General features: G+C 42.9%; 3 protein-coding genes across 4 annotated transcripts in view; 1 reads left to right on the forward strand and 2 right to left on the reverse strand.

Moving 5' to 3' along the window:
* Window positions 1–1,743: 1,743 nt before the first annotated feature.
* Window positions 1,744–48,212, reverse strand: LOC143275882 (hamartin-like). 2 transcript variants are annotated; one of them, XM_076580194.1, is made up of 24 exons: window positions 48,138–48,212; window positions 45,620–45,761; window positions 44,468–44,571; window positions 42,911–43,063; window positions 41,933–42,077; window positions 40,906–41,060; window positions 39,845–39,918; window positions 33,949–34,112; window positions 32,536–32,730; window positions 30,755–30,831; window positions 26,583–26,818; window positions 25,095–25,240; window positions 23,794–23,948; window positions 22,611–22,916; window positions 19,786–20,164; window positions 18,861–19,004; window positions 16,718–16,884; window positions 13,509–13,639; window positions 12,112–12,208; window positions 10,276–10,371; window positions 7,973–8,120; window positions 6,513–6,601; window positions 5,025–5,093; window positions 1,744–3,267 (listed from the first exon to the last, which is right to left on the reverse strand). In XM_076580194.1, the coding sequence occupies exons 2-24, from the start codon at window positions 45,753–45,755 to the stop codon at window positions 2,518–2,520; spliced, it is 4,116 nt and encodes a 1,371-aa protein (XP_076436309.1). In that variant the 5' UTR covers window positions 45,756–45,761; window positions 48,138–48,212; the 3' UTR covers window positions 1,744–2,517. The 2 variants fall into 2 exon arrangements, with proteins under 2 accessions (XP_076436309.1, XP_076436310.1); XM_076580195.1 differs by having other exon boundaries at window positions 45,620–45,758; window positions 48,138–48,189.
* A 1,064-nt stretch (window positions 48,213–49,276) lies between these two features.
* On the forward strand, window positions 49,277–55,381 carry LOC143275988 (DNA-directed RNA polymerase I subunit RPA12-like). The gene is made up of 4 exons (XM_076580352.1): window positions 49,277–49,529; window positions 50,546–50,643; window positions 53,795–53,904; window positions 54,539–55,381. Exons 1-4 carry the CDS (start codon window positions 49,403–49,405, stop codon window positions 54,561–54,563), a joined length of 360 nt encoding a protein of 119 aa, XP_076436467.1. The 5' UTR covers window positions 49,277–49,402; the 3' UTR covers window positions 54,564–55,381.
* An 11,023-nt stretch (window positions 55,382–66,404) lies between these two features.
* The window catches only part of LOC143275789 (uncharacterized), an 83,618-nt gene continuing 77,933 nt past the window's right edge, over window positions 66,405–72,089 (reverse strand). The window contains exon 31 of the mRNA XM_076580068.1: window positions 66,405–67,176. Within this exon, the coding sequence (XP_076436183.1) occupies window positions 66,929–67,176 (248 nt within the window). The 3' untranslated portion in view covers window positions 66,405–66,928. The remainder of the gene's footprint in view (window positions 67,177–72,089) is intronic.

Consider the following 72,089-nt stretch of genomic DNA (forward strand, 5'->3'; position numbering starts at 1 on the left):
ATAATCTTGTGGACTCAATCAATCCTCTCCTGCTCATAATCTTGTGGACTGAATCCTCTCCTGCTCATCATCTTGTGGACTCAATCCTCTGCTACTCATAATCTTGTAGACTCAACCCTTTTCTGCTCATAATCTTGTGGACTCAACCTTCTCCTGCTCATAATCTTGTGGACTCAACCCTCTCCTGCTCATAGTCTTGCCTGAACAAAGTCAGGTACCCATTTGCACCTGAGTTGAATGAGGAAATTCTCAGTGAACAGCCTTTCCCAAGGATGACACGATGACAAAACGAGGCGCCAAACTCTCAAATATTCTGCTGATCACTTCAATAATAAAACACAATAATTTTTTTTCGGAAATCAAAAAAACCCCGAAAACAAGAGAGCAACAAAAAAAAAAAAAAAAAGAAGTTTATTCACAGATTCTGGAGCGCATCAAATATTACTGAACTGTATGGACTAAGAGTACAAAAATACTTCACTGACAGCAACTGATTCACTTTGCATTAGGAAATGACACCCACTTTGCAAGCACTGTATGATCTGTCCACACGATACTTTCAACTGGTACGTAGGGACATGCCAAAAAAAAAGATTGATGCACAAAACAGTAACAATACCAATACTCGATCCCCACAAATCTCTTGATGCACTCAAACACACACACACACACACACAAACGCTCTCGCAAAAACACATTATAATCATATAAACACTCACACATACATATACACACACATAAGCCAGTACTCTCACATACACGCACACATACACATGCAAACACACACACACACACACACGTACACACACACTGACACAGTTTAAAATCACTTTAGTGAACATACGTTAGATTAACAGCCAACCAACCATTCAGTTTTTACCATATCTTGCTTACAAATAGGCTGCACACAATTAACAGAATACATCACCCCAAACACAGAGACAGAAAAATCACTGGTGTGTAAACTGTAATACTGATGGCAAGTCATGTTTATTTCACTGACATATCCAGAAAATACTAAAGTGAATCCATTTAAAAATCAACAACAAGACATCCTGATGCAAATCAATGTGAAAGCTATGCCAGGGTTAAAATAATCATTCTAAAAAAAACAACAACAAACAAAAACAAACAGAGGGAAACGCTTGACATCATGACAAGGAATACTTTAACCATCACCCAACATATCATCGTAATGAATCTGTCACTTTTCTGAATGTTATCTATTTTTGTGTAAGATAGCTTTGTCACTTCCTGAAGCATTTCCTCAAAGCATATTCCCTTTCCACTGGTTGGAAAAATTTTAAGAACATATCAACATCACCACTGATGGGGCAAGTACACAGATGTGCAAATCAAGAGCTCTGTTTTTTTTTCTTTTTAATTAAATACGCTGCTCAGTCATTCATCTACAATAAAAAAAAATAAAAAAAGAATTAAAAAAAACAAAAACAAAAAAAGAAAGAAGTTCCAATTCTTTGGTGGCTTTTAGTGAAGTTCTGTGCATGTGTGTGTGTGTGCACGCGCGTGCGCGTGTGAGTGAGAGACAGAGAGAGAGAATGTCCTTATATGCACAAACACATGCATGCAAGAGATTGTACGTGTGTGTATCCGGGAGGGTGAATGAGTATAAGGGGATGCAGATGACGAAGCTGACAAGATAACAATCACAGCATCCCCCCCCCACACCCCCCCAAAAAAAACCCACCACAACTACTCCCCCCTCCCCCACAAAACTGACAAAGGTGACCCTTCAATACAAACTTCTCTATCCTTGTCACACATTGTCCAACCAAACTTCAAAGCCAAGCACTCGCCCTGCCAATCACAATTCACAACTGACAATTTTAAACCTGTTGCAGCAAACATACGACTACTGACATCATCCACACAAACACCTGCGGTCACATTTTTCGCCATCAATGCCACACTGGGTGACTGGGGGCCAGAATCTGTATATCCAATTGTTTGGGTTTTTTTTTTTTTTATTAACATTCCATCTTCAATAGGTGCGGTCTCACTTGCTGTACACCCTGCTGTCGGCAGTGAAGATGCAGTTAGTACCAGAATATGGGCCAGAACCTGAATAACAAGTAGTTTTTTTTATTCAGCCTCTAATTGGTGAAGACGCTGCTCATTGTGCGCCAGAACCTGTATTACCAGGTGTTTTTTTTTAATTAAAAATTTTTTTTAGACATTAATGGGTGTGGTACACCTTGCTGTAGACCGCACAGTTGGCAGCGAAGATGCTTGGTTGGTACAATTAGTGCTGCATGACGTGGCCCAGAGCCTGTATAACCAGTAATTTTTCATCCAGCCTTTGATGGGTGTGGTCTCCCTTGCAAGTAGACCCCGCTGAAAGTGATGCTGTTGGTTATTACTGATGCTGCTGAACATGAGCTGGAATCTGTATAACCAGCTGTTGTTGTTTTTTTTTTATCATCCAGCTGTCGGTACCACTGATGCTGCATGAGGGCCAGAACCTGTATCACCAGTAGTTTTTTTGTTTTTTTTTTTCTAATGGGTGTGGTCCACCTTGCTGTAGACCCCACTGTCGGCGGTGAAGATGCTGTTTGATGACTGGGAGCAGTTGTCCTCGCTGTCTGTGTACAGCATGCCCCGCGACTCCGCCAGTCCCTGCGCCCCCCCGTCCGACAGCTCCGACCCCGCGTCCCCCCCTTGCGCCTCCCGCGCTCTCCTCTTCTCCTGTGACGGGTCTTTTGGGGCTGGGGGGCTGGCCCATCCTGGCTTTGACGAAGGAGGAGGTGGCTGCGATGGTTTATTAGCGGAGGAAGCCGAGGAGGAGGAGGAGGGGTAGGTGGTGGACGCCAGGTCGGACGGGACGGGGGGGAAGTGACCCGACGTCAGCATGCTGCCTCTGCCGCTGTCCTTGCTCAGCTGCGACACGCGGCGAGGGTTGGGCGAGCGGGAGGAGGGGTCGCGAACCTCCTCCTCTTCCTCCTCCCCACCACCCCTCCCTCCGCTCTTGTTGTTGTCCTTCCTCTCCTCCGAGGGCTTAGGGGAAGGGGAGGTGGTGGTGGAGGTGGAAGGAGAGGGGGAGGAGTGTGGTGGGGGCACAGCTCCTCCTCCCCCCCCACCAGCGCCTGCCTGCGGTGACCCGCCCCTGTCGTCGCGGCGACGGGAGGCGCGGAGGTGGGTGGAGGCCAGCTTCTGCTGCAGGCAGTTGTAGTCGGCCCGCAGGCGCAGGATCTCGGAGATGAGCTCCTGGTTGATGTGGATCATGCTGTTGTACTTGTCCTCCACAGCCTGCATGTAAAACACACACACACACACACACAGGGTCACCATATGCTGGTGCGAGTTCTCTGATTCGGGCGCAATAGCTAAGCGGTTTAAAGCGTTGGACTTTCAATCTGAAGGTCCTGGGATCGAATCTAAATAACGGTGTCTGGTGGGTACAGTGTGGAAATTTTTTCCTATCTCCCTGGTCAACATATGTATAGATCTGCTAGTGCCTGAACCCCGTTCGTATGTACACATACGTATGCAGAAGATCAAATACGCGCATTAAAGGTCCTGTAATTCATGTCAGCATTCGGTAGGTTATAGAAACAAGAACATACCCAGCATGCACACCCCTGAAAATGGAGTATGGCTGCCTACAAGGTGGGGTAAATAAACAAAACGGTCATACACGTAAAATGCTATTTGTCTAGAGTGTGTGTGTGTGTGTGTGTGTGTGTGTGCCTGAAAACTGATTCATTGACACAGGAAATGAATGATGAGCACCTAATGGCAGCTGTCAGTCAGCTCTACCCACGTTGGCAGCCTGTTGTGCAAATGACCTGAGTTTGTAAAGCGCTAAGAGCTTGCTCTCCGACCGAGGATAGGTGCTATATAAGTATCCATATCATTCATCATTCATATTGTCATGTAATGTATTGTACTGTATTACTCTTTTTGTCACAAAAGATTTCTCTGTCTGAAATTCGGGCTGCTCTCTCCAGGAAAATCGCCTTGCTATACTGAGAGCCCCACCCCCTTTTTTCTGTAATTTTATTTGTTGTCCTACTGAAATGGATTTTTCCACAGAATCTGCCAGGGACAACCCTTTTTTGTTGTGTTTTTTTTTTACGTGCGCAAAGTGCACGCTGCGCACAGGATCTTGGTTTGTCGCTTCATCTGAATGACTAGTGTCCAGACCACCACTCAAAGTCTAGTTGTGGGGGAGAAAATACTGGCGACAGTGGGATTTAAAGCAGTGCGCTCAGATTCTCTCGCTTCCTAGGCGGACGTATTACCACTTGGCCAACACTCTACTTCATAAATGTGGAAGAAAGTCTCCTTACCCAGAACCAAACATAACAACTTACTTGACATACTCCATTATCTGCTTTTCTGGACTGACGAGCATTGTTGAAATTATTTCAAATCCGTATGTATGCAGCTTATCGCCCACCTCTGACAATGCATTTGCATTTGCTTTGGAACTGTGAAAATGACTCAAGGGAACAAATATTGATGGTCTATTTCATGAACATACCGCCAAATTTTGCTTGCTTATGCACTGACTCCACAACTGCACACAGCCAAATGTTGAGACTCAAGGGAACAAATATTGATGGTCTATTTCATGAACATACCGCCAAATTTTGCTTGCTTATGCACTGACTCCACAACTGCACACAGCCAAATGTTGAGACTCAAGGGAACAAATATTGATGGTCTATTTCATGAACATACCGCCAAATTTTGCTTGCTGATGCAGTGACTCCACAACTGCACACAGCCAAATGTTGTCTAAATCACATCAAATTATGGTGCTCAGAGCCTCGTGCATGCACACACAGATTACTCTTTTTCAGTACAGAACCAAACTAAAAACTTTTACAAACCTGGGTCATCTTTTAAAGGACTTTTAAAGACTTTAAAGAGGCATAATTGTGTTTTCTTTTATTTTATTTTACTTTTTTTTTTTTTTTACAAATTTTTGAAAACCTTAAAACCCTGTAGGAAGCCAGTGTCGTGCTTTCAGACACAACACTGCCCTCTGTGACACCCACCTTCAGTTCCTCGGCGTGCGCCGCTTTGGAAGCCTCAAAGTTGTTCTTCATCTCCGCCATCACAATGTCCTGTGGAACACAAACACGAAGCGGCTGGTGTTCAAGTGTTACGTCTGTCTTAACTCATTCTACAACAGGTACGAGTCAACTCGAACCATGATAACTTCCACTGTGGACCACCCAAAGTATTCTTGTACCAACACACTATTCTAATTTCGTTTATTCTTGCTTGGTAAAGTTGGCGTTCTACACAGAACCGATTACGGATTCCGAAAGTATGAAAAAGAAGCTTTGTTTAACTGATAAAATTAACAATTCTTCGATTTTCACTGTTTTAGTGAACCACCCTACTTTTTTACTGCAGTGGTCTCATGCAGTGCTGGTCCAGGGGAGTTGTAGGAGGCGTGTAGCTGTGGGGTAGAATGAGTTAATATGAAACTGAAAAACACAAAGAACATCCCCATCTTTGATCACAGGTGGGACGGGCGCAATAGCAGAATGGTTAAAGCGTTGGACTTTCAATCTGAGGGTCCTGGGTTCAAATCTCGGTGACGGCGCCTGGTGGGTAAAGGGTGGAGATTTTTCCAATCTCCCAGGTCAACATATGTGCAGACCTGCTAGTGCCTGAACCCCCTTCGTGTGTATACGCAAGCAAAAGATCAAATACGCACATTAAAGATCCTGTAATCCATGTCAGCGTTCAGTGGACTGTGGAAACAAGTACATACCCAGCATGCACACCCCTGAAAGCGGAGTATGGCTGCCTACATGGCGGGGTAAAAACCGTCATACACGTAAAAGCCCACTCGTGAAAATACGAGTGAATGTTGGAGTTGCAGCCGACGAACGCAGAAGAAGAGGCAGATCACACATGAACAGGAGCCCAAAGGACTGCCACCTCGACAAGGTGAGGAGGAGGGGGTTGCTCATGCCTTAGGACACCCTAGAGCTATGCCGGTGAAAGCTTATGCTCCAGGTTGGGCCACCCAAGCCAGACAGGTTCAAATGGGTAGAGGCCGGAAAAAGCGCAGTCCACCGGTCCTCCAGGCTTAGCGGCTGGGCACAGGGCTAACAACAACCCCGGTCCCGTAAAAATAAAAGCTTAGTAAAGGAAACAACAACAGAAGAAAACTTCATTGCTGCCGTATATTCACACACACACCACTCACTCACACACACATCACACACACACACACAGATCACACGCTGACAGCCACAGACACAAACAGCAGACCTTGGACTTTTCAGACCCACACACATACATATCACTTCAACACACATTCACACACACACCACTCTCTCTCTCACACACACATCACTCACAGACACCCTCACATACAGACATCAGACCTTGGGACTTTTCAGGCCCACACACATACACATTACTATGAACACATCTTTACACAAGCATCACCCTTCCTCACACACACACACACACACGTCTCACACACACACACACGTCTCACACACACACAGACAGCCACAGACCTTGGACTTGGCAAACTCCTCCAGGTCCACCAGCCGGCACTGTGAGGCATCCAGCTTCAGGCCCACCTCATCCTTGTCCTTCTTCAGGTCTGTGGAAAGAACACCACCACCCGCCCCCTTCACTGTCAGTGTCCATACATGCTGAACACTTCTTCTGCTACTACCATCGCTCTGCTCCCGATGGCAGAACCTTCCGCGTCCCAAAATACTAAAAAGAACAGCAGGGTGGCCGAGCCTTTTCGTCATCTGCTGTTCAGACTCTGTTCCAACTCTTTGCCTCACCTCGTCCGTCACAGCCCCTCACTGCCTTCCTTTAACTCTAACCTCCAGACTTTCCTCTTCCAGCAGCATTTCCTCCAGACCCTCTCTCGTACATGGAAGTAGTTATTTGATTGTGTAGGTATATTTGTAACGCTGTATTGTGTGTGCGTTGAATGTATGTATGATTGTATGTATGATTGTATGTGTGTATGTATATATATATATATATATATATGTATATGTATGTATTGCACGTATGAGTTTTTATGTGCATGTGTATGTATATTATGCATGATTGTGCGCTGAGGACTGATTGTGTTTCGTATGCATGTGTGTGTGGATTGTAAAGCTCTTTGTGCAACGAGGAAAGCGCTGATAAATGTCCAGTTATCATTATTATCAATATTACCCATCAATAGCCCACTGTTATGCATGTGTGTGTGTGTGTGTGTGTGTGTGTGTGTGTGAATGTGTGTCTGCATGTTTTACATTTATTTGCTTATTTATCATCATTATTGTCTTTTTTTTCCATTTATTATTATTATTATTATCATTATTTTATTTTATTTTTTCATTTTTCTTCTTCTTATTATCATTATTTCTTCTTATTATTTTTTTCTCAAGGCCTGACTAAGCTGGTCAGGCATCTGCTTGGCAGATGTGGTGTAGCGTATATGGATTTGTCTGAACGCAGTGACGCTTCCTTGACCTACTGATACTGATACTGACCCCACCCCACCCCGCACTCTCTCACATACACGCAAAGCACACATACTCATCTCACACACACACAGCACATACTCCCCACAGCCCCAACACACACACACACACACACAGATCCACACACACAGAGATCCACAGACACACACACACAGAGCACACATACTCCCCCCCCCCCCCCCCACACACAGATCCACACACACACACACACACGCACACACACACACACACAGAGCACACATACTACCCCCCCCCACACACACACACACAGAGCACACATACTCCCCACAACCCCAACACACACACACAGAGATACACACACACACACACACACACACATACACACAAACACACACACACAGAGCACACATACTCCCCCCCCCCCCCCCACACACACACAGAGCACACATACTCCCCCTTCCCCCAACACATACACACACACACACATGAAAAAAACAACAACAAAAAGTGAACCCAACCTTTGATCTCAGCCCTGAGTGCCTGCACCAGCATGTTGTTGGACAGGGTGGCGTTCTCCTGCCCGATCCTCTGCTGGTGGTCCAGGAGGTTCTGCAGGCGTTCCTGGGCCTCCCCCATCAGCAGCATCTCCTTCTGCAGCTGTTCAACCTGGTGGGCAGCAAGGTGGTTTTCAGGTTCAGTCTATCCCCGAAAGCGGAGTATGGCTGCCTTCATGGACGGGTAAAAACGGTCATACACGTAAAAGCCCACTCGTGTACATACGAGTGAACGTGGGAGGTGCAGCCCACGAGCGAAGAAGAAGAAAAGAAGGAGTTTCAGTTATAGTCTCTCCAGGAGGCTTCTTTGCATTCTGACAATTCCATACGTGCTACGCCACTTCTACTCAGCAGATGCCCAACAGCAGCATAACCCAACGCGCTTAGTCAGGTGTCGAATGCATGCATAGATATATATATATATATTTGTGTACCTATCTGAGTGGATTTTTTTTTCTTCAGAATTTTGCCAGAGGACAACGCTCTCGTTGCCATGGGTTCTTTTTCAGAGCACCAAGCGCGTGCTGCGCTCGGAACCTAGATTTATCATCTCTTCTGAATTTGTGTACCTATCTGAGTGGATCTTTTTTTCTTCAGAATTTGGCCAGAGGACAACGCTCTCGTTGCCATGGGTTCTTTTTCAGAGCACCAAGCGCGTGCTGCGCTCGGAACCTCGATTTATCATCTCTTCCGAATGACTAGACGGTCAGTTTGATTTTTTAGTCAAACTTGGGAGAAAGGGCGAGAGCAGGATTCGAACCCAAACTGAGTTACAGTACACAATCCAAACATAAACAGATATCCAAATAGTGTGTGAAATGGAACCACTATAAGCCAATGTTCTTTGACATGAATTGTTCTTGTGTATTTCTCGTCTGTGTGTGTGTGTGTGTGTGTGTGTGTGTGTTGTGTGCAAACATGCATGTATCAGTGAATGTGTGTGCAAAGCACCTTGAGCCCTATTTAACCAATAGGCACTAGAAATTTCATATCATCATTATGAAAAAGATTTCACAACTAGTTTCTTTTGCAATATAGTGTGATATAATGATATATACACACCATGTGAATGTGACTGCGTGCATTGTGTGTTACTATCAAATTTGCTTATTGTATCACGCCTACTTCTGATACTACATCGTTTTGTTCGTTTTGTGTGCTGTTGTTGTTTTTTGATTTTGTAATTTCTGTTTGTACTTTCTTCAAATGAATTAAAGTTTCTTTTCCAGTGTAGCGGGATATGATGATATATATATACACCAAGCCAATGTGATTACGTTGTGTTGTTTCCAGACTTGTTTATTGTATCATGCCTACTTCCTACACATCTTTGTTCTGTGATTTTTATTTTTCTTTGTGGTTTCTTCAAAAGAATCAAAGCACTGACTCGTTGATCCCAGCGCTCAGGCATTTGCTCTGGCATCAAAATTCATCTCACAGACACGGTTTTCACGTTCCGACACATGCATAAACCACAAGGGAAGGGAACTAACTTCTACAGTATTTCCGGATGTGTACACGTAATCATGAGGGAAAAAACAGTTCATTTTCTGTGGTTGGTCCCCCCCCAACCCACCCCAGGCCCCCCCCACCCCCCTCCCTTGATTGAAAGTTATATTTCTCTCATTGAAACATCACAATGTTTGACACAATTTTGCACAATCCACATATGTCACTCTAGGAAAATTACATCATTAACACATTAAGCAATTGCAATGAACTTCAGTGACAATTAACTATTCTGTGGGTTTTTTTTTTCTGCATCAGTGTGGCATGGAAGCCTGCCAGGGCTGGAGACTCCTGAAGGTTGAATTAAAAAACAACAAAAAAACCCCAAAAACAAACCAACAACAAAAAAACGGGTGCAATAGCCAAGTGGTTGAAGCATTGGACTTTCAATCTGATGGTCCCTGGTTCGAATATCAGTAGCGGTGCCTAGTGGGTAAAGGGTGGAGATTTTTCCAATCTCCCTGGTCAATATATGTGCAGACCTGCTTGTGTGCCTGAACCCCTTGCGTGTGTATACACAAGCAGAAGATCAAATACGCACGTTAAAGATCCTGTAATCCATGTCAGCGTTCGGTGGGTTTGGGAAACAAAACCATACCCAGCATGCACACCCCCGAAATCGGAGTATGGCTGCCTACATGGCGAAGTAAAAACGGTCATACATGTAAAAGCCCACTTGTGTACATACGAGTCAATGTGGGAGTTGCAGCTCACAAACAAAGAAGAATAATTAAAAAAGAAAAAAACTGTCCACTGACCTGCTCCTGCCATTTCTTGGCTGTGGCCATGTCCAGGCACATCATCTGGTTGTCCTTCTCCAGTTCAAATGACTTGGCCCGCTCCTCTTGTAGCTCCTGAAAATACAGCAGCAATGTGAAAGCATCCGTTGGTAGATAATCAACAACCATGTGCAAGTCTTACTTATTACAGCAGGTCTACTGTTCCTTTGTTTTTTTTTTGCTTCTTCTTCGTCTTCTGCGTTTACTCGTATGCACACGAGTGGGCTTTTACGTGTATGACCGTTTTTACCCCGCCATGTAGGCAGCCATACTCAGTTTTCGGGGGTGTGCATACTGGGTATGTTCTTGTTTCCATAACCCACCAAACGCTGACATGGATTACAGGATCTTTAACGTGCGTATTTGATCTTCTGCTTGCATATACACACGAAGGGGGTTCAGGCACTAGCAGGTCTGCACATATGTTGACCTGGGAGATCGTAAAAATCTCCACCCTTTACCCACCAGGCGCCGTCACCGTGATTCGAACCCGGGACCCTCAGATTGACAGTCCAATGCTTTAACCACTCGGCTATTGCGCCCGTCGTTTTTTTTTTGTTTTTTTTTGCAATGTGAAACTATTCTTTGGCAGATAAAGATTACAGCTGTGTGTGAAGGTCTAGTACAGCAGGTCTACCATTCCTTTGTTGTTATTTTTTTTTTTTTTTTACAGTGTGAAGCTATTCATTGGACTTTCAATCTGATGGTGCCTGGTTCGAATCTCAATAGCGGTGCCTGGTGGGTAAAGGTTGGAGATTAAGATTATGCAGATTAAGTTAACAACTGTGTGTGAAGGTCTTAGTACAGCAGGTCTACTGTTCCTTTGTTTTGTTTTTTTGCAATGTGAAGCTATTCTATGGTGGATTAAGTTAACAACACATAATGATCATTTGGTTATTTCTAATTACAGCATCTATATCTATCCATTTGTTGCACTTATGTGTTTAGAAGTGTCTTTTTTTTTAATAATTAAGAGAGAGAGAGAGAGAGAGAGAGAGAGAGAGAGAGAGAGAGAGAGAGAGAGAGAGAGAGAGAGAGAGAGAGGAATGAAAACAATCCAAAAACCAAAACAACCAAAGAAAACCACACACACGCACACACACACATACACACACACAAGCACGCACACACACACACACACACACACACACACGCACGTACACACACACTCTCTCACACACACACACACAAGTAAAATAAAAGCAAGTGAATTCAAAATCAAGCAACAAATTATGAAGAGAGAAACAGACAAGGCGGACAAGGAGCGCAGAGAAACAAGCTTTTTTTTTCACTTAAAAATTTTTTTTTTTTCTTAAATTACTTTTCACAAAGCAAAGATACCAAATTATTCACAAAAAATAATAAAAAAATATTAAAAGGATATAAATATAGGCAAAAAAAAAAAAGAAAGAAAAAAAAAGAAGAAATCTATTTGCATGGCATAATATTCTTGGCCATTTTCAACTCAGCAGCATCATGAACAAAATACCATCCAAAATTAAGACACCAAAGATTACCTACATGTCAAATCAATAAAGCATGATCATGATAAGTCCACAATAAATAATTTCCTGAAACATACGTGACAAGCAAAAAAAGTACAGAAAACACATTTTTCTGATTAAGTCACAATAAATGTTTTACTGGAACACCCATGACAAATAAATAAAAAGTAACAGAAAACACATTTTTCTAACTATATATCTACAGTTAATGTTTTACTGAAACATACGCCACAAACAAAAACCGTACAGAAAACACATTTTTTTTCTCACGTAACATTACTTTTTCCTTTCTTTGTTTTAGCAAACCAACCTTTTTCAGTTCGTCATTTTCTGCCTTCTGGGTCAGCAGCAAGTTCTTCAGTTCTATGTTGGCCTCCTGAAGATCCCTGTTCTGCTGAATGGTAGTCCTGCGGGTGTGCACCACACATACCGCATAGTTACTCTGTGTTCGTTCTTTAGTTTAACAGTCTTTTCACTGTAAGTGAAATATCGAGTGGGAGGAGGGGGGGGTTGGGGGGGGGGGGGGGGGGGGGAATTACTGTGTCAGTAATGTTTCTTGCATCTGTGGTGCTCACATAACAGCCGATCATATACCAACTTGCGATATGTTGGAAGTCTCAAATCCCTGAACTGAAATCATCTTCAGTGTTGACGATCTTCAGCAGTCCATTGACTAATGTATGACTTTTTCAACTCCTTGTTAAATAGTCCAGTTGGTTCGCTGTTATAGTTGTTAGTTTTTCATTAGAAATATGTTATATTGTTCATTTTTTTGGTTTATTTTTTAAACAAAACTTAAATCAGTAATTTTCACACACACACACACACACACACACTTTCACTTACTCTGTGTGTGTGTGTGTGTGTGTGTGTGTGTGTGTGTGTGTGTGTGTGTGTGTGTGTGTGTGTGTGTGTGTGTTCAATTTCATTTAATGTCTATCCACATTAAGTGATATTAGACATGAAAAAAAAAAGGAGGGGGGAGAAAAAAAATGGAGGGGAAGGGAAAGGGATTAAAACAATACTATTCACAACATTAACTCAACAACAATCTGACTAAGAGAATAACTTTCCAACTTTAAAACATATAGGCATATTTAAAAAAAAAAGAAAAGAAAAAAAAAGAAGCGAAAATAAAAAATTCAAAGGATATAACAACAATCCAATTAGACTATTTTACAAACATTTGGAGGGAACAAAATTAAAAAAACAAAAAACAGACGGTGTTAAGTCCAAGATTTCTCCTGCCCCTTCAAAAAAAAAAAAAAAAAAAAAAAAAAAAAAAAAAAAAAAAAGTTATAACAATCCAATTGGACTATCTGACAGTGATTTGAAAAAATCTAACAATGTGCGCGCGCGCGTTTGTTTGTATGTGTCCATATGTGTGTGCATATGTGTGCATACGTGTGTGTGTATGTGTGTGTGTGTGTGTGTGTGTGTGTGTGCTGTTTATCAATTTTACATTTTTTCACAAAATATCGATGCTACACACACACACACACACACATTCACAAACATCCCCTCCACATGCACACACACACACATACACATACCCGTCCCTCCACACTCACGCAAACACCCCACCACACAAGCACACACACACACACGTGCACACACACACCAAACAAATACACACGCACACACACAAACACACACACACAAACACACACCACACAAACCCACACACAACACAAACAGAAAGCCTACTTGAAGTCCACCAGCTTCTCATATTCATCCGAGTCGCTGGTCTGCTGCAGGCGATGGTTGTGGTCCTGTAGCAGCTTGAGGGACACCTGGAGGTTCTGAATGTCCTTCCCCCGGCACTCCAACTGGTCCGTCTGTACACACACACACACACACACACACACACCACCACCACCACCTCATATACAAAGATATGCCAACCCCAGTGAAGTGTCTGTAGGAACAATCAGGAAATTGGTAGGAACATTCTCAGTTTGGTAGCAACACTCCAAGACATATCAGCAAACATAGATTTTATCTACAAGGCATTACAAACACTTGGGCCTACCTGTAACATGGTGCAACTTCTACGATTAACTCTCTCCATACGAACGGCGAAAGAGACGACGTTAACAGCGTTTCACCCGAATTACTATCATCAAAATATTGCAAGTGGAAGGCTCTTATACTGAAGAGGTGAATGTTGACAAAGAATACCACAGTTCTGACGATGGAAGCTAAAGGTTGGGTCATTCAGACACCCACTGGACATCCGAAGGGTCTGTGTAGAGGAGAAGAGAGGACTGGCCGTACTGAGTGAGTTAAGCTGACTGGTCCACTCCACTCAATGCTGTTTCAATGTAAACATCCACGCGATAAGCTGACCGAGGTTAGTAGTGACTGCCCTGGCCTTGTGATCGATAGGTCTAGAGTGTCTGGGTAATGTTAGGACAGGAAAAGCATGTGACCAAGCTATGTAGTCGAAAATGAACACGTCTGAACAATCTTGACGTTGGCATAACGTTGGAACAAACTGCGATCGACCGTAACAAAATATGGTAGAATAGTAACAGTTGGCATCTCTGTATACAGGAAGGTGGCAGAATGGTTAAGATGCTCATCTGCCAATACAGAGTCCGTGAGGGTCAGGATTCGAATCCTGCTCCCACCCACTCTCTCAAGTTTGACTGGAAAATCAAACTGAGTGTCTAGTCTTTCGGATGAGACGATAAACCAAGGTCCTGTGTGCAGCACGCACTTGGCGCACTGAAAAAGAACCTATGGCATCACGTGTGTTGTACCCTGCCAAAATTATGTAAAAAGAAATCCACTCTGATAGGTACAAAAACATATAAGCATGCACTCAAGGCCTGACAAACGTGTTGGGTTATGCTGCAGTCAGGCATCTGCCTCACAGATGTGGTGTAGCATATATGGATTTGTCTGAACGCAGTAACGCCTCCTTGGGAAACTGAAACTGAAACTTCAGTTCTTCAACAGCTGAGTGGTTAAAGCGTTGGACTTTCAATCTGCGGGTCCCGGATTTGAATCTCTGAGACAGCGCCTGGTGGGTTAAGGGTGGAGATTTTTCCGATCTCCATGGTCAACATATGTGCAGACCAGCTCGTGCCTGAACCCCCTTCGTGTGTATAGGCACGAAGAAGATCAAATACGCACGTTAAAGATCCTGTAATCCACGTCAGCATTCGGTGGATTATGGAAACAAAAATATACCCAGCATGCACACCCAAAAAAAATGGAGTATGGCTGCCAAACAGTCATGTCTGTCTGAACATGTATGTGTGCATGCCTGAAATCTGATTGAAAGATACAGGAAACGAATGATGAGCGCCCAATGGCAGCTGTCAGTTGGATCTAACCAGGTAGGCAGGCAGACTGTTGTGCAAATGACACCTTGTTTGTAAAGTGCTCAGAGCATGGTCTCCGACTGAGGATAGTCGCTATATGAGTGATGTGGAGTGATGGCCTAGAGGTAACGCATCCGCCTAGGAAGCAAGAGAACCTGAGCGCACTAGGAAGCAAGAGAACCTGAGCGCACTGGTTCGAATCCCGGCACAGTCACCAGTACTTTCTTCCCCTCCACTAGACCTTGAGTGGTGGTCTGGATGCTAGCCATTCGGATGAGACAATAAACTGAGGTCCCGTGTGCAGCATGCTCTTAGTGCACGTAAAAGAACCCACAGCAACAAAAGGGTTGTCCCTGGCAAAATTCTGTTGAAAAATCCACTTTGATAGGAAAACAAATAAAAAACTGCAGGCAGAAAAAAAACCCAAAAAACGGGTGGCGCTCTCAGTGTAGCGACGCGCTCTCCCTGGGGAGAGCAGCCTGAATTTCACACAGAGAAATCTGTTGTGACAAAAAGAGAAATACAATATTAATACAACAGAGATCCAGAACTCAACGATCTGTCCTCCTCTCTCGCCTCCCTCTGCACAAGTCACACAGTCACCATGCAGTGGATTCCCTCCCACTGCAACGTGCTTGGCAACGAGACTGCTGACTCCCTGGCAAAGGAAGGCACTACGAAAGAGCAGATGGACAGGTCTACCAACTACTGTGAATCTAGGACCATCATTAAGACCAAGCTGCAGAACAAGTGGAAGCAGCAGCATCCATGTCACAACAGAGCAGACCCATACTACCTGCTGACTCATCAAGAGCAGGTAGCCATTTTCAGGCTCAGGACAGGCCACGACCACCTGAAACACCACCTATACATGAAACTCCGTATCGGTGACACAGACCAGTGCCCATGCAGAACAGGCAGCCAGACAACAGAACATCTGCTGCAGTCCTGCCCACTCCACCAAGCGCTCCGAGAGAAAATCTGGCCCGACCCAATCCCAGCACCCCGGAAGCTCTACGGAGGACTGGGGGACCTGCGACATACTGCTGCCTTTGTCGAGGAAACGGGGAAATCCATCTGATAGTACAGTTTATGTGGAGTGATGGCCTAGAGGTAACGCGTCCGCCTAGGAAGCGAGAGAATCTGAGCGCGCTGGTTCGAATCACGGCTCAGCCGCCGATATTTTCTCCCCCTCCACTACACCTTGAGTGGTGGTCTGGACGCTAGTCTTTCGGATGAGACGATAAACCGAGGTCCCGTGTGCAGCATGCACTTAGTGCACGTAAAAGAACCTACGGCAACAAAAGCGTTGTTCCTGGCAAAATTCTGTAGAAAAATCCACTGCAATAGGAAAAACAAATAAGATTGCACGCAGGAAAAAATACAAAAAGAATGGGTGGCGCTGTAGTGTAGCGATGCGCTCTCCCTGGGGAGAGCAGCCTGAATTTCACACAGAGAAATCTGTTGTGATAAAAAGAAAATACAAATACAAATACAAATGACGAACAAGACAACAACAATAATACAAAACTTATAAGCATACGTATCACTCATCACTCACAAACAAGACAACCAGCCACTCACCAGGGCCTGCACCTGCTCCTCCAGGGCGGACACGTGGGCGATGCGCCGCAGCAGGCGTCTGTTGCGCATGGCATGGTTGGAGCGCTTGTGGCGCTCGTACATCACCTGGTTCTGCAGCAGCAGGATCTCCCCTCGCAGGATGTTGATCTCGTCCACCGGGGGCCCCCCTGCACCATCACCATCCCACACTTATGAAGGCTCAAAATGTATTTGTATTTGTTTGTTGGTGTTTTTTTTTTTATCACAACAGATTTCTCTGTGTGCAAAGTGCATACTGCACATGGGACCTCGGTTTATCGTCTCATCCGAATGATTATCATCCAGACCACCACTCAAGGTCTAGTGGAGGGGGAGAAAATATCAGTGGCTGAACCATGATTCGAACCAGCATGCTCAGATTCTCTCGCTTCCTAGGCGGACACGTTACCTCTAGGCCATCACTCCACTCCGTAGCAGTAACGATAAAAACAACAGCAGCAACATCAATTTCTTCTTCTTCTTCGTTCGTGGCTGTAACTTCTCATGTTCACTCGTATATACACGAGTGGGCTTTTACGTTACGAGATTTTAACCCGGGACCCTCAGACTGAAAGTCCAACGCTTTAACCGCTCAACTACTGCGTCCCATCTATAGCAACATCAATAATAATAACAGTAAAGAAGAAAATTCAGATAATGATGACAAAACAAAAGCAAGAAATAGAATTAAAAAATTATTAAAAAAAAAGAAAAAAAGAGATGGGCGCAACAGCCTAGTGGTCAAAGCGTTGGACTTTCAATACGAGGGTCCCAGGTTTGAACCCCGGTCACGGCGCCTGGTGGGTAAGGGGTGGAGATTTTTCCGATCTCCCAGGTCAACAGATGTGCTGACCTGCTTGTACCTGAACCCTCTTCATGTGTATGGGCATACAGAAGATCAAATATGCATGTTAAAGATCCTGCAATCTATGTCAGCGTTGGGTGGGTTATGGAAACAAGAACATACTCAGCATGATGCCCCTATCCCCCCCTCCCCGAAAACAGAGTATGACATAGTGGGGGTAAAAACAGTCATACACATTAAAGCCCATTCGCGTGTGAGTGAGCGTGGAAAGTTGCAGCCCAAGAACGAAGAAGAAGAAGAAGGACCAGCTGCTGTGGTGAAGTGGTTAGCGTCACGGACTGATGGCTGGAGGATGTGGGTTCGAATCCCAGCGGAGGTGGGTTTTTCGGCCTGTGGCCGGCTCCTACCCACAGTTGAGTGTGCTGTGAGCTTAAACGGGGAGACTGGGACCACACAGTCGAGTGTCATCCACTTCAAGACCCCCGAAAACGGAGTATGGTTGCCTACATGGCGGGGTAAAAACGGTCATACACGTAAAAGCCCACTCGTGTGCATACGAGTGAACGCAGAAGAAGAAGAAGAAGAAGAATCTACTTCAAGGATGCATCTTTGGGAGTGTTGCTCTAATTACCTGACCAACACTGCAAGTGTCTGTATCCCTTGGGCCTGGTTAACGCCGGGATATCATTATGACAGGAAGCGTAGAGTACAGCCTTGTCACGCAGTCCCAAACCAAAATGAACCTCCATAGCAACATCGTCATCCTCCTCCTCCTCCTTCATCATCATCAATAAAAAAAAATAAAAAAACAGTCTCAAAGTCTGTGGCCTTTCATGCCCTGCTCTCATGGTGACCTCAGTTTCAATACTTCTTCACTTCTGTGCTTGGGGTGAGTCCTGTCAATATCTTCAGTGTCGGCAGATTCATGGGGGGCTGTTGTTTGAGGGATGTGGTGGCGGTCTCCACTCTGGGAGGGATGCTCTCTGGCTCCGTGACTAAGCCATTATTGTCATTAGTACGGGGCTTAGTAGGTGGTGTCCTAAGTAAATTAAATCAGAACAGGCACCACTGAACACCACCAAAGTGACTCAGCAGGAGTGCAGGGTCTCCTCTGGAGTGTGGCCTCCTGGCGATCCAACATCGATGGTTCCCTGCGGACTGCCGGCACTGGAACTGTGATGGACGAACCCGGGTGTGGCCGTGTATGGAGGAATCTAAATGAACAGCGTGGGAGTAATGCCACTGAAACGGTGCAGATGATGGGGAAAAAAAGAAAAAAAAAGAAGAAGAAAACTAAAAAATGAAAACAAAAAGCCCTACCTCCAAAGTGTGTCCACGAAATGTTCTCCTGGCTCGTCAGCGGAATGTGCGACAGCTCCTTGGTGTGAAGGTCACTGCCCTGGGCCAGGTGACGATCCAACAGCTCCGGGGGCGACAGCAGTGTGAACAGCGCGCGTTCTGCTACTGGAAACACACAGCAGTCTTCATTCCGCTAAACTGGCGTTTCATGATGATAATGATGGATGATGATGATGCTAATAACATTATCACAATTTAGCAATATCAAAAATGATAGTAATACATGAATAAAGATGATATCAATAACAATAATAATGCTGATGACAATAATAATGATAAAAACAATGATAACGATAATCATCATCACAATAATTGTAACAATAATCACAGTAGTAGCAGCAGTAACAGTAACAATACAAGAATGATAATCATAATAACAACAACAATAATGATAATAACAATAACAGTAATACTGTTAGCATGGTAGTAATATTCATAACATCAACAATAACAAGAAATGTATTAAGATTACACTGAATGAATTTTGTGTGAAATCACAGCGATGATGAAAGAACACACACACACACACACACACTCACACTCATGCCTACAGAAGTCTAAAGTACACAAACAGTTAAAAGAAGTCTTTACGTCAAGCACCTTTAGCCTTTATGTCAATCTACCACTGAACACATTCTGCAAGTTTGACTCATTCCAAAGATCTCTTTAAAAATCCAATCTCCACCCCCCTCAGGGCCCACCCCCTCCTGCCCTCTACCCCAACCCCTCCCCCCCAAAGAAAAAAACAACAACAACAACTGAAGAACTGTCACAGCTTTTTGAGTGCCAGGATAAACCACTCCATCCACTCCCTACCCTCCAACCTTCACCCCCCCTCCCCTCCCCCTCCACCGTCCCCCCCGCCCCACCCCCAACCATCACGCACCAGGCCAGGAGACCCACGACTCCCCCGCAGACGCCGATCCAGAGGAAGCAGAGGAGGAGGAGGGGGGGGGAGGGGGAGTGGCAAAGGCGAGGGTGGGGGTCAGCTCCGCGGTGGCGGCCACATCCCCCCTCCCCTCCCTCTCCCTCCTCGCCTTCTCCCTCCCCTTGACGTCGTCGTACAGGGGGAGCTGGCAGCGGCGGCACACGGCCACCTTGACGGGGGCCAGCATGCACTGGAACACCGTCGCCATCTGCTGGAGCCGCCCCAGCCACTTCTCTCCCGTCTCGCCCAGCGAGGGGTGGCAGGTGCACGCCTTCGTCTGGTTGCCGCAGCGGTCCGCTTCGCTCCCTTCCTTGCCCCCGCAGCTGTGGGCAGCATCCTGCAAGGGGAAAGAACTCGTAATGATCGGAACTGCCGGAGGCCCTCTTGTGGTGCGCCATTACTTTGGAGGGGGGGGGGATGGGTGGGGGGAACGTATGCACACGAAGCTTCTCAAAGTGATACCATTTTCCCTTATAATGAGGACAAAAACAGGCATAAAGCTTCTCAAGGGATATCATTTTCCCTTACAATGAGGACAAAAACAGGCATAAAGCTTTTCAAAGTGATATCATTTTCCCTTACAATGAGGACGAAAACAGGCATAAAGCTTTTTAAAGTGATATCATTTTCCCTTACAATGAGGACAAAAACAGGCATAAAGCTTCTCAAAGTGATATCATTTTCCCTTACAATGAGGACAAAAACAGGCATAAAGCTTCTCAAAGTGATATCATTTTCCCTTACAATGAGGACGAAAACAGGCATAAAGCTTCTCAAAGTGATATCATTTTCCATTACAATGAGGACAAAAACAGGCATAAAGCTTCTCAAAGTGATATCATTTTCCCTTACAATGAGGACAAAACCAGGCATAAAGCTTCTCAAAGTGATATCATTGCTTCATATTATCAACACAGCTTTGCCATACGACTTATTCTTTATGCACACATATTGTAGCATTTTCATCAAATGCTTGATCGAACTTTAACAAATCAAAACAGAACAGCAAATCTGAACACTGATGGATGACAACAGAATTTTTTAAATAATGAATTCATCTCATAGAGATTCATATCCAGGGAAAATCAAAAGAAAAGTGGATCTCAGTTTCAATACATTTTTTTTGTTTTTTTTATGAAACAGACAGATGTAACTGTCCTAATCAGCTAACACTTTGAAGTTTATGAAACGGTCATTTAATGCTGACATTCCTACCCTAAACCTTGTAAATACTTTTCCAACAAGTACATTTGGATCTTGACAGAGATACGCACTTACAGACAACTCGTGACTAAACTGAGAATGAACATAGTCTTCTTCATCTTCTTTGTTCAAGGGCTGTGATTCTCACATTCACTCATATTCACGAGAGGGCTTTTACATTGTATGACAATTTTTACCCCTGCCATGTAGGCAGCCATACTCTGGTTTTTTTTTGCGGGGGGGGGGGGGGGTGCATGCCAGGTATGTTCTTCTTTCCACAACCCAACAAATGCTAACATGGATTAATAATAATAATAATAATAATAATAATGGATACTTATATAGCACACTATCCAGAAATCTGCTCTAGGTGCTTTATAAAAACGCTTTTGTTAATATAAAACATTACACCTATGTTACATACACACACCAAAATGTGTCTACACACACACACACACACACAAACACTGCATACATACATTTTAACATACATGCGTATCTAACAGCTACCCTAACACATACACACACATAGGCAGGCACAAACTTACACAAACACACGCACACACAATACACATTCATATACATGCATGTAGTTATGTACGCATACATATGTACACACACATAGTCAAGCACAGCTAACGCAAATGAAGTGGACCTGCCACAACTGAACTTATTGCTGAGGGAAAAGGTGAGTTTTGAGACGAGATTTAAAAGATGCGAGGGAATCAGAATGACGGAGGTTATCAGGGAGCTTGTAATCAGGGATTACAAGATCTTTAACATGCACGTTTGATCTTCTGCATGAGTATACACATGAAGGGGGCTCAGGCACTAAGCAAGATCTGCTGAGTGCCTGAGCCCCCTTCATGTTTTGACCTAGGAGAACGGAAAACTCTCCACCCTTTACCCACCAGGCGCCATGACCCGGATTCGAACCCGGGACCCTCAGATTGAAAGTCCAGTGCTTTAACCACTCGGATGTTGTGACTGTCAATAGATATTGTAGAATTAGTGGTAACCCAGAGCTGTGTGCCAGTCTTGAGTGAAACAACTGACAAGTCGTCGTCTAAATTTGACAATAAATAATTGCCTGTTTCCAAACCCCCTGTGCTTTCCATACATTACCAACACCAAAACAGAAAAGAACACTGCCGTACCAATCCGGTGATATATACATGCCTTTCTGGGACATAAATATTATTAATCTTTTTCATATGAAGCATGGAGGAGTAGAAATAAGAAATCCTTTTCCTTTTTTTTTCTTCTGTCTTCTCTTTTCCTCTCTTTTCCCTCAGTTAATCTTAATTAATTTCCCTTTCTTTTTTTCATACTTAAATATGTCCTTCTTCAGACCTGCATACACATGAGCCTTTAGTATACAAACATAATAAGGACATATAATTAGCGTTTACTGCGATCATATGAAATGCTGAATGCACAACTGATATATTCATGATGATTATTTACTTTTTCTGCGTGGGTCTCCAATATTCATGTAAACAATGTAAACGCAAGAAATGAATAAAAATTTATACTAAAAAAATGTGAGAAAAAACGAAAACGAAAAGAACACTGCCTACTTTGCACGCCTGATTTCCGTCCTGCGACAGCTGGGAGGTCAGGAACCCCCCTCCTCCTCCTCCTTCTCCTCCCTCCCCTCCTCCCGTTTTTGTGTCCAGGGTCACCGCCGACTCCGAGACCGTGTCCAGTTTGGAGTTGGTGGCAGTGGCGCGGAGGACTGGGAAGGGCTGGGGTTCGGTCCCCAGGGGTCTGCGAAGCAACGGGGGGCAGGAGCGTGCGCGGCCGGGGCGAGCGTGCTTCTCCGTGGCCAGCATGAGTGGCTCCGAGTTCTGCGACGTCAGGCTGTTGAAGCGAATGCGGTTGACCTGCAAACAAGCAAACATACCATACAACACAACACAACTAGGTCTCTACCTGTTTCATGTACTGAATGACAGACTCTGGAGTCCTCAGCTGCGTGGAGGCAAAATACAACACAACACAACACCATACAACATAACACAACACCATACAAGTTACAACACAATACAACACCATGCAACACAACACAACACCATACAAGTTACAACACAACACAACACCATACAACACCACACCATACCATACAACACCACACCATACCATACAACACAACACCATACAACACAACACTACACCATACCATACAACACAACACAACACAACACCATACAACACCACACCATACCATACTGTTACAACACATCACAACACCATACAACACCATACCATACCATACAACACAATACAACACTACACCATACCATACAACACATCACAACACCATACAACAACACACCATACCATACAACACAACACCATACCATACAACACCACACCATACCATACAACACCACACCATACCATACAACACCACACCATACCATACAACACCACACCATACCATACAACACAACACCATACCATACAACACCACACCAGACCATACAACACCACACCATACCATACAACACCACACCATACCATACAACACACCATACCATACAACACCATACTATACAACACCAACACCAGACCATACCATACAACACACCATACCATACAACACCACACCATACCATACAACACACCATACCATACAACACCATACTATACAACACCAACACCAGACCATACCATACAACACACCATACCATACAACACAATACTATACAACACCAACACCAGACCATGCCATACAACACAACACAACAAGGTCTCTACCTGTTTCATGTACTGAACCACAGACTCTGGAGTCCTCAGCTGCTTGGGGGCGCTGGCACTGGCGCTGGTGGCTTCGCCTTTACCGCTGGGCCCAAGGCCTGCGTCGTACGCCTGCTCCGCCTCAGTGATGCGACTGACCTCCTGATCCAGGGGGTCTGGAATGGAAACACAGAATCAGTTTCAAGAGCGCGGAATGACCCATATATGGTACACCTCATCTGCTAAAAAAAACAAAAAAAAAGAAAAGAAGAGAGGCAAGGCCTTCAAGACTCACTTGTGGCAAATTAAGTCCCCTAGCATTAATTACAGAGTAATTTCCCTTTTTTACTGTCTGCACCAAAACGTTTGCAAAATAAATAAAACTTCCATGCTTAACAAAAGAAGTTCCTGTTTGAACAAAAAATGATATTAATGACTGCTCTTGTTGAGTCAGAATATCAGATCAAAGTGCCAAGTTTAGAGAATACAAAAAATATAAATATAACAGTAAATGCAGTTTGCATATAATTAGGCTTCATTTTTTATTTTTTTGTGCCCATCCCAGAGGTGCAATATTGTTTTAAACAAGATGACTGGAAAGAACTGAATTTTTCCTATTTTTATGCCTAATTTGGTGTCAACTGACAATGTATCTACAGAGAAAATGTCAATGTTAAAGTTTACCACGGACACACACACACACACACAGACACACACACACAGACAACCGAACACCGGGTTAAAACATAGACCCACTTTGTTTAAACAAGTGAGTCAAAAAGCAAGAGAAAAAAACAGACGCCTGATCTTCGCATGAACTGGATGCGCTTGACAGCCTGTGCTAGGCTGTTCTTTTTTTCTTTTTTTTTTGCACTTAGCACACATAAAAGAACCCACAGCAACAAAAGGGTTGTCCCTGGCAAAATGCAGTAGAAAAATCCACTTGGATAAGAAAAACAAATAAAACTGCACGCAGGAAAAAAAAAAAAAAAAGGTTGGTGCTCTCAGTGTAGCGACACGCTCTCCCTGGGGAGAGCAGCCCGAATTTCACAAGGAGAAATCTGTTGTGACAAAAAAAGAGAAATACAAATACTATGAAAACATTTTTTTTGATGTATGTAGAGTGGGAAAGAGAGAGTGTGAGTGGGGGGGAGGGTTTTCAGAGAAAGAGTGGCCATGAATGTTTTATGTTACTTGTAATATTTTTCTTTCATGTAAAGCGCCATGAGCTCTTAGTGAGAAAGGGCACTATATATAAATGTACAGTATTATTATTATTATTATTATTATTATTATTATAAGAGAAAATTGTCCAGCCTTACCCGAGTCCTGTGCAGACAGGTCACGCACGATGGACGGCAGCGACTCCATGGGCACCGGGCCCGCTGCTCCGGCTCCTGTGTTTGAGTCTTTACTCAGACGCATCTCTATGTGTCTTGGGACCCCCTCGTCTTTCGACTCTGGTATCCTGCATGTAATAACACTAACGATAACAACAACAACAACAACAAAAATGTTGAAAATGATAATGATGATGGTAAATAATAACAATACTAACAGTAATAAGAATGTTACTAATGATTATTATTATAATAATAATAATAGCGATGATGATGATGATTATATCAATAACAATTATAATTATGATATATCAACATGGTAATAATAATTATAATGATGATGATGTTCATTATATCAACATTAATAAAGATAATGAGATATTAAAATGGCATTCCCAAATAACAAGAAAGGACAAAACCAGTTTATGAAGAACTTAGATGAATGATGATGGAATCATTTTCTCATTCATTCCTGTCAAGAGTGAATAGACTTACAGTTTGGAAATGCTGGAAATATATATATATATAACCCAACCAACTTATTCTGATGACATTAACATTCTGCTTAACACAGACAAAGACACAGAAACGCACAAAGCAACACCTCTTGCATCCACACACAAACACTCGAGTAACAAACATATGAACACATCCACACACTGAACATTTCACATACATGCACATCCACCACCTACTCCCTCGCATAGCATACCCTCTCTCTCAAACCACGCACATGCAAACACATTCACAGTCAAGAAACACAAACCTCACCAAAAATTCATACTGAAAGCCACACACACACACATACACACACACAAATGTTCGGTCCCACATGTACATACTTCAAAGTCCAGACACACAAACATGAACACACCGACAAACTCAACACACATCAGCACAACCCCCCCCCCCTCCCCCCAAAAAAAAACCCCGCAGATATCTCTTCCACACACACATCCCTCCACCCCTCCCCCCCCATACACACATACATCCCTCCATCCCACCCCTCCTGCACACACACACATCCCTCCCCCCCTACCCCCCCACATGCACACATCCCTCCACCCCTTCCCCTCCCCACATCCCTCCATCCCTTCTCCCCCCCACTCCCACATACATCCCTCCCCCCCGCCCAACATCCCTCCACCCCTTCCCCTCCCCACATCCCTCCATCCCTTCTCCCCCCCACTCCCACATACATCCCTCCCCCCCGCCCAACATCCCTCCACCCCCCCCCCCCACACACATACATCCCTTCCCCCCTCCCACCCACTCCCACTCATACATCCCCCCCCCATACATCCCCCTTTCCCCCCCACACACACACATCCCTCCACCCCCCCGAACCCCCCCACACACACCCTCCACCCCCCCACCCTCCCCCACATACACACACCCCTCCTCCCACACACACACAACATACCCACACACCCCTCCTCCCCCACACACACAACATACACACACACACACCTGTCAAACACAAGAGCACGGGTGGCCCCAGTATCAGTGGCCTGACTGCTCAGCGAATCTGACGAGAGGTTGGGCTTCATGGGAGAGGGCGCCACGCTCGGGGGCTGAGACGTCACCGGCGGTCGGAAGGTGAAGGGGGAGGTGAACGCGCTGGAGCCCTGGGTTCGATTCACTGTCACCGGCGTCGTCTTGGGCCCGGTGCGTGGGGGGACAGGTGTGGTCTTGGCACTGAGTCCCTGTGAAGTGTGGGAGAAACATGCAAGTGGTGATGGTTCTGGAATCACAGGTTCACTTTCCAAGGGAGGCATCACTGCATACGCACAAATCCATGATGGCCTAGAGGTAACGCGTCCGCCTAGGAAGCGAGAGAATCTGAGTGCGCTGGTTCGAATCACGGCTCAGCCGCCGATATTTTCTCCCCCTCCACTAGACCTGGAGTGGTGGTCTGGACGCTAGTCATTCGGATGAGACGATAAACCGAGGTCCCGTGTGCAGCATGCACTTAGCGCACGTAACAGAACTCACAGCAACAAAAGTGTTGTTCCTGGCAAAATTCTGTAGAAAAATCCACTTCGATAGGAAAAACAAATAAAACTGCACGCAGGAAAAAATACAAAAAAAAAAAAAAAAGGGTGGCGCTGTAGTGTAGCGACGCGCTCTCCCAGGAGACAGCAGCCCGAATTTCACACAGAGAAATCTGTTGTGATAAAAAGAAATACAAATACAAATACAAATATGCTGCACCGCATCTGCTAAGTAGATGCATGACCGGCAGAACAGCCACACGCAGTGACGAGGAAGGTGGCAGAATGGTTAAGATGCTCATCTGCCAATACAGTGTCCGTGAGGGTCTGGGTTTGATTCCCACTCTTGCCCTTTCTCCTAAGTTTGACAGGAAAATCAAACTGAGCGTATAGTCGTTCAGATGAGACGTTAAACCGAGGTCCTGTGTGCAGCATGCACTTAGCACGCTGAAAAAGAACCCACGGCAACACAAGTGCTGTTGTCGGGCAAAATCCTGTAGAATACACCCACTAGCACTCAATGCCTTACTAAGCACACTGGGTTATGCTGCTGGTCAGGCATCTGCCTAGCAGATTCAAGATTCAAAAACTTTATTACTCAAGGATAAAGATTTTAGGCATCGCCTAATCTTTCACTCTGTCCTTGTGACAACAATAACAACATTAATGATAACGACATAACAATAGTAATTTTTTTAACACTGCTACATCTACTGCTACTACTATGAATGATAATCATCATCATCATCAACATTGTAAAAAGTAATAAAAGTAATAAAAACAAACACTTTCACACATTCACATCGACCCACCCCCACACACATACACATACACACACTCTCTCCACCCAGCACACACAAACACACACAGACACGCAGACACACAGACACACACACCTATGCACATACAGAAACATGACCGAAGTGAAAAACAAATAGCGGACATTAAGAGAACAGAGAAACAAAATTTTATCATTGTACATATACAGAAGTGATTAATTTGCTGAGGCAGATGTTATAGGTAATAACATCCAATCAACAGGCGAACAAGTAAAAACATTAAAGCACAAAGGTAGAAAATAAAAATAAAATAAATTCACTGCATGTAAAGGTATGGATACAAATTTCACAAAAAAAAGCTTGATTTTCTGTCTTTTTCAGCTGGTATAATTTGCTTTGTGGGCCTATTGTTTGTGGAGCAGAAGTTTTCGAATGCTTGATTTGAAGGAACGTCATGAACGTAATAGCAGATTTGGTGTAGCATGCATGTATTTGTCCGAATGCAGTGATGCTTCCTTGAGAAACTGAAAGTGAATCACAATCACTTTATTGTCTCAGTGTGTGTGTGTGTGTGTGTGTGTGTGTGTGTGTGTGTGAATGTGTGTCTGCATGTTTTACATTTATTTGCTTATTTATCATCATTTTGTGTGTGTGTGTGTGTGTGTGTGTGCGCACGCGCGTGCTTAGAGTGGACTTCATCAAGATTTTGCGCCTTATAAATAGTATTATTATTATTAGTAGTAGTATTTTTATGTATTTATCTATTATTTTTATTTATTTATTTTATTTTAATTTTATTATTATTATTATTTTTTTTCTCGAAGCCTGACAAAGTGCGCTGGGTTACGCTGCTGGTCAGGCATCTGCTTGGCAGATGTGGTGCAGCGTATATGGATTTGACCGAACACAGTGACGCCTCCGTGAGCTACTGATACTGATACTGTATCAGTTATACCATATTCAGTTTTATGCTGCCCCATGCCCCAGTGGCATTACTCCCCCATCGCTCATTCTGAGTCCCCCCACATGTACACAGCCAAACCCCAGTTCATCTGCTGCAGTCTCAGCACCAACAGTCCACAGAAAACTAATGTTACGTTGCCAAAGGGACACACATCAGAGGAGACCCTGCACTGCTGCCGAGTCACTTTGGTGGTGTCTGGTAGCGCCTGTTCTGATTCAACATACAAAGGACACCGCCTACGATGCCCCTACCAATTTCAATTATCACTCAGTCACCGAGCAGACTGAGCTGGCGTCCTCCCGTCTCAGCTATATTAGTTATGGTATGCGCTGAGCTGGTGCGACGTTTTTTATTTATTATATATTTCTGGGTATGACATGCTATATGTTTCAATTTCAAGCAGGTGTCAAATCAAAGCGTGTGGACTGATCCATACATGCCACACCAAATCAGCTTAGAAAAAAAAGAATGACAAAAATCGGTGAACAGATGCCTGACCTATGCACAGACTCATCATGTTGGTTACGCTTTGAGAGCCTACCAAATGCTGCATGAAAAGTAAGAGTGATATTAAGCGCATTAAGATGCTGAGTGGAGTTATTGTAAGCGGTATTTGTTATAACTTGCTATCTGTTTTTGTTGTTGTTGTTGTTATAACATGCTTGGGTGGTGCTGTGTTAAGTGCTGGCTACAAGCTGTTTGCTGTAGGTCACAAACCTAAGGTGGCGTTATCATCCATTTTGCTGTCAATTGTTCTTTTGTTAAACACAGACACAAATGTATGAAAGCAATCACTTGAACACATACAAACTCACAGAGGCATGTGCACACACACACACACACACACACACACGCACACACACACAGAGGCATGTGTGCAGACATGCACACGCACACACACAAACATATACACACACAGAGGCATGCACACGCACACACATGCACACACACACACTCATATACAGAGGCATGTGCACACAAACATACAAAGGCATGTGCTCTCACACACACACACACACACAGAGGCATGTGTGTAGATACACACACACATACACACACACAGGCATGCACACACACACACACACACAGAGGCATGCACACACACACATGCACACAAACACACACACACACACACATGCACACACACACTCACATATAGACGCATGTTTACATGAACACGCAGAAGCATGCGCACACACACACACACACACACACACACAGGGGCATGCGTGCACAAACACAAATAAACAATATCCATCCCTTGTTCCACCAGCATCCCAAGGCACACCCCTCTCCCCACCCCTTCTCTCACTCTCACACATACATTGTATTTCCCGCTTTTTCTCTGTGTGAAATTTGGGCTGCTCGCCCCAGGGAGAGCGGTCACTACACTACAGCGCCACCCATTTTTTGTGTGTATTTTTTCCCTGCTTGCAGTTTTCTTTCTTTTTCCTATCAAAGTGGATTTTTCTACAGAATATTGCCAGGAACAACCATTTTGTTGCTGTGGGTTCTTTTACGTGCACAAAGTGCATGCTGCACACAGGATCTCAGTTTATCGTCTCATGCGAATGACTAGCGTCCAGACCACCCCTCAAGGTCTAGTGGGGGGGGGAGAAAATATCAGCGGCTGAGCCAGCGTGCTCAGATTCTCTCGCTTCCTAGGTCGACGCGTTACCTCTAGGCCATCGCTCCACTTACATACATCCATCCCCCATCCTACAAACAACCTACACACACACACACACACAAACACCCTCCCAGCATACACACACACACACCAAGACCCCATCCACACACACACACACACACACAGATAAAAAAAATAATAAATAAAAAAAAAAAGACAAAAGACACACACAAAAAAAAGACGATAAGAAGAAGTATATGACATACTGTACCAACCTCCTCTCCAACAGGCATCTCCCTCAGTGTGGCCTCTGGTGTGGGCGTCACTATCTGGGGACTGGCCGACACTGTGCCTGTGTGGTAACCATAATGCAGTATAATGTATATGATTATGTAGTATAATAATGTCTGTCTGTCTGTCAACCTGTTTGTCAACCCTCCCCCACCTCCTCCCCATCTAACCACTTCCTGACCCCCACCCCACCACCAACACAAATATGTATATTCATGCATTATCAAAAGCCCTGCCCCCCCCCACCCCCCCACACACACACTCAAGCCACCTCCCCACCCCCACCCCACCCCCACCATACCCCACCCCAACACAGATATGAATATTCATGCTTTATCAAAAGTCCTGCCCCCCCACTCCAACCACTCCACAAGTCCCACCACCACCACCCCCACCCCAACACAGATATGCATATTCATGCATAGTCAGAAACCCTGCCCCCTGGGCCCCCCCAACTCGAACCACTTCGCCAACCCCAACCCACCCCACAACTCCTACACAGATATGCATATTTATGCATTATCAGCTTTGCTGCCCCCCCCCCCCCAAGCCCCCCCTCCCACTCTAACCACTAACCCACCCCAACCCAGATATGCATATTTATGCATCATCAGAAGCCCCCCCCCCACTCCCCCATTCACCCAATCTATGCCACCCTCCCCTCCCCGCCCACTTTAACTCACTCAGTACGGCCAGTCCTCTCTTCTCCTCTACACAGACCCCTCGGATGTCCAGTAGGTATCTCAATGACCCAACCTTTAGCTTCCGTCGTCAGAATTGTGGTATTCTTTGTCAACATTCACCTCTTCAGTATAAGAGCCTTCCGCTTGCAATATTTTGATGGTGGTAATTGGGGTGGAACGCTGTTAACATCTTCTCTTTTGCCGTTCGTATGGAGAGAGTTAAACACTTCCCCACCCCCAACACACCACCCACCCCAACACAGATACGCATATACATGCATCATCAGAAGCCCTGCGACCCCACCCACTCCCCACCAACTCTATGCCCCGCCCCCAAATCCCCGCTCTTACAACTTCCCCACCATATATATAGGCATCCTTCAGTCTCGGAAGACTATAGAGTTGCGCTCTAGGTGTTTATTCTAGTACAGCATTGGGTGTGGCTAGCCAGTCCAACGCGGGAATGACGGTCCCTGTGGCAGAGGGCACAGATTAAGTCTGACGCTGGTCTGTCTGCCTGGGCTGCAGCCTTTCTTCTCATTCTCTTTTCCTTGTGCTGCTGAGCGAGTGTCTCTTCGAACTTGGAAAGACCTTTCTGCACAGTCTGTCTCCAGGCTGACCGTTCGAGGGCTGTTGCTTCCCAGTTGTTCTGGTCGATGTTCAAGGCTTTTAGGTCCCTCTTGCACACGTCTTTGAATCGCAGCTGTGGTCTGTGGGACATTTTCCCTGCACAAGTTCTCTGTAGAGGTCTTTAGGGATCCGTCCGTCGTCCATGCGCACGACATGGCCGAGCCAGCGCATAGGTCTCTGTTTCAGCAGCGTGTACATGCTGGTGCATCCACCATCCACCACCAAACCCCAACACAGGTACACATATTCATGCATCATCAAAGCCCCTGCTCCCCCCACCCCCACTCCAACCATTTCCCCAGCCCCCTTCAACCCACCCACCAACCCAAACACAGATATGCATATTTATGCATCATCAAAAGCCCTGACCCCCACTTCCATGCCACCCCTCCCCCCTCATCACCCCCACGCCAACACCCACCCATCACCACCACTCCCCACCAAGTACCCACCCCCTGCGGACTGCTGCAGGCTGGCGGCGGACTGGTCATGGAAGCTGAAGGCGGGCGTGGCGCGCTGGGAGGCCGGGGGCGTGGCCAGGCCCAGCAGCTGGGAGGGGCTGAAGCCGTAGGAGGCGGGGTCCTCCACCACCGGGAACATCTCCTGCACGCGCTCCAGCTTCTCCTTCCAGTCCCTGTCTTCCGGAGCTGTGCGCCGTGCACACACGCACACATACACAAACAATCACACACACACAAGCACACACATGCACACACACACACACATGCAACCACACACACGCACATGTTCACAAACATACATAAACAACAAGAATTACTTTTGAGAAACACATACAAGCACACACATACATTTAGAAAAAAAAAAATTAATGCAAATAGAGGAGAGAGGAACAGGAAAAGTAATGATGATTTAAGGCATGGGTGGGGTGGGGGAGATAAAGGATTTTCATCTAAAATCACACATGTGGATAGACGTTAAGCAAAAGAACGAACGAACACATACACGTAAACAACAAAAATTACTTTTGAGACACACACAAACACACACATGCACATGTACACACACATACATAAACAACAACAATTACTTTTGAGAAACACACACACACGCACGCACACACACATACTTAAACAACAAGAATCACTTTTGAGAAACACACACACACACACACACAAACGCACGCACACACACATACACACATAACAAGAATCAGTTTTGAGACCACGTACAAAGACCGTGTATCATGACCATGTATAAACCAGTTTGTGGTAGACCTCTCCATTTGGTATGTGATCCTCGTGGAAGATGCCAAGGAGTCTCCTGAAGCATCTCATTTCCGCTGCTTGGATCCTTCTTCTGTTAAAAGAGTCCAGTACTTGCATGCATGCAAGAAAATAGAGAGAACCAGTGGAACACACACGCAAAAAAAAAAAAAAAAAAAAAAAAAAAAATGGTGGGGGGCCAGGAGGTATTTGTATTTGTATTTCTTTTTATCACAACAGATTTCTCTGTGTGAAATTCGGGCTGCTCTCCCCAGGGAGAGCGCGTCGCTATACTACAGCGCCACCCATTTTTTTGTATTTTTTTCCTGTATGCAATTTTATTTGTTTTTCCTATCGAAGTGGATTTTTGTACAGAATTTTGCCAGGAACAACCCTTTTGTTGCCGTGTGTTCTTTTACGTGCGCTAAGTGCATGCTGCACACGGGACCTCGGTTTATCGTCTCATCCGAATGACTAGCGTCCAGACCACCACTCAAGGTCTAGTGGAAGGGAAGAAAATATCGGCGGCTGAGCCGTGATTCGAACCATCGCGCTCAGATTCTCTCGCTTCATAGGTGGACGTGTTACCTCTAGGCCATCACTCAACAAGGTAGGGGGGGAGGGGGTTCATGCTCTTCTCACCTTGCAGGGGCTGTTGCTTGCTGGCCTGCTTCATGCTGGTGGGGATCTCGGGCTGGGAGCGGGGGATGATGGGGCACTGCTGGTCCTCCCGCGTGCCTTCGATCGGGTCCAGCGACATCTTGGCGCAGTCCAGCACAATGTCGTGGGTGTCCACTCGACGCCACCTGCACGACGAAAGCACGCACTTTGCGAGCACTTTCACAAACGAAGCAAGTTTCAGCTTCAGTCTCTCGAGGAGGCGTCACTGCGTTCGGACAAATCCATACACGCTACACCACAGTCTGTGAGGCAGATGCCTCAACATCAGTACCAGTCAGGCCTTGAGAGCATGCATATGTGATGGTGCATGCGAAAATCATGGATTCATGGATAATGGTCAAAATTCACAAAATGATATTATTCTTTTATCTGAAAGTAGAGAGAATTCTGAATAACACACAGAAAACATAATTCAAGTATCTTTATTAGTTTCTGAGATACATGCATTTGAGTCTCGTGATGATCACAAACGTACTTCTGAGAAAATTGGGGCAAACGAGGTCGCTGTTTCCCACTCTTGATCACCAGTTCCCAACGGGAAAACATCAAAATAAAGCACTAATACTTTGTATTTCTTTATAATACTTGGAATTTTAATAGAAAAGGAATCATAGAATCTGAATAACCAAAAAACTCAAATTTGATATTTTCACCCCTTGTCACTTTCACAACATGCTGCGTGAAATTTACTCCAGCGACTTATCCATGATTTTCGCGTGCAGCGTCACATATGTATTTGTGTTCCTATCAGACTATGATTTTCTTCCAAAGAATTTCGCTAGATGAGAACACTCTCGTTGCCATGGGTTCTTTACAAGACAAGGCAGTGCAACATGACAAGGGACATGTTTTCTGCAAAAAGTACAGTTTTTTTTTCTTTACAAAACAAAAAGGGTTGTTCAGAGAGCACTAAAACAACAACATAAAAATTTTGTTTTTAAAACAAAAAAAACCCCACACAAAAACAATCACTGATAAGATAAATGTTTCAAAAGTATATTTTTCTTACATCACTGCACTGCAGGTGATCTGAAGAAATGTAGGACAGGACTTTGAATAAGATTATCTTGTCCTGTAAATCTGTAACGGTGGTGATTTGTGACATGTTAAAAAAAAAAGAAAAAACAAAAAGTTTTAAACACCTGTAGAAAAGTTACCCACCCAGAAATGACCATTACATTGAAAAGCTCATGCCTTTGTTTATAAATCACATGCCTGAAGTCAAATGACCACTTCAAGAAAAAACAAAAAAACACAAAAAAAACTTGCAACACAGTCTTTGTTTTTGTTGGGCAGCTTTGTAGTAACTTTTCTTCGATGTATACATGTAGTTATTCTGATTCAAGTTTCACACACCTAAAGCAGCACAGTATCTATAACACCAAGGAAACAAACAAAAGAAGACAGACAGCAAACAAGAAACAACAAGAAAACAACCAGCCAACCAACTCATTCAGTCATCAAGGTAGTAACCATTCATCAGAACCCTCCCCTCCCCCCTCCCATCAGGCCCATAACTACAAAGCAGTCGCTGGGGGAAGCCTGAGAACCGCAGACGCAACCTCCCTTCTCCATCTGTCTCTGTCAGCAGCCGCCGGCAGCAGCTCACGTGTGTGGAGTCCGGTCCATTGTTTGATGTTCTCATGCCAGTTCTTCTGCTGTCTTCCTCTTCTTCTCCCGCCCTCGATGGTGCCTTGCATGATTGTTTTGGACAAGCTGGTGTGTCGAGTGTTGTGTCCAAACCATATCAGCTTGCATCTCTTCACAGTTGAAAGGAGAGGTTCCTGAGGTCCAGCAAGGTTCTCAATTCTGCTTCGTACATGTTCATTGGTCCTGTGCTCAATCCAGGGAATGTGAAGGAGCTTCCTCAGGCATTTGTTCTCGAAGGCCTGGATCTTCCTTTCAGTTTCGGCCGTCAGTGTCCATGCCTCGCAACCATACATTCATCAGAACCAAACAAGATAAACTCCACATTCAGTCATCAATGTAGTAACCATTCATCAGAACCAAACAAGACAAACTCCACATTCAGTCATCAATGTAGTAACCATTCATCAGAACCAAACAAGACAAACTCCACATTCAGTCATCAATGTAGTAACCATTCATCAGAACCAAACAAGACAAACTCCACATTCAGTCATCAATGTAGTAACCATTCATCAGAACCAAACAAGACAAACTCCACATTCAGTCATCAATGTAGTAACCATTCATCAGAACCAAACAAGACAAACTCCACATTTATCAATGTAGTAACCATTCATCAGAACCAAACAAGACAAACTCCACATTCAGTCATCAATGTAGTAACCGTTTATCAGAACCAAACAAGACAAACTCCACATTCAGTCATCAATGTAGTAACCGTTCATCAGAACCAAACAAGACAAACTCCACATTCAGTCATCAATGTAGTAACCGTTTATCAGAACCAAACAAGACAAACTCCACATTCAGTCATCAATGTAGTAACCATTCATCAGAACCAAACAAGACAAACTCCACATTCAGTCATCAATGTAGTAACCGTTTATCAGAACCAAACAAGACAAACTCCACATTCAGTCATCACTGTAGTAAACATTCATCAGAACCAAACAAGACAAACTCCACATTCAGTCATCAATGTAGTAACCATTCATCAGACCCAAACAAGACAAACTCCACATTCAGTCGTCAATGTAGTAACCATTCATCAGAACCAAACAAGACAAACTCCACATTCAGTCATCAATGTAGTAACCATTCATCAAAACCAAACAAGACAAACTCCACATTCAGTCATCAATATAGTAACCATTCATCAGAACCAAACAAGACAAACTCCACATTCAGTCATCAATGTAGTAACCGTTTATCAGAACCAAACAAGACAAACTCCACATTCAGTCATCAATGTAGTAACTGTTTATCAGAACCAAACAAGACAAACTCCACATTCAGTCATCAATGTAGTAACCATTCACCAGAACCAAACAAGACAAACTCCACATTCAGTTGTCAATGTAGTAACCATTCACCAGAACCAAACAAGACAAACTCCACATTCAGTCATCAATGTAGTAACCATTTATCAGAACCAAACAAGACAAACTCTACATTCAGTCATCAATGTAGTAACCGTTCACCAGAACCAAACAAGACAAACTCCACATTCAGTCATCAATGTAGTAACCCTTCATCAGAACCAAACAAGACAAACTCCACATTCAGTCGTCAATGGAGTAACCGTTTATCAGAACCAAACAAGACAAACTCCACATTCAGTCGTCAATGTAGTAACCGTTCATCAGAACCAAACAAGACAAACTCCACATTCAGTCATCAATGTAGTAACCATTCATCAGAACCAAACAAGACAAACTCCACATTCAGTCATCAATGTAGTAACCGTTTATCAGAACCAAACAAGACAAACTCCACATTCAGTCGTCAATGTAGTAACCGTTTATCAGAATCAAACAAGATGAACTCCACATCACAGCCACCATCCTCAACAATGCCTGCTGCCAGATTCCCCTTCTCAGCAGCATGATCCCCCACCCCCTCCACCATTCTTCCACCTTCCCTCAAAACCTCCTAAAAAAACAAAAGCAAAAAAAAAAAAAACACAAAAAAAAACAACAACACAAGACAATCTTTACTCATTCTTTACTGGTAGATTACTTCCCTTACTACTCCCAGAAACTGTTGGGGTTTTTTTCTCTCAAGGCCTGACTAAGTGTGTTGGGTTACGCCGCTGGTCAGGCATCTGCTTAGCAGATGTGGTGTAGCGTATATGGATTTGTCCGAACGCAGTGACACCTCCTTGAGCTACTGAAACTGAAACTGTGTTTGTTGCTTTTTGACTGACTTGTGTAAACAAAGTGAGTTTTTGTTATAACCTGGTGTTCGGTTGTCTGTGTGTGTGTGTGTGTGTGTTTCTGTGTGTGTGTGTGTGTGTGTGTGTGTGTATGTGTGTGTGTGTGTGTCTGCATGTATGTCTGTGTGTCCGTGGTAAACTTTAACATTGCCATTTTCCCTGGAAATACTTTGTCTGTCAATACCAAATTTGGCTTAAAAATCGTAGGAAAAAAATCTTCACAGCCATACCAATAAGAGTTTGAAAATTTCCCAAATTAAAACTATTTCCCATATCATTAATGGTTTATTTCGTTGAGGCCATTTCCGGGATTCTGAAAACACCATATTTCCTAATCCCAGTTGCAGAAGCGTTGGCGATGCTTAATGAATAGACGGTGTGACCTTGATTTTCTTGTTTGCAATTAAATGGAAAAAAATACAAATGCTGGACAGAACACATACAGTGACACAGACTTCATCACTGACGTGTTTACTGCATTTGAATCTTTTAAAGTGGATACTCAATTAACTAAAATGAACATAAAAGAGAAACTGAATCAACCTTGTCATACTTTCTCAGCAGGTGTAACTAAACTTGTACATCTGTCTAGATCCAGAGAAAAATGGCTAAATGTTGCAGTATGATTGCAGCAATAGCCACGTCTCCGTTACCGCAGACTTTTAAGAATATTTAATTGCCCAGAAAGAATGTTTAAATGCCCAAGATACACCAAAATAATATGATTTAAACAGCATTATCACTTCGAATACTGGAATCGATTTATCGCCCTTAAAAAAGCATGCTTGAATATGAATTTTTGAACGTCATTCATGGATCCTCAGTAGTGCAGTGTTTGGACAATTTCTTTCCACCCGAACATGCCGGGTTCGAATCTGCGCCTTTTTTTTTTAATTTTTTTTTTAACCCAAAGCTTTTTAATAACAAATACAAACCACATTTTAACGATTAAATTTTATATTTTAATTTTTTTTAAGTTTATCACAAGATCACAAGTGAGTCTTGAAGGCCTTGCCTCTCGTTTCTTTAATCATCCAAAAAGAACGAAAAGACACAGATTTTTTAAATTTCTTAAATATATTTATAAATAACTGATAAAACCAAAGCAATAAAAGAAATCAGTTGCATAACTATCTATTGGTGTAGTACACAGAGGTGGGTGGGTGGAATCCACATTCTGCGAGCATGTGAGCATATACCATCGTCAAACCCTATGAACACAATTCTCACACCAACTTTTTTTTAATTTTATATATATATATATATATTGAAATCATATCCACATATAACAATTTTATTACAGATGTGAAAATTACAATCACTGATTTCTTTCACAATTGGGGCCTGACAAAGTACTGGGCCACACCATGTCGCAGCACATGGTCAACAGCCAGCATGCTGGTGCGTACCTAGCCGTCTTCTAGCAAGCTAAAGACTTGATAAGCCTAATTAACAGTACGCCTGCACTGCAGTTAGACAGCAGAAACCGCCTATAGCAGTTTCATATAAGTGGTTCTATTACCGATGGAAAAAAAATCATAAAAGCTCAGGCAGCATATGTGGTCTACAGTAAACAAGCACTGTGTAAGGTATGACTGCATATGCAGCCCTTGGTAAAGAAGAGCTGGGCACAGCTGTCTCCATACAAAGCGAACTGAACCCAGCCCCGAAAATGACCTGTACACCCATCCACCCAGCCTGACAAACACTCACTCATCAACACAACCAGCTATCCAGCCATATACATCAGTGGGAGTGACTGATTTCTGTAATACTGAGAAGCTGGCAACCTGGGTCCAGACACCACTTCACAAAAGCGTATGTATTAATATCGAAACAAAGCAAAACAAAGGATATTGAATCTTAAAAAAATCTAAAGGTGCAAAAATGCCTATAAGGAAATCCGTAAAATACAGACATGCTCCCACTCATTCACCAAAATGCCTATACAGAAATCATTGAATACAGATGTACTCCTTCCCCTGCGCTAACCTGGACTTGTCTGTCTCTGCGTCCTTGGAGCCAACAACCAGCTTTGGGTGAAGCTTCACCTTCTCCAGGATAGGCTGTAAGCAAAGCAAAAAGAAAAAAAAAAATTGTAAACTTCTCTCAGACCACCACAATTATGATTCGCTTCAACATCAATCTCCAGGTGTTGTTGGTTTGTTTCTTTAAAGTAATAACATAATAATTAAAGCAACAACAATAATAACAATAATAAACGGTAATTAAAAGTACCTAATAAATAAATCCATAAATAAATCACTGAAAAGTCTTTGTTCTCACAAGAATTTACCAAAGTACCCAATAAACCAAGGAAGACAACTCTGATACCCTGTCCGCCTCCTTCAAACCAAGACACGATCATCACAGCTCAGTGCTCCCCTGTCTCTCTGTCTGAGTGCCTTTATCTCTACGTTTTGTTGCCTGCCTGCATGAGACCTAAGGGGTGAGACTTGTCCTCTTATTGTTCAGCATTGTAAGCTATGTTTGTATTCGAACCAACTGGACAGTTACAGTACAGTGGGGGCCCAGTGGTAACGAATCTGTCTAGGAACGAATCCCACACGCACCAGTATTTCCTCCCCTTCCACTATACCTCAAGTGGTGGTCTGGACGCTAGTCATTCTGATAAGAGTGAGGTCCCATGTGTAGTATACAGATAGCTCAAATAAAAGAACACACGGCAACGAAAGGGTAGTTTTTGGGCAAAAATCTGTAGAAAAGGAATTTTTTTTTTTCCTAAAATTGTGCTTATCTAACATACTTACCGTGACCCACTAGTGCAGACTCCAGCACGGAGTCTGATTCCTGTCCTGTGCAAACTACTATCCATTTTTGATAAATGAAACAGGTGAGGGTGGGGATTGTGAAAGGGTCTACCTTCTGATTTCTTACCCCGCAATGTAGGCAGAAAGACTCCGTTTCTGGCTCACTAGTTGGTGAGGGTAAGGGGGGGTGGGGTGGGGAGGGGAGGGCGGTGGGGAGGGCTCGGGAGGGGGGAGGGGGGAGGGGGAGGGGGCGTTGTGCGTGAAAGGGGTCTGTCTACCTACCGCTATGATGTCGGAGTAGACCATGAAGTTCTCCTTCTTGGTGTAGTTGGTGGCGAGGAAGTTGAGGAAGGTGCAGGGGAACATGCCGTAGAGCCTCAGGAACAGCACGTACACCCCGATGTTCAGGTGCAGCATGAAGATGTCTGGTGTGCTGCCTGTCCACCATCAACATTCAACATCAACTCATCAACTGGTTGTGTTATTTACATGTTATCAAGAGGTTTGTAGATGAAAACAAAGAAAACACATGCACGTTATGTACATATAAATATAAATACATCACAATACATTATATATCATGTCATACATCATATCACATCATGTCATATCATATCATATCACACACAAACACACACACTCCAAAAATCAACATTTCACAACCAACATATTCAAAAATTCATTGTTCAACTTAAGAAAGAAAAAAAAAACTAAAAGAAAATAGCACACACACACACACACCAAAGTTCAATCTTTCACAATCAACATACCTAAAAATCCCATTGTTCAACTTTATACAATTTAAAACAAAGCACACACACACACATCACAAAACAAACACCCACACAAACATGCACACACACACACACACACACACACAAACACTTAAACACCACACATTCCACCCACCCTCCCCCACCCTACCAAACACCCCCCCACACACACACACCTCTCCCAACACATACACACACACCAAGACGCCATCCACACACACACACATACACACACACAGATACCTCTCCCAACATACACACAAACACACACACACACACCAAGACCCCATCCACAAACACACACACACACACAACAACAACAACAACGACACACACACACACACACAAACACCCCTCCCAATATACACACAAACACACACACCAAGACCCCATCCACACACACAAACACACACACACATACACACACGCAACCACAACAACAACAACAACCACACACACAACCACAACAACAACAACCACACACACACACACAACAACAACACCACCACCACCAAAACCATCACACACAATCTGACCTGGTTTCTTCCTGATGAGGCTGGCCAGACGGGCGAAGATGTCGAAGACCTCATTCAGGTGATGGCCGATGTTGACGGGCACAACAGGAAGCAGGATCACCAGTGTCATCACCCCCGTCATCAGGATGGGGATGTCGATCTCAGTCTGACGACACGGCACAACCCACAGCGTGGTGTCATCCAGTTTTGTTTTTGCAGGTTACCCTTTCAGTGCCAAGCCTACTGTACGCTCAGTGTCAGCGATTAGATTTGCCAAAGGGTTAATTTGTGTTATGTAGGGTAACAGCCGAGTGGTTTAAGCGTTGGACTTTAAATCTGAGGGTCCCGGGTTCGAATCACAGTAATGGTGCTGGGTGGGTAAAGGGTAGAGATTTTTCTGATCTCCCAGGTCAACATATGTGCAGACCTGCTAGTGCCCGAACCCCCGAACCTGTGTGTATACGCATGCAGAAGATCAAATACGCACGTTAAAGATCCTGTAATCCATGTCAGTGTTCGGTGGGTTATAGAGACGCGAAAATACCCAGCATGCATGAACCACGACAGAGTCATCGGCAAGTCGATGTTGGTCATGTAACGGAAAGAAGAAGAAGAAGAAGAAGATTAATAATTGAAAACAAAAATTCTAGCATGTGAAATGCTGAAAGAAAGTAAATATGACCTGTACTTTTCTGAAAGGAAAATGAGCACACTTTCCAGTTAGGACAGTTTCACATGAATTTAATGATCTTCTGAGGAAGGCTGGGACACACACCTGTATATCCTCCCAACCAGCTCGAGACATTTGAGGAAGGTGGGGACACACACACACACACACCTGCATACCCTCCAAGCCAGCTCTCCTTGAGATATGTGAGGAAGGCGAGAAAGAGAGGACACACACACCTGTATACCCTCCAAGCCAGCTCACCTTGAGGCATTTGAGGAAGGCGGGAAAGAGAAGACACACACACCTGTATACCCTCCAAGCCAGCTCACCTTGAGGCATTTGAGGAAGGCAGGGAAGAGGGGCCGGTCGACCAGGCGGTGGGTCCAGGGTGGCTGATGGTTGACAACGTACAGCAACAACTGCATGGCCTGCAGGCGTGTGTCGGCACCGCGCAGCCCGTCCTGAATCTTCTCTATCACCGTCTGGTGTTGGACAGAACAAGTGTCCAGAACTCAGGACTCCAGGTTTACTGCCTATACCCAGGTACACATATTCACTGTTCGCCATGTGCAAACAGTAAAATAAGATGCAAGTAAGCTGAGTAAGCTTAAAAAAAAAAAAAAAAAAAAAAAAAGCCTGTACATTAAAATATAACACACGCACAGACACAGACAGACACACACACTTAAGACTGGTTTATTACCTATAACACGGGTACAGAAATTCACAGTTCAACTATTTGACAGGCACAAACAATAAAATAAATGCAAACAAGCTTAAGTTTAAAAAAAGTATATTATGTACATCAAAATATAATAACACACACACACACACTCACACATGCTCTCATACACACACACACTCACACATTCTCATGCTCACACACACACTAATTCACATTCTCTCAAAACTGCTTTCCTGTCTTAAACAGGAACAGAGATTCACTGTTCTATAGATACTATCAAAAAAATAAAATGCAAAAATAAGCTTGAACTGAAAAATGTAAGAGTAAATTAAGAAAGCATGTAAACTGCAATATAATCACAACCACACACACATACACACACTCACACACACAAAAGATAATGGCTGGGGTCCAGGGACCGTTAAACCACAGAGCATATCTCAATATGGAAACAGAGAGAAGAAAAGCATTAATAAAAAAAAAAGGTCATAGCTAAACTGCCAATATGGAAATCTGTATAATACAGACATACTCCCATCCATGTGTAGGTTCTGTACATTTTATATATCTGGTATTTGTCTTAAGAAAGTGGTATTGGTGGTGGTGGTGGTGGTGGTGGTGGTGGTGGTGGTGGTGGTTTGTGTAGTGGTGTGTGAGTGTGTGTGCGAGTGTGTGTGTGTGTATGTGTGTGTGGGGGTGGGGGGTCGCAGGGTGGATTGGTTGGTAGGTGTGTTCATTCTTTCTTTTGTTTGACATCTATCAACAATTGTGATTTTAGATACGGTATATATGTGTGTGTGTATGTAAGTTTGTGTATGTGTCTGTGTAAAAATGTGCTTGTGTGCACATGATCGTGTGTGTGTGTGTGTGTGTGTGTGTGTGTGCGCGCGTGTGTGCATGTGTGTGTGTTTGCAAGTGTGTATATGAAGAAATAATAAACAGTCCTGAAGAGACACTGCATAATACTGAAATCCTTTCCTCATCCATCTAACAAACAACAGTACTCCAACAATCACTTAGTGCAACACTAAAAGCGAACTGTGAAAAATCTGAAAACTGTGAATAAATGAATGATTAGCAATCGTTAACATAATCATTATTGTGGTGTCTCAAAAGGAACATCAAGGAATTAACCAAGAAATGAATGGAGGGACAGTGAGTAATGGAATAGCAAAAACAGAAAAGGAGTGTGAGGTTGTACCTTGTCCAGAGGCTCCCTGACCTCCACCAATATCTCCTGGGCCCGAACTGAGTGGGTTCTGTAGAAATAGTCCACCAAGGAACTGGCTATCCATGGCTCTTTGCCTGAAAAAAAAAAACAACAACAACAAAAAATAATCAAACAAACCTCAAATATAAAGATGATATTGATTTAAATGCTGCTGCTACTAACAATGACTATGTCTCATCATTTTGATCATCATAGTCATCATCAAGCAAGCGTAGTTGACACACGGAAGATGGGTGTGGGGGTGGGATTACAGAAGGCACAAGTTTGGTAGGAAAAGGGGTATGAGTGGGGATATGGTTAGGAGGAGGGAGAGGGATTATTCTTCATATCAAAACTACATAATGAATAGTTTCTCCACTGAAAAGGAAATTTTCTATCTAAAATTACGTTTAAATAACATACTTACCGTGACCAAACTACTGAAATGGGAATTAATATACAGCTCTTTCTTTTATGAGGGACTAAGACTCTCAATCTAGGAAGCAAGATTACACTGAAACTTAATGCTGCAGCCTTGGGGGCTAGTTGGCCTTTGGGAAACTGTTGCAGCACTGATTGTCCTAAACAGCTAAAGCCCTCTTGGCCGAGAGAGCAGGGATGTAACTTGGGCAAGACACTCTTCAATGTAATCAAATTCTAGCCTAGATAAGTCGGGACAGCAGTAGACTCAGCAGTAGCCTCCTCTGCTGTTCTGATGGTCAAAGACAGGCATTATTGTATTACTCTTTTTTGTCACAAAAGATTTCTCTGTGTGAAATTCAGGCTGCTCTCCCCAGGGAAAGTGTGTACACTGAGAGTGCCACCCTTTTTTTTCTTTTTCTTTTTTATCTTTTTCTGCACGCAATTCTATTTGTTTTTCTATCAAAGTGGATTTTTCTACAGAATTTTGCCATGGACAACCTTTTCGTTGCTGTGGATTCTTTAATCTGTCCTATGTGCATGTTGCACATGGGACCTTGGTTTATCATCTCATCTGAATGACTAACGTCCAGACCACCACTCAAAGTCTAGTAGAAGGGGAGAAAATACTGGCCACTGTGGGATTCCAACCAGTGCGCTCAGATTCTCTCGTTTCCTAGGCTGGACTACCATACTGAGTACCAGCACCTCTTCCTTCCTCACCTGTGGACAGGTGTTCTCTGATGAGGTGGCGGATCTCCTCCACCACGGCCAGGTCCTGGGACTCCAGGAGAGTGAAGGTGTCCTCCAGCTTGACCGCTTGGCCCGAGTGGTCCATGGCTGGCTGACCACTGGTCATGCTCTGCTGCCAATCATGAGAAGAAGAAGAAGAAGAAGAAGAAGAAGAAGAAGAAGAAGAAGACTGTTTTGATTATTATGCTGTCAGTGACAGTATCTGTATGACTGTTTATATTTTGTTGTTTGTTGATGCTGTCATTACTGTGAAGGGTATTTTTTTCATGAGGTCTTTTTTTTTTTTATCAGGTTTTTGGCAAGACACTCTCCACTACAATAAAATTCTAGTCCAGATCGACGGGACAGCAGTTGCTTCCTATGCTGTTCTGATGGTCACAGCTGGACATGACTCTTTAAATAAGCAATTGTTGTTGTTTTTTTAACATCATTATAATTATCATCATCATTATTATTATTATCATTATCATCATCATCGATCATCATCATTATTAATGTTATTATTATTATTATTATCATTATTATTCTACTTCTTGTCATTATCATCACAGATCTGTCAACCCCTGCATTAACTTAGGGGGAATAATTTCAACATCTCAGGGGAATTTTTCAAAGTTGGGGAGAATTTTCTGTCAATACAGACCACACAACATACCTCATGCCCCAAATAAACAAATATTCTACTTCCAGTTTAATTTCAAACACTTGAATCTGTTGCTGCTTTCAAACGTTTCATCATTTCTGTCGTTCAGCATCAAAGTACACAGTACACGACTGGTGGCTTTTGAGAGACACTGTTGTGAAGTGAATGCTGACTGGCTGGCAAGAAAGTAGGCTGAAAGAAGTACATGGTGGGCAAAGGCTGACTATACAGTGAGTTGACTGATTGATTGATTGATATGGATGATTGATATGGATACTTATACTATAGCGCCTATCCTCGGTCAGAGACCAAGCTCTATGTACTGATATATTGTATTCTGATGATTAAATCTCAAAAACAACGTTGTGACAATGACTGACACACACATGGAGTTACCATATGTATACCAATATATGAGGTTGTGCATTACCTTAACAACAAAATTTTTTTTTTAAAGGACCAAAGACCTTAGTTTATTTCATGGCATCCTTGCCACTCCGGTTAGTGAAGCGCTTTCTAAGGAACACCCCCAGCTAACACACCTCCACTGGCTCCAGAACTACTTAAGCTTCTGTGGTGAATGCTCTGTAATATCGGTTGGGTTTGTTTTTTTTTCCCTATGTTTTTGCTCCACTAAATTACTCAATGAAAGTGTTCATAGTGATTTTGCTTGCAATCTCTATCAGTCTAGGTATCACTGATTTCACCAAATGAAATTTATCTTATTGAGATAATAACATTATTTGGATTCGGATTCAGATCCCATGGCCCAAACTCTGAGGATGAAGAATGATATAATTAATGTCAAGTACCACCTTGAACAAAGGAACAAATGTATTTATAAATGGTTTATTCATGGCCATTGCCTCTCATGAATGGGGTACACTCAAAACCATACAGTATATCTACATTTGGTGTCCTCTTGAAGGATACTTGAGTTTCAACAACTGTTGCTGGTGTAGAAAAAAAAAAAGTAGGAACGTTCCAGGAAAGAGCCTGTTTTAAGTGTAACATAAGTTACAGTTGGTTTCTGATGATATCTACCTGTGCTTCACTCAAAAGTGTTTGGATCTAGTGCTGGTGGTGCCTGGGAGGAGCTGGGCCTACAGGTCAGCTAAAATGTCATCAGCCTGGCTCTATATTAAACAGTTATTATCTTGTTAATGTTATGATCATTATAATATCATGCAGTGAGGCGAGCTGGCATTTTGTACAGTGTGATTCAAGAACTTACCAGCTAAAACTGGCAAACACAAAGCTATGTGATGCTACTGTCCTTAAATTTAAGTCTGCCCTACAATTAATATCAATATCAGTATAACTCCCCACCCCACACAATTTACTTCAATGTGTGTGTGTGTGTGTGTGTGTGTGTGTGTGTGTGTGTGTGTGTGTGTGTGTGTGTGTGTGTGCGCGCGCGCGCGCGCGTGTGTGTGTTATACATTATTTAACAAAATACATCATGCTTAATAAATATATTACGAATAACTTGTGCACTGGGTCAAAATTGTGGCGAGTTTGCATAGTCATCATTCAGGACATGTTTTATTTCAAAGAAAATTCTAGTGACAGATTAAAGTGATGGTGAAGAGTGGATAAATCTTATTCATTGTATATTTTCGCGTTCCAACCTGCAAAACTCACAGAACTTTACATTCATCATAATTATAAGAAATCACAGCAGACGATCATCAAGCCTCATTGATCCAGTTATCAATCTTTACTTCATCACGCAACCCTAAATCTAGAGCTGTTCAGCAAGCATTCCTGTATTCATTTCCATCTGGTTGAGTATATAACTTCACTGTTGTCAGAAAACAAGAAAAAAAATAATTTAAAACAAACCTTTTGATTGTCAAGTCAGCGGTAATTGTCACGAGATATTCGGGTCCTTCACCTCATTCACCATTATGATTTCTCTGCGCAGAGCACTCTGCATAACACTGTGAATTATCTTTTCCTAGATGACGTAACTTTCGATTTCATAGTTGGTGCTTCCGTTTCAGGAGAACTGGACGCATGCTAGGATGGCGTGCATCTGTGCGTTCAAGAATGTGTGTGTGTGTGTGTGTGTGTGTGTGTGTGTGTGTGTGTGTGTCCAGGTCCCAGGGCATATGTGTGTTCTTTCGAAATTTACAATGTCTCATTCTTCGTGTACGTTTTCCTCACTCAAATGTGTACATGAAAATAATAATCCTCATTCTTCTGATCATCATCATCATCATCTTATTATTATTATTGTTACTACTACTACTACTACTACTACTACTACTACTACTTTTGTTGTTGTTGTTGTTGTCATAACTGTCATTATAGTAATATCTTTTTATATCGAAATGACGTACTCTTATCAACTTGAGTCCAAGAAACGAATCAGTTATGAGTGGCGCCGAATGGCAGCCGTCAGTCGGCGCTACCCAGGTAGACAGCCTGTTGTGAAACTGAACCCGAGTTTGTAAACTGACTATGAGGTTGATCTTTGACCGACTGTGAGGATTGGCGACCGCCGGGACGGATAAAAAGCGTGACTGACCGGTGGGTATTCATATCACTGATTCGCCATTCCGATTTAATTGTGAAACCAGCAATAACTGCCTGATGATACACACAGATACAGGCAAGTAGTATATCAGAAATTCGTCCCCCCTTTTATTCATTTATTATTATTATTATTATTATATATATATATATATATATATATATATATATATATATATATAAAGCGACTAATAAAACATGAAATGTAGCGATTATGACCGTTAGTCTGATAGTGATATTATCATGCACTGCGCAATTTCATATGATTTCACTGTGTATGGTGTGTTGCTGTAAAATACGTTTTGTATTGATTTTCTGTGAATATTTCTTTTACACACCCCCAGACCATCTAATTATCATTGAAACGGTGTGACATTAAAAAGTGAAGGAGGCTGCGTTCAGGTCCAAGTTATTTTCTGTTAGATTCCGGCTGTGAGTCGTTTTCGGTATTTCCTGTTGGAGTGACTTCCCTTGAGCGAGCACATGTGGCTTGTTTTGCCAGCGACTGTTTTGTTGCGAAAAACTAAAGAAAAATAATCTGTATTATTTGTCACAAAGACACAGGGGTTACAATGGCATCAAAGAAGATTTTTCTGACAGATCCCGAATTCTGTCCTGACTGTGGAACAATCTTGCCTGTGCCAGGAATTACGGCCCTCGTCGTGTGTCCGAGATGCGGATTCAGTGTTCCCAAGGAAGGTTGGTATCTTCTTCTTCTAAGTTCGTGGGCTGCAACTCCCACGTTAATTCGTATGACTGTTTTGTTACCCCGCCGTGTAGGCAGCCATACTCCGTTTTCAGAGGTGTGCATGCTGGGTATAATTATGTTCTTGTTTCCATAACCCACCGAACGCTGACATGGATTACAGGATCTAGTTTGACGTGCGTATTTTACCTGCGCACGCAGGTCAGCACATATGTTGGGTAATATCGCACTGTAGCATCCTAGATTCCTGGAGCTGAATTCAGGATTCTGAAGTGGGACGGAAAGAATCGCACTTAAGCATCAAAATTCCTGAGCTGAATCAGTGAATATTAGGATGCTAAAGTGCGACTTAACCCATATGTTGACCAAGGAGATCGGAAAAAATCTCCACCCTTTACCCACCAGGCGCAGTTACCGAGATTCGAACCCTGGACCCACAGATTGAAAGTCTAATGCTTTAACCACTCGGCATGTGCGCCTGTCTGAGGTGGGTGTGACTTTGATAAGATACATTGCAGGAATCTGGTTGGGGTTGTAGAGCTCTGTATACATCATTACATGTGTTGGTTTCTAGTAATTCTACACAGTGTGCATGCTGCTGTCACTGTGATGGTGGTCCTGCACTCTTGCCAGCAGCTAGCTGATTGTCACTCAAGTTGTTTTAGTCTGCTGCTGTTCTTACAAAGAATGAGTTTCTATATATTGCTCTGTTCTTGCTTCTGGAATGGACAGTATAGTTATTATTCAAATTCTGGTCAGACCAAGAAATTATGTTTGAAGATTTTAACTAAGGCAAAAGTACAGAAAATGTGTGTGTGTGTGTGTGTGTGTGTGTGTGTGTGTGTGTGTGTGTGTGTTTCAAAGCTGCATATTATTTATTTAAAAACTCTGTGATGTCCTTGCAGACAATGAGACACTGACATTTGATTCAGTTAGTGTGCATATATCTATATTTATTTCTTTATTCATCTGTATGTTGTTTCATGTTTCTGAATCTGTAAAATTTCAGCATTCTATGGGTTGGAAAGGAAATCCGTCATTGCCTTCAACAAGCCAAAAGACATGACAGAACGACACTTTGATATAGAGGCCCCAACTGGTCCAAAGGTGAGCTGAGAATTTAACTGAGATTGACTCTCTCCCTCTCTCTCTCTCTCTCTCTCCCTCTCTCTCTGTGTGTTTATGGATATAACACATAACCAGCTTTGTTCTCCTAATGCAGTCCCCAGGATCCCCTCGCCTGTTTCAGTAAAGTTCACAATTTTGGAATCACTGCAAACAGATAAAAACTAAGAGAAAGAGGAAAGGAAAGCTGTGTCATGAATAAAATAAAATTTAATGATGGTCACTGGCAGTCAGTCATTTTGTGTTGGTGATTTTGTCACATGCTCCTTTTTGTCTTTAGAGATTGGTATCTCTGCATGTTATTACTGAAAGCTTCACTTGTGTTTGATAATTAGCCCTAAACCATGTCTTGGTTAGTACAAGGAAGATGACACGAAGAGTGTATTAAAGTGGAAATGCCGCCATGCCCATACTACTGAAAACTACCATAAAACTACTGAAAACTGCTCTACTACCGAGAGGTATTTCGGGGCCTAGGCAGGTCTGAGATTCCTTTTATTTGGTGACCATGCAGTAAGTATCCTGATGCCAATATACAATTGCACATACATACACACATACATACACACATACATAATGGAGTCTCCCATCGGACCGACGGATGAGTAGGCAGGCAGGCTTATCTGTTATCAGTCGGTGTGTGTCCTCATATGGGGGGAGAGGCTGGTTCTGGATGCGCAGCACTTCTCACAGGTGTTGCAATGGAAAACGTCTCCAGAAGTTGAGCCCTGCTTCCTTCACTCACACTTCTCCTTAATGGCCAGTGTTCTCTTGTTTTCAAACATCTTTATGTCACTAGAGCACAGCATCCTCCAATGAGAGCGGTCAAGGGCATCAGTTTCCCAGGAAGCGATTTCTATGTCACAGGCTTTCAGGTTTGTCTTCAAGGTGTCCTTGAAGCGCTTGCAGGGTCTTCCAAGTTCGCTGTGGCCTTCCTTCAGCTGGCCATACAAGAGCATCTTCAGGATCCTTCTGTCTGTCATGCGGACAACGTGTCCTGTCCAGCGTAGCTGGCACTGGATCAGCAGGCTTTCAGTGCTGGGCAGGCTGCTCCTCTCTAGGACCTGGAGGTTGGAGACCCTGTCTAGCCACTTTATGCTGAGGATGTTTCATATACACACATACATATATATGTATATATCTTTAACATCTTTCACTTTGAGTGATATTAGACGTTTATATATATATATATATATATATATATATATATATATATGTGTGTGTGTTAGGCTTGTGACTAATACTTTGTGTGTATGCACGCACATACTAAAACTTTTTTTTAAAAGTAAACAATAAAATCTGTTGTACTAACACTCACATAAACTGATCAAACCAAAGTGCCATGGAAGCTTGTATATTATATGAATATGTTGACCAAATAACACATGCAGTATTAATCTGTTGTACTGACACTCACATGAACTGATCAAACCAAAGTGCCATGGAAGCTTGTATATTATATGAATATGTTGACCAAATAACACATGCAGTATTAATCTGTTGTACTGACACTCACATGAACTGATCAAACCAAAGTGCCATGGAAGCTTGTATATTATATGAATATGTTGACCAAATAACACATGCAGTATTGTATTGTACAGTGAGGGACTGCATTTGTATTCAAGTGATTTCTTATTTTGTCTTTACTAATTTTAGGACGAGAAAAGCAAATACTTAAAAACTTATCAGAAATGTGAAGTGATTTCTCAGATGTGTAATAGATAAAGGATTTGTTTTCTGCATTTCTCCTTCAGCAGGAGTCTTTATTTCCTTAAATATTTAACATTTACAGTTCTCTGAAAAATGTGCAAGTATGCTAATGTTGTATACATCTGTCACTTCTGTTATTGTTTTCCCAGATGCACAGATGCATCATTCATGAATATAACTCTCTCTCTCTCTCTCTCTTATATATATATATATATATATATATATATATATATATATATATATGTATATATATATATAAGGTTTGTTTTTCATATTTCTGTTTCTGGATATGGATTGTTTATTTGGTGTATTTCTTTACAGTTTTTTAAACAAAAAACAACAACAAAAACCAACAAAAAAAATCTGCTCTCTTTTTCTCTTTAAAACAAGAAACATTTTCTCTTTGTTGCTAATGATATCATTGACAGCTTTCCTGGAATTTGAGAGTGTCATTTGATCTTTCTCAGTTTCTGATATTATGAAAAGATCCCCCCCCCCCCCCCCTGACATGCCCCCCCCCCCCTCCATTTTATTTTGAATGTTTGTTTTTGGAGATACTTCTTAGCTGACTGACATTGACAGTGGTCAGCAAACATTTGTTTCAAATAACATGGTTTGAGCGGAGTTGTCACCTCTCTGTGTTTCAGTTTCAGTTTCTCAAGAATGTGCCTCTGTGTTTGGACAAAGCCATATACGCTACACCACATCTGCTATGCAGGTGCCTGATGAGCAACATAGCCCAACACGCCTAGGCTTTGAGTGCAAGCATGTATATATACATTTATGCACCTATCAGAGTGGATTTCTTCTGCAGAATTTTGCCAGAGGACGACACTTACATTGCCATAGGTTCTTTTTCAGTGCGTCACGGGACCTTGATATATTGTTTCATCTGAATGACTGGTTGCTGGGTTTGATTTTCCAGTCAAACTTGGGGGGGGGAAAGGAAGATGCTGGGATTTGAACCCAGACGGGCGCAATAGCCGAGTGGTTAAAGCGTTGGACTGTCAATCTGAGGGTCCCGGGTTCGAATCACGGTGACGGCGCCTGGTGGGTAAAGGGTGGAGATTTTTACGATCTCCCAGGTCAACATATGTGCAGACCTGCTAGTGCCTGAACCCCCTTCGTGTGTATACGCAAGCAGAAGATCAAATACGCACGTTAAAGATCCTGTAATCCATGTCAGCGTTCGGTGGGGTTATGGAAACAAGAACATACCCAGCATGCACACCCCCGAAAACGGAGTATGGCTGCCTACATGGCGGGGTAAAAACGGTCATACACGTAAAAGCCCACTCGTGTGCATACGAGTGAACGCAGAAGAAGAAGAAGAAGAACCCAGACCCTCATAGGCTGACACTGTCTGTATTGGCAGATAGATTACCAAACCATTCTGCCACATTCCTCCCTCTGTGAACAGGTGGATCGCAAGTGCAAGGAGTGTGGCCACGAAGAGATGACGTACTCCACCAGACAGACACGCTCGGCTGACGAAGGACAGACTGTCTTCTACTGTTGTGTGAAGTGCAAGTTAGTACCCTGGTCGTTTTCCTTTCTGTGTGTGTGTGTGTGTTTTTGGGGTGTGGGGGTGGGGGTGAGTGGCGTGTGCATCACTGCATGTGTGTGTTGTGTGGTGTGTGTGTGTGTGGTTGGTGGTGGTGTGGGTGGTGTGTGTGTGTGTGTCTGTGTGTGAGTGCATGTGTATGTGCTTGAGTACGAGTGTGTGTGCGTGTACATGTGTGTGTGTGTCTGTGTGTGAATGCATGCATGCATGTATAAATACAATAACATTATTAAACACGCCTGCATTTTTATTTTTAAGTTTGAATTTATGCATGACATATATATATATGTGACATTGCAGACAGATGAAACAAACAGTATGCTTTCTAAACAGTATAGTATACATGTAACAAAGTTGCAGTGCACACACACACACACACGCACACAATAACACACATATGCACACATGCAAACACACACACACACACAGGTTCACAATATACACACATACAGGCAGGCACACACACTGTCTTACAGACATATGCACACACGCCATGCATACACACTCTCCCCCTCACTCACTCACTTGCAGTTACAGCTACATAAGTGATGTATGATCTGTATACGTTTGTGTTCACAAAGATTTCAATAACCTTTGCAGGGCAGTGGAAACAGAATATTCATAACAGAACAGCTACATCAGCTTGGCAGCAGATTTTATTGTGGACAATGTGAGACGGCAGTATTTAAAGTTCCAAGAAATGATCTTGTCTTTGTGATTTGTGTGTGTGTGTGTGAGAGAGAGAGTATGTGTGTGCATGTGTGGAAATTTATGACTTATTATGATCAAGACTGGTAACGTAAGTATAGATTTGCATAAACTATAAAACGTTTATGTCATACATGAATTTTGTGTGTGTGAGGGGTGGGATGGGGTGGTGGTGGTGTTTGTGTGTGTGTGTGTGTGTGTGTGTGTGTGTGTGTGTGAGTGAGTGAAAGAGTGTGTGGGGAGTGAGCAAGCTGGATTTTGAGATACATGTGAAAGTTGAAGCAAACTTGCTACTGTTAGTTAAAAATTCTATTGGTTATGGTATGCTTTGTGTGTTAGTTTATTCATATTTTTGGGTGTGTTTTCTTTTTCGTTCTGTTTATGTTTAGGAACTTAAAATATTCTGTGAATAATAGTTCTTATCAAAACAAATTTTTTCCACCTCCTTGTGTGTGTTTGTGTGTGTGTGTGTATGTGTGTGTGTGTGTGAGAGAGAGAGAGAGAGAATGTGTGAGTGTGTGTGTGTGTGTGTGTGTGTGTGAAAGGGGGAGAGGGAGAGAGTATACTTGTGAATGTGCATGAGAGAAAGAAAGAGAGAGCTAGTGTTTGTGTGTCTGTGTATACTGCCACCTGCTTACTTATCCTTTCTTTCAGCTCTGGTTTTGTGTCATGTAGCCTTGTAGGCTGAGGTTACTGAAGTGAATTGGAATAAATGATGTTGAACTGAAAATATACACTGTGAATGACTTGAACTGAATCTGTGAGCACTTGGACATATGTATGCATGTATAGTATGTGTTTTGCACGTGTTCCAGGTGTGTGTGCATGTGTGTGTGCGAGTGTCTCTCTCTCTATGTTTGTGTGTGTGTGAAACTGATAGGGGTTGATATGTGTGTGTGGTGGATAGATGTACATACAGAACTATAGCAGGAAATAATAATAATAATAATGGGAATTTATGGCACTTAATTTTACCAAAGCCCTAAGCGCTTACAAAAACAAAAACACATACGAACGAGGAAGAACTCCCCCTTCATGTGTATACATATGCAGAAGATCAAATACATGTGTTAAAGATCCTCTAATCCATGTCGGTGTTTGGTGAGTTACTGAAACATGAAAATACCCAGCGTGTATCAACCATGACACATTTATCAGCAAGTTGATATTGGTCGTGTCATGGAAAGAAGGAAAAACACTAAAAAAATCTGACTCTCCCTCTCTCTGTCTCTCATGTTATGCTGTTACAAGATTGCAAATGTTCAATTCAGATTTGGCTCTTCACCCATTAACTCTCATAGGTTTCCGTACAGAGCAGATTTATCCCCTCAGCAGATACTATGCCCAATGTGTAAGCTTAAAATTGAAGATGAAAACCATCTTTTGTTTGTCTGTTCAGTTTATGTAGCTTTACGCAACGAGTTCTTTCCAGTCGAGTCCTGCACTGATGGGAGCTGATGATGACGAAACCATGGCAAAGCTTTCTTGCTTTCTGAAAAGAGTTTTTAAATTGCGCTCAGAGCGTATATGCTGAAGTTGGCTTCCAAGTTGCATCGCAGCATTCCATTCTGATACTCGTGTTAGTGTGAATTGTCCTTTGCTACGCTTCATGACAATGTCTGTCTACTTGAAAATGATTTGTTTTGTTTTTTTAAATATTTTTTTTTTAAACTCTGAATGACCAATTCCCCAACTCCTCATTGAAATGAACCTTATGTGTTTCTTCAATAAAACATCATCATCATCATCATCATCATCTCTCTCTCTATCTCTCATGTATGTGGATCTTTCTTTCTTCTCCTTTGCATACATTACAACTCACCTGATTAATAAACAGATGAAAATACTTCCATTCACATTTAACACTAAATCATTCAAGATGAGAACAGAGCACAGAAAAAAAAGGTACTTGTGCATTGATTCATTTGGTTACTGCTATCGGACACTAGAGTACACAATACAGACCATGGCATATGTTTCTTCACTGTCATCATCATTTATAACAAAACAAAAAAAAAAAGAAAGAAAAAAACATGAAACTCAGATCTGAAAGAAGCACAGCTGCTGAAAATTCCAACACAAGTCAGCAAAGGAAATAAGAAAGTAGTCTTTATTGATCATAATCTTGTAATCAATATAAATATATGATATTGTGAACCAAGTCACAGTGTTGTTTCTATTGGAACAACCAGATTAATATAATTCAGCAAAATATTAATTTCAGTTATGACACGGAAGTGTTTCACCCCTGGAAACAGGTGTGAGTATAATTTAGAACCGGTAAATGAAAAATTAAAAGAGCATGAAAAAAAATATTGATGAATATATTGCTAGTTATGACAACTGCAGTTTGGAACATGAACACAAAGCTGTAACTGCAGAGATAATTTGTCACACATATTTTCACCATTATTATGGACATAGTGTTTCAGATAAGTGGGTGGGAAACAGAAACAAACACATGTACTGTAAGAATAGAGAAGTTATAGAAATGAATTTAAAAAAGAAAAGAATTTGAATATAGTGCAATCATGCATAAAATGTGATGATTTTTTTTTATAGAATTATTATTACATAATTATTACACACTCATCTTAAATCATGACATACTACTACTTTTAATATATTTTTACTGTTGTTCCCAGCAAAAGAGTACATGTGATCAATCAAACAATAAAAGACAATCGGCACTCATTACATTTACTTGTGCATAAGAAAACTGAAATCATGTACAACAACTGCTAATTATTTAATTAAACATAGCAGAAAACACGTACATATTTTATCTATTCATAAGAACGTTTGACCAGCAGTACTGAGGATGGAGAAAATCCAGTTTACTTACAGCTTTCATGCATTCCATAATGAGAGAGACTCTCTCCCCCACTTCATAGATCTGTGGTCTTTTTTCCCCAGGAAAAATCAGGGTTTTATTTCCTTACCATGAACACAGAAAAGAAAACGACTAATATCCCTCAGCATCAGTTCCATCAACTACAGTTGTATTGCACAAAGTTCTATGTCTTTTGCAGCATCAATGTAAGATTATACCACAGAGTTAACTCACTCAGTACGGCCAGTCCTCTCTTCTCCTCTACACAGACCCCTCGGATGTCAAGTGGGTGTCTGAATGACCCAACCTTTAGCTTCCATCGTCAGAATTGTGGTATTCTTTGTCAACATTCACGTCTTCAGTATGAGAGCCTTCCGCTTGCAATATTTTGATGATGGTAATTGGTCGTCTCTTTCGCCGTTCGTATGGGAAGAGTGAAACATTTTGCGTTTCACAGATAATCCCATTCTAATGTGGTTCCTTCTTTGGAGACTTAAAAAAAAAAATCAACTTTTTCAGCAAACTGTTACAGATCATATATATTTCTTTATCTCCCATTGGACAAACGGAACATTTTAGATGTGTCATTTCTAGGTTCAGTTCCATAGTTTGTTTTTGTGCACACACACACACACACACACATATATATACATATATATATATAGAGAGAGAGATAGAGATGGCTACTACTGACCCAAGTCAGTCCCACAAATAGGGAACAAAACTGCTTCTTGTTATCAGGTTGTGAAACATAAATCATATCACCATGCAACACTGCAGTCTGACAAGACCTCAGTTCATAAGCGTGGCCTCTTCTGTCATTTCCCTCATTCCATCCATTCTTTGTTCCCAGTGATGACAAAGAAAAGGAAGACCTGTTGAGGCAGACTTCTGTGAATATAGTTATAGACATTTATGACATTTTTCTATTTTATATAATAATACAACTTGGAATGCAGTTGTTTTTTTTTAAGTTGAACATACACAGGTATAAGTGTACATTCAAACATCAACACTTCCAGCTTCACATTATTTTGCTTTCAAGTTCCATGGTGTTTGCATGCACATGTATAAAATGTATTCTTGCAGATCAAATGTAATCATAAAAAACAAGAACAACAACAACAACAACACACACACACACACACACACACACACAGACAGTGCACTGCACAGCTCAATCTGGATACGTAAACACACGCATACATCCATGTACATACTTGTAGATGAACACAGAAACATGTCACACATTACAAAGTGTACACATGCCGAGGCCACAATGGTATGTCTCACCACACCACAAGCAGTGGTAACGCGTCCGCCTTCGAAGCAAGAAAATCTGCGCTGGATTGAATCCCACACTCTCCCCCTCCACTAGACCTCAAGTGTTAGTCTGAAAGCTAGTCATTAGTATGAGATGATAAACTGATGTCCCATGTGCAGCATGCACTTAGTACACATAAAATAATCCACAGCAACAAAAGGGTTGTCCCTGGCAAAGTTCTGTAGAAAAAAAACCCTCTTAGGAAAAAGAAATACAATTGCAGGCATAAACAAACAGTGGTGCTGCACTGTTGCGACGCGCTCTCCCTGGGGAGAGCAGCCGGAGTTTCACACAGAGAAATCTGTTGTGACAAAGGGTAATACAATGCAGTACATGTACACTGCAGCTCATCGTCATTCTGCATCTACCTCACACATACACACACAAACACACACGCACACAAACTCTTCACAAAACAGAAGCACCATATGATACATAAAACACCACAATTCCATGTCATCTTATCCAGCTGGACACAATATAAAGTGAACACTGATGACAATACCAAGCACTAAAGCACTGACACTGCAAATGTGCAATTAGCACTTTGTCTGGAGGCATCAAAAGACAGTGACACTACTCACAAAACTGATCTCAAAACATGAAACGATATCTACTGGGAATTCTCAGTTCATCAAAATCTTACATTTTAAACAGTCACTTCAAGCAAACTTCAATAATAAATACCTATAGATATAATAAATTGATTAAAAAGCCCACATAAAAAACAACAACATTTATCAATTCTATAGAAATTCACACAAAGGTTATATAAAAAAAAAGAATGTAAAGCCCCTCTCACATTAATGTTTTGTCTGGTTCTTTAGCACAATTCAACTAAGCATTACCAACATATATCTACATGTATATCAAATCAGTTGTACATCAAGCGCCTCTATAAACACAATATAAATGTGCAATCACATTTTTTGGCAAATTTCCATTGTACACACATGCACACAAACACTCATGCCCCAACAAACATGCACATTGTGCACACGCAATCTCGTGCATGCACGCACGCACACACACTTGCACCCATGTGTGCATGCTCACACACACACACAAACACACACTTTGAAATAAATACATTTTTTAAAGCCAACAACAAAACACAATGTTTGCGACTAATAACCACAATAGTCAACAAGATCAAAACTCCCATCTCATCTGTCTTCAAAACAGACATACAAATTAAGTAATAAGTCAAACCATATCAGTCTTTCTTCTTCTTCTTCTTCTTCTGTGTTCATGGACTGCAACTCCCACGTTCACTCGTATGTACACGAGTGGGCTTTTACGTGTATGACCGTTTTTACTCCACCATGTAGCCAGCCATACTCCGCTTTCGGGGGTGTGCATGCTGGGTATGTTCTTGTTTCCATAACCCACGGAACGCTGTCATGGATTACAGGATCTTTAACATGCGAATTTGATTTTCTGCTTGCGTATACACATGAAGGGGGTTAAGGCACTAGCAGGTCCGCACATATGTTGACCTGTGAGATCAGAAAAATCTCCACCCTTTACCCACCAGGTGCTGTCACCAACATTCGAATCCGGGACGCTCAGACTGAAAGTCCAATGCTTTAACCACTTGGCTATTGCGCCTGTCATATTAGTCTTTCAATGTGCCACAGACACACTACTGACAGCTAGATTCCCAACACACTGGAATATAATATGCACTGCACACCAGAAAGAAAAGGTCACTACTGAGAGCCCAGAACATATTCTGTAGCTGACATAAAAAAAAAAATGTATGTTCAGATTTCATGTCAACATCCACAAAGGTGACGTAGAAAATGTATGTTTACATTTCATGTCAACAGAAAAAGTTGTTCACATTCTATGTCAACATCCTCAAAGATGAATAGGCAAAAACAAAAAAGCAAATAATGACAGACGTATGTTTCAGTGGCATAACTTATCACGCCACTCTCTCCGAACTTCCCGTACACAATCAGTCCACACCCAGGTTCATCTGCCAAGTGTGGGGGGAAGGTGGCAGGATGTTAAAGATGCTCATCTGCCAATACAGTGTCTGTGATGGTCTGTGTTTGAATCCCAGTCGCCCCATTTCTCCCAAGTTTGAATGGAACATCAAATCGAGCATCTAATCATTCAAATGAGACCATAAACCATGGTCCCGTGTGCACTGCGTACTTGGTGAACTGAAAAAGAACCCATGGCAACATAACACATTGTCCTCTGGCAAAATTCTGTAGAAGAAATCTACTCTGATGGGTACGCAAAATATATGAATGCTCAATGCCTGACTAAGAGCCTTGGGTCAGCCTGCTGGACAGGCATCTGCTCTGTGGTGTAGCGCCGTGTATGGATTTGTCCGAATGCAGTGACACCTCCTTGACTAACTGAACTCTTCTGCCACAGCCTCATCTCCTGCAGTCCATTGGGGTCTATGTATGTCAGGATGCCGAGAGGCCACACACCTGCAGAGACCCTGCACTGCCGCTGATTCACCCACCCCACCCCTCCCCCAACTGATGACAACAGTCATTTAGTCGTGGCACCAGTTTAAGCGAATGTCCCCTCCAGAATGGAGAGAGTAACTACCTCCCTCCTCATGAATCTGCAGACACCAAAGACCTTGACATTAACTCACCCCCAAGCACGGAAATGAAGGGAGTGGGGGTCGAAACTGGGGCGACACGCAGTTTCTGACTGCATGCTTTGTAAGACGAGTACAAGTCACCGGCCTTGACAACAATGAGCTGATAGTGTCCAAAATATACATGCCAAAGAAATATCTAATTTGACTTCCACTCCAGCAAACATAAACCACAGCCTTGCCACAATAGTTCTGCCACTGATACTTGTAACATTAAAACTGATAACATAAGTATTTCTTTTGAGGACCAGAGATGCGGAATCAACGAGATTCGATGCAGTTCATGATACTTATAAATGCCAAGAAAAAAATATGCTTCAAGAAAATGGAAATGTTTTCTTTTTCCTGAAATGGGTCACTCTGCTCAGTGGTATTACTTACGCACTGCTCATTCTGAGTCTACAAATACACAGCAACACCCAGGTTCATCTGCTGCAGTTCCAGCGTCAGCACTTCACAGGAAACTTCTGATGATAGGTCGTCAGAAGGCCACACACCAGAGGAGACAATGCACTGCTGCTGAGCCACTTCGATGGTGTTCTGTAGTACGTGTTCTGACTTAACATACACAGGACACCACCCACAAAGCCCACAGCTGACGATAATAATTGCATAGTCACAGAGCCTGAGTGAGCGTCTGTCCCCTCCTGAGTGGAGACCTCCACTTCATCCCTCCAGTGACAGTCCCCCATGAATCTGCAGACACTGAAAACTTTGACACGGCTCTTCCCAAGCATGGAAGCAGAGGAGTAATGAAACTGAGGTAACCATGAGAGCAGGGCATGAAAAGCCACGGATTTTGGGATTTGAGATATAGACTCTGTTGCTGTGTTGGCCAGGAAATTTGAGCAACACACCCAAAGACGCATCTGTGAAGTGTGGTCCCAGTCTTCCAATTCAACTCTGGTGTGTGCACAAAAAAACAACAACCCCCCCCCCCCCCCCCAAAAAAAAACCATAGAAGAAGAAAAAACACCTCCGCTGGGAATCGAACCTGCATCCTCCCAGCTGTCAGTCCGTGACACTATCCACTTCACCACAGTGGCTGGTAAGACAAGTACATGTCACCTAAACATACCTTCACAACAATGAATTGATGACTGAAATACACATGCCAAAGAAAACAATGTGACTTTTACTCCAACAAACACAAACCACAGACTTGCCCCAACAGTTTCGCCAGTAATACTTGTAGAAATAAAACAGGTAACATGAGTATTTCTTATAATGATCAGAGACGCCATATCAACGAAACTCGATACAATTCATGATATTGTAAACCAGGAAAAAAGTATGCTTCAACAAATTAGTTTATAATCTATCTCATGGTATGCTACAAACTGTGTTGCACTGATATTCCAGTTAATGCACTTGCTAGTTTACACATGTTGATAATTAACAAATATACATTAATAATTCACACTCTATTTAGTGATGTGGTACATAATTATTGTATGCAGTAAATGCCAATTAAGGCACTTTTAGTTCATATTCATAAATCAATTTCAAACTGTCAAATGTCATGACGAATCATTTTATGGCAAATCTATTAATGTACTTTTAAATTTCAAAATGTATCAATTTATGACAACAGTGTATCAGATATGTGGTAATAATTTTGTGATAAGTTACAACATATAGTATTTTGCAGCAACATGCAGTTAAACTTCAGGCACTTTCACATATTAGTAATGAATGATATTAATATATATGCAAGACGTGACAATTTTTCCTTCGTGATCATGCAGTCAGTCACATTTAAACAACGTGCAGTTATACTGAACAAGTTAATGCATCTGAAATCAATACTTGAACTGTGACAACTTATGCATTCAATGAGCCATATATTAATATAGAAATAGCAATAATACGATTAAAAGTATTATAGCAATATAGAGTGAAAATTATATAAATAATGCTCTCTTATATATCCCTGAAGGTTACAAAATTTTGTGATACATGTCACGTGCACACTTTTTATGAGTAATGCAGGAAAAAATATTGAATCATAAAATGACGCACAAATAAAGCAATTAATCAATCAAAAAGTGAATCATCCATATAAAATCCAATATTGGCTCGTATGCTTTTTTTTCACACAAATTGTGTTCCATCATCATATTGTATCATCTCATTTACAGATGTTGGACGTCTTTTAATTTTCATTAAATATATAACTCCATATATTCATAATTGTAATTCAATCCGTCCAGCCATAAATCAAATTGCTATACCATATCTGATATGTGATAAGATTTTCTCATATAATTATAAACATGTTGGCGCCATGTGAGGGTTATCACAGCACTCATGTAAAAATGTTATCTTTAAACATGAATACTGATCTCAGCTGACCACAGAAAGTATAGAAATAAGTCTCATCACATTCAGTCCACAACCAGTTATGAGTGATTTCTCGAAAAATATTATATGGAAATAGATGGACATTAAGTAAGCACACTAGTTACATTACATGTGCAGGCACATTCATGCATATAGACAAGACACTCATACACTCAAACAAATTCATCGTTGATTTTAAGCCGGCTGAATGGTATCCGGGAAAATTAAAGATTCACATAAATGTTACGATCAGGTTTGTTCAAAGCAATATTAGGCAAATCTGACTGTTGGCCAGGAAAAAAAATTTTCATTTGCAACATTTGCTTTTGTACATACCTCTGTGTATGAATGTATTGTTTGCATTTAATTTTTGTATTGGGCTTGTGTGTGGGGGAGGAGGGAGGGGGGGGGGGCAGGTGGTGGTGGGGGGGGGGGTGATCAGGGGGTGAGGGGGGGTACATGACATTGCATTGTGTGTTTGGTTGAGAGAGAGAGAGAGAGAGAGAGAGAGAGAGAGAGAGAGAGAGAGAGAGAGAGATTATGTGTCATCTGAATTAACTATTCACCATAAAGGACCAGTATTGCTTTTTGTTCTGGGGCATTTCATATACATCTCTCCCCATAATAATGGTTTAGTTGGTGTTTTTTTTTACAGCCCATGGTATGGAATGTATTATCTGTTTGAATCTGTGTATGTTGAGATTATTATGCCAGGTTCTAAAACCGGTGATGATGCCAGATATTAAAATATTAAAAGTAAAACGTGCAAAGAAAAGACGTCGCTCATGGAAGTTTTACAAATCTCAACGTCTCATATTTAGTCATGAAAAATATTCCAAACATCTTGGTGCCACAAGAATAATCAACTATATTTGAGTGACGTCTAGTATTAGCACAATCAAACATTTTAAAAAATGGCGCCTTAATTCTAGCAAATAATAAACAAGACAATCCACTGCAATGTGTTCCAAGTGCTTCTCTTCAAAAATGTAATCATTTCTCAACAACATGGGGAAAAAACTACAACAAAAAACATTGCTATCTTATCGAAAAGATTTGCCTCAGTTGCTTATTGCGCTATATATAAGAAGACTTGCATTTCTGGTCACACTTCAGCTACAAAAATTCCCATATTGCATAAAAACAAACTACAGAGTGCAAATATGCACACACACAAACGCGCAACCTCGCAAAGACTTACAAAAGACACACCAGTTTACACAGATTTGTGTGCAAAATCAGATACACTCACACCAAGATGTTAAAGAAAATATATAACTTGTACAGAAGTCATGGATAAATAAACCATTCATGTATACTAATGAAAAATCCTATATAAGCCCAACTCTCTGATCAGAATGAAATCATTCTTTCACCTGAAGTATCAAAACCATCTCACCCTATCGCCCGTATTGTTTATCCCTCTCTTGCCTTCCTCTTATTACTCTTGCCAAATTTGTATCACTATTTCACCAAAATCACATCACTCTCTGCCAAAACATTACCTCTCTCTTCCTCAACACACACACACACACACACACTCTCTCTCTCTCTCTTTCCACAAAATAATATCACTCACCAAAATATTACTCCCCCCAAAAAAAACAAACAAAAACAAAACTACAAAAACAAAACAAACTAAACACACACAAAAAAAACACACACAAAAAAAACAAAGCAACAACAATGTATCACTCTTTCAATGAACTAATACCCCTCACCGAAATACCACCAGTCACTCTTTCACCAAAATCAAGACACTCAGATGCTGACATCATCCATAATTCCCCCACTGCAGTCATACACATCTTTTGCCACACAGCTGGCTGCCAATGTCACTCTCTCAAGTCTCGCCGAACTCAAACAATTCGCCGAAACCCTTTACCAAACCTAGGCCTTCCAAACTCCTTTCACTCACGACTAAACTCGTCCCACTCTCTCTGTCACAGCACTCTTTCTCATTCACTTAAATCACATCTCTCTCTCTCTCTCTCTCTCTCTTCACTTAAATTGCATCACTATCAGTCGATGTTGCCGAAACCAAACCAGTTGTGTTCGCACATTGATTTCTTCAAAGCCGTTAATAATCGTTTGAATACACAAGTCGTAAAAGGAAAGGTACACAACACATGTATGAATGGATCAGGAATTGGGGGTGGGTGAGGGTGGGTGGATTTCACTTTTTTGCAGGCTGATGGCAATTAGGGCTAATCAGTAATGGGCTTGAGGTTACATAATTACATCCAGGTTTAACTTTGACACCCGATAATATTACCGACATGGATAAATCATAAACCATATCAGGATATTGGGAGCAGGGGTGTGGTTGGGTGGGTGGGGGGTGGGGGGGGGGGGTGGGGGTGGGGGTGGGGGGTGTGGGAGGGGGGGAGACTTCCAAACACAAAACTGATACCGCCACTGAGAACAACAACACGTAATGATGGCGAAGTGAAAAATGCCCACTTTCACGATGGAGAGTGTCCTGAGATCTGAACTCGCAACATTCGATCAGCGTGTTCTGTTGCTCAACCAGGCACCAAGAGCTTCAAGTTGTGTGGCCTTCGTCTTTACACCAGGTATAACACCTGGAACTCAGACTTCTCTGTTCATTGGTTACATACACCCAAGAGTAACGCTTGTAACGAAGACTTCTTTCAGTGTTCGTTGGTTACACACACCAAGAGTAACACCAGTAACCCAGGCTTCTTTGTTCGTTGGTTACATGCACCAAGAGTAACGCTAGTGTCTCAGACTTCTTTCAGTGTTCGCTGGTTACATACACAAAGTGTAACAGTAACCAGAAACCTAGACTTCTTTGTTCGTTGGTTATATGCACCAAGCGTAACCGTCTGGTAACCTAGACTTCTTTCAGCGTTCATTGGCTACATACACCAAAAGTAACACCAGTAACCTATATTTCTTTGTTCGTTGGTTACATACACCAAGAGTAACACCAGTAACCTGGACTTATTTGTCAAGTTCGTTGGTTACATGCACCAAGAGTAACGCTAGTAACCCAGACTTCTTTCAGTGTGTTCGTTGGTTATCACACGAAGAGTAACACCAGCAAGCTAGACTTTTTGGGTTCGTTGGTTACAACCCAAAGCTGACCACTCTTTCCTGGTTCAAAACTGCCACCGGAGTCCCACATCAGATGAGCCTCTCGCCGAAAGCGTCTGTCATTTTGTCCAGCGGTATACCAGTGCCGTGGTTCTGCTCTGCCTCCGAGGGCTTGTACTGACCCTTCATCCTGCGCATGCGCCGCACGTACCACGTGATGTAGGCGGCGGCGGCGACTACGACGACGATGATGACGACGAGGGCGATGATGATGTTGGTGGTGCTGGTGGTGGCGGCGGCGGTGTCGTCTCCCCTAAGGAGGCTCTGGCACACCTCAGCTGAAAGTGAAGTGGAAGAGAGACTTCAGACTTCTGATGGTTTACAGTGCGAAACATGCACAAAGCACATCAGTAAACGTTGAAAATAATGTATGTCACAAGCCGGCTTACGTTCTTGAGTATGAATGTTGAGTGAACGAGAGAGAGAGAGAGAGAGAGAGAGAGAGAGAGAGAGAGAGAGATTGTATAATTTTGTCAGCTGAATTAACCATCCACCATAAAGGACCAGGACAGGTACTTTATGGTTTGCCTACGCGCGTGCGCGCGCGCGCACACACACACACACACACACACACACTCATAGACAACACACACATGCATTGCATACATCCACACACAAACAACACACAAGCACCGAAGCATGCACGCGTGCACTCACACTCACACACAGAGACTAACACACACACACACACACACACGCCTGCACGCATACATAGACACATTAACACGTGCGCGCACATATTCACAAGCACTGATCTCATCATCATCATTATTGAGAGACTGAGAGAGAGAGAGAGAGAGAGAGGGGTGGGGGTGGGGGCGGGGGATGAGGAGGAGAGGAAGAGAAAGAGAGTTTTAATTCAATAAGTAACAAGCTTCAAATCAATAACTTACTTTAAATAATTAGCAGCGCCACATACACACATACAAGCGTACAAAAATAGGTATACATTCACACACACGCGCGCGCGCGCGCGCGGAAAACAATCAAGAAATGTATGCGAAAAAAGGCATGAGTATATGCACATGTGCAAATGAGAACACATTAAGAGACACAAGCGTTGGCGCACACATACGCATTTACGCGAGTACAAACTCCTACACGCACACTCACAAAGAAAGTATTATATTTCAAAAAACAGGAAAGATTATTGGTTCAGTTGTAGCTCTATGTACAAGCGCGCTCGTGCGCATGTATTATGAATGCATGTACATGCCTCTGTGTGCGGGAGAGAGAGAGAGAGAGAGAGAGAGAGAGAGAGAGAGAGAGAGAGGGTGGGTGGGGGTGGGGGTGGGGGAGGGTTTGAAATATCGAATAATTTGTTTAAAAAGCAACGAAGCCATACCGTTGTTCTTAACGAACTGGTACCATCGTTGTGTTCTGGGAATTAAACGGATCACTAATAACCTACTCATTATTTTGAAAAGCAATAAACATATTGATCTGCGAACTGTTTTTAAACTCCAACGGCTTAAAATCGAAAACATTTTTCTCTCTGTTAAGTACATGCACCAAACGTGTTTGTCACTTTACTTTGTTTATTGAACGCCTCACGAAAGAAGTCACTTGCCACTGATGAACAACTACGCTTTAAATACCGGTTCATGTCTCTGGTCTCTTTCTATACAGTGTTAAAATCTCCACATTTATTTTTATTTTCAATTTTTTTGTGTGTGTGTGTGGAAAAAGTTACTTTGTTTGTTCTCGTTCATATAAGCAAGGTTGTGAACAAGAATTTCCTTCCCCCTCGGAAATCAAAATGCTGAAAATCCACACTGCAACTGGAGCGGAAATGACAACAAACGACACGTCATCGTCTCCTTTACGTCATCAGCCAGAAATGGAAGTCCCCGACGGGTGCGTGATCCTGTCGATGGCCGGGAGTTTCGTCCCCTGGGACAACCCAGACAACCTGGTCAGCCGTGAGGTGGAGCAGGAGGTGGACGAGGCGGTGGGGGTGGTCTTCCTTCCCATGCTCTTCCTCCTGAGCGTCTCCACCAACGCCTTGAGCCTGGCGGTCTTCTGGCGGCAAGGAGTCGGGGAGAGGATCAACCTCTGCCTGTTCTGCCTCTCCGGGGCCGACCTCCTCTACATGCTGCACTCCTTCCTCTTCAACGTGGACCGGCTGCTGCACCTCCCCGCCGGGGTGTCCTCCCAGCTGGGGCCGGTCTTCTTCTTCCTCGTCAAGCACCGGCTGGTGGGGTTCCGAGGCTTCATCTGGGTGTCTGGCTTCCTGTCCATGCTCATCGCCTGCGAGAGGTGCTTCTGCGTGGTCAGCCCTTTGCGCTCCAAGACGGTCCTCCAGACCAAGACCACGGCCGGCGTCGTCGGTGTTTCGTCGCTGGTGATCCTGGCCGGGTTCTTCATGGTGTGCACGAGGTGGGGCGTGGCCTGTGTGTACGATCCGCACACCAACACCACCTCCGACACCATCTACAACAGCCAGTTCTACACGGAGAACGAGGAAATCCTCAACGCTCTCGATGGGGTGGTGTACGGACTGGTTCTGCCAGGCCTCTACGTCACTGTCGTGGTGGCCACAACCGTGGTCACTTTGTACAAACTCCGGCGGTTCGCGGACTGGCGCGAGCAGACGTCATCATCATCATCAGCCTCGGCGTCATCGGTGTCGTCACGAGAGCTGGCTCTGACGCGCATGCTGATCGGCGTGTCCGTGCTGTACGTGCTGTGCATGGTGCCAACGCTGGTGCTGGGGTGGTGCATGCTTCTGGTGGAGGAGTTCAGCCTGACGGGCAGGTACTACAACGCCGTCAACCTCCTCCTCAGCGTCTTCGAGCTCTTCTCCTATCTCAACGCCTCCGTCAACTTCTTCGTCTACTGTTTCCTAGGCTCCAGGTACAGAGAGACCCTGAAAAGTCTGTTCCGGGTTAAGGGGTTGTCTCAGTGCCAAGCTCTCAGCGGTGCCAGTGAGAGGGAAGTTAAAGGGAAACGAGAGGGCTGAGTTCCAAGCATGGCTGGCGAGCATTGACTTTGTTGGGCTGGTGAGGAGTGGGACAACTTTCAAATATCAAGATCCCCATGCTCCCATTTAGATATATATAAAAAGAAGAAAAAGAAAAAAAAAGAAAAAAAAAAGATGCACAAAAACGGTATGGAAGACGAATGAAAACGTCAAAGTGTTGTGTGTAGGTAAAACGTCATGGTGTTGTTTATAGGTAGAACGTAACGGTGTTTTGTGTACATTTGACGTCATGGTGTTGTGTGTAGGCAGAACGTAACGGTGTTTTGTGTACATTTGACGTCATGGTGTTGTGTGTAGACAGAACGTCACGGTATTGTGTGTACATCTAACGTCATGGAGTTGTTTGTAGGTAGAACATCACGGTTTTGTGTGTACATCTAACGTCATGGTGTTGTTTGTAGGTAGAACGTAACGGTGTTTTGTGTACATATGACGTCATGGTGTTGTGTGTAGGTAAAATGTCATAGTATTGTGTGTACATCTAACGTCATGGTGTTGTTTGTAAGTAGAACGTCATGGTGTTGTGTGTACATCTAACGTCATGGTGTTTGTAGGTAGAACGTAACGGTGTTCTGTGTACATATGACGTCATGGTGTTGTGTGTAGGCAGAACGTCACGGTGTTTTGTGTACATCTAACGTCATGGTGTTGTTTGTAAGTAGAACGTAACGGTGTTGTGTGTAATCTAACGTCATGGTGTTGTTTATAGGTAGAACGTAACGGTGTTTTGTGTACATTTGACGTCATGGTGTTGTGTGTACATCTAGCGTCATGGTGTTGTGTGTAGACAGAACGTCACGGCATTGTGTGTACATCTAACGTCATGGTGTTGTGTGTAGGTAAAATGTCATAGTATTGTGTGTACATCTAACGTCATGGTGTTGTTTGTATGTAGAACGTCATGGTGTTGTGTGTACATCTAACGTCATGGTGTTTGTAGGTAGAACGTAACGGTGTTCTGTGTACATATGACGTCATGGTGTTGTGTGTAGGCAGAACGTCACGGTGTTTTGTGTACATCTAACGTCATGGTGTTGTTTGTAAGTAGAACGTAACGGTGTTGTGTGTAATCTAACGTCATGGTGTTGTTTATAGGTAGAACGTAACGGTGTTTTGTGTACATTTGACGTCATGGTGTTGTGTGTACATCTAGCGTCATGGTGTTGTGTGTAGACAGAACGTCACGGCATTGTGTGTACATCTAACGTCATGGTGTTGTGTGTAGGCAGAACGTCACGGTGTTTTGTGTACATTATAACGTCAAAGTGTTGAGAGCAGGTAGCACGTCATGGGTGTCTGTGATGTTTGCTCAAAGCCTGACCACTGAGCGCTTTGGGTTTTACTTTCTCTCTCCCTCTCTCTCATTTAATGTCCTTTACGCCACGGGTTTTGCTCACCCTTGTTTAAGGATCAGTGTATCGATAAACAGTACAGGTTCATCCGTTCTCTCCCCCTCCCTCTTTTTTTTTTCTCTCTTTCCTCGCAAACTGATTGTTATAGCCTATATGAACCAGTCCGCGAGTTGTGATGCTTATTGAAAACCGAAACCGTATTAATTTTATGAACATGTTGGACCAGTTTCAGTTATCACTTGACGATTTCATGAACATTTGGAATGTGGTGAAAATGAGGTATGACTACTTCATGAACGATTGACACTGGCGAATAGTACAGAGTGGTAACTCTCTCCATTCACAAGGTACACAACTTCAAGTCAATGCTGCTTATGCTACCGATTCGGCAAGCACACAGGTTGATAAAAGGTACACTGGAACAAACCCAGACACTTCCTTAAAAAGCTAGCACCGGGCCTGTCCCTAACACCGATCATATGACATATGTACACAGCACCAATGACAGAAGAAATGTGCAAACACAAATTAGCTTTTATTCAAGACTGGCATGGCCTTTTAATCCTGAATAAGCTACACAGAATGTAAGGACAAACAGAACTTCATGAACGTTAATTTTTTTTTCAAAGCATACCACCAGGGCTGTCAATGAAAGACACAGCTTCACCTCTCTGCAGTTACGTAGCAACATCACACTGGGAGCTGTCCCATCCAGGGCTCACCCTGTAAACGTGACAATTAACTTTCCACAAATATAGTGTTTCAGATGAGACGATAAACCGAGGTCCCGTGTGCAGCATGCACTGCAACAAAAGGGTTGTCCCTGGCAAAACTCAGTTAAAAAAGAAAAGAAAAT

This window comes from Babylonia areolata, chromosome 31 (assembly GCF_041734735.1).
Source record: "Babylonia areolata isolate BAREFJ2019XMU chromosome 31, ASM4173473v1, whole genome shotgun sequence".
NCBI lineage: Eukaryota > Metazoa > Mollusca > Gastropoda > Neogastropoda > Buccinidae > Babylonia > Babylonia areolata.

Coding starts and splice junctions, on each gene's coding strand:
- LOC143275882 (XM_076580194.1), bottom strand. CDS start 45,755: ATGACCAGTGGTCAGCCAGCCATGGACCACTCGGGCCAAGCGGTCAAG. Junction 34,113..39,844: donor GCAGAGACAGACAAGTCCAG/GTTAGCGCAGGG, acceptor TTCGTCGTGCAG/GTGGCGTCGAGTGGACACCC. Junction 25,241..26,582: donor CGTGCTCTTGTGTTTGACAG/GTGTGTGTGTGT, acceptor TATTACATGCAG/GATACCAGAGTCGAAAGACG.
- LOC143275988 (XM_076580352.1), top strand. CDS start 49,403: ATGGCATCAAAGAAGATTTTTCTGACAGATCCCGAATTCTGTCCTGAC. Junction 50,644..53,794: donor AGGCCCCAACTGGTCCAAAG/GTGAGCTGAGAA, acceptor CTCTGTGAACAG/GTGGATCGCAAGTGCAAGGA. Junction 53,905..54,538: donor TACTGTTGTGTGAAGTGCAA/GTTAGTACCCTG, acceptor TAACCTTTGCAG/GGCAGTGGAAACAGAATATT.